Source organism: Motacilla alba, chromosome 5 (assembly GCF_015832195.1).
Source record: "Motacilla alba alba isolate MOTALB_02 chromosome 5, Motacilla_alba_V1.0_pri, whole genome shotgun sequence".
NCBI lineage: Eukaryota > Metazoa > Chordata > Aves > Passeriformes > Motacillidae > Motacilla > Motacilla alba.
The window spans coordinates 44,396,629-44,457,576 of NC_052020.1; the positions used below are offsets into that span (position 1 = coordinate 44,396,629).

Sequence of the window (60,948 nt, forward strand, 5' to 3'; positions counted from 1 at the left end):
AAAAGAATATGTCTATGGGCAGGAGTAAAAATGTCCTTAATTTTTAAAATTTTGTTCACCTCATAAAATAACTCTCCCAACTTAAGCCCCAGTATTCATAAATCAGTACCTATAATATTGTACTATATACATGAAAGTATAAATGAAAAATAATCTGCTACATGAAATTTCCCAGATGCTTGCAGCTTACTGGGCATAGTATAATGTTTGTTCCTACCTGATGATATCATAGGCAGAGAAAGGGCACTTCTTCTGAAGTCATGCAAATCTCTCACTATGTTCGTGGATTAATTAAATAACACAAGGTTCCCAAAAATCTCTTATCTGTGAAGTCAAACAATAGAATATTTCTTAAATTAATATAAGAATCACAGATTCAGAGAATCAGCTGAGCTGGAAGGGACCCTCGAGGATCATCAAGTCATACTCTTGGCCGTGTACAGGACCATCCCCAAGAGTCACACCATGTGCCCTAGAGCATTGTCCAAAAGCTTCTTGAACTTTATCAGGCTGGTGCTGTGTCCACTTCCCTGGGGAAGCTGTTCCAGGGCTCAACCATCCTCTGGGTGAAGAACCCTTATCCTAATATCCAACCTAAACCTCCCCTCACACCACTCCAGGCCACTCCCTTGGGTCCTGTCACTACTCACCAGAGAGAACATATCAGTGTCTGTCTTCTTTCCCTCACAAGGGCTGCATTCTGTGTTAGAGCAGAAGAATAAGGCCAAATGTTTTCAATAAGTTTGTAGAAGATAATGGAAATATCTCTCAACATATTGCCCTTTCCCCCACTCATCTTTCTCCATGCATAGTTGCATCTTAATAATTTGCACTTGCTGTCCCATCACCAGTTTTCCAAGTCGCCTGTAACTCAGCTTTTCTGTCTTCTCTGTCTCATGGTAGACAACCTAGGTTGAAACGGGAAATCAATAAATTCTGTGCTTCTATCAGACTTTCAGATCCACAGTACTTAGGTGAATTTTCACTGGTTAACCACAGAATGCACAAGAATCCATTAACATGTGCATAGGCTTTCTGGATACAATGCTTCATCTAATCAGTTTTTTAGCAACCCTAATGACAGCTATGGTGATAGCCGCTGTGTAGTGAAGGAGCATTAACAGCATTTTACATTTATATTTTTACTGCACCGGAGAATTTTTTAATTTAATTCCAATTCTCATTATATAAGGTCTGATTGAAAATAACAAACCTAAAAGGAAAGTGATCTCATTTAACTGTAGTGCTTGGTTACACTTCATTTTTAAAGGTTTCTTTCACTTCATTTTATGTAACTGGTTAGGGAGGGGGGTGGTTAATGACAAATAGTAAGGGGGGGGTTGCATTTAAAATCCTACTCAGCAACCTGATATGTCTCAGTATCAGAAAGTGCAAACAGTGAATGAATTATGGGCTTCATTTATCTTTCTCTTTTTATCAGCCGTGTGTTACATTAAGAAACTCACTTATTCTGAGTGCTGTTGGCTCAAGTCCTTTGGAGCTGGCATGTGGTACATTACAGTGACTGATCATTGTGTATTGCTGCAGCACTGTGACAGGGGGATGAATAGCAGATGAATAAATGTCTCTGGGAAGGGAAGGCCAGTTTAAGACTAAATACAATAGTTTTTATCACTGAAGACTCATGAAATAGAGTCCAAGAGCATAATGACAAGCAGTCTGGTCATTAGAGATCACACAGTACTGTCATTTAAAAAAAAAAAAGACATAAATCTCAACATCCAAGCAAAGCAGGTACAATAATCTTCATTTTGAAGACAATTTAAGATAGAGGTTAAACAAATCAAGTAAGGTGATCTAGCAGAGCCAAGAATACAATACCAAATTCCTTACTCTACACCTAGTGCTCTCATCACTGGGACACAGGGCTAAGATAATAAGAGGCTCCAACCTGTCAGAAATTAAAAAATCCCATAAATTCTACTTGCAAGCAGGGTTTGGAATGTGCATTTCAATGCAAGAAGAGGTGGTTGACATCAACCCCTGCTCCTGTTCCACGGCTGTTGCAGAGGTCATGACCACTTGTTTCCTCTCCTTTCATTCCTCAGCCTGATAATTATCTCTTTAGGGATAATTAAATATGGTTGTACTGTACATTTCAAAATGTGGAAAACTTATGTTTTTTCACTGGGACATTGTACAGTCAAATAAAAAAGATGTTTTCTTCATGTAACCTCTACTACTGTTATACAGCAAAAATATCACTCAGTCTTCCTATCTCATAAGGCAGAAGAATCACATAGAAAGAATTTGTACTAGTAATATATTAGTAGAAGGGGAGAAGAAGCAGCAACAAATGGATTGAAAAGCCTACATCCCTCACCCTTTGTGAGAAGTGAGATGAAAAAATATGAGCAATAATGGATAACCGAACAGATGGGTTATTATCTTCATTGAAATATGACATTTCCTCAGGTGAATGGCTTTACTGGCTGATCAAGATTGGCACTTTGCCCTCAACAGTAGCCATTCCTGAGTGTTCAATTTATTAGCAAAAGAAAAGAAGATGTAATACACATAGCCATTGAGAATTCTCATCGGCATGTGATGATAGCTCATCTCTCTGAGTCAAGGGAGGAACACACTCTTGAAATTTTTCCAGCTCATTTCATTTTGAAAATATGACCCTCCGAAATAATTTTAAGTCCAAGTTCAAATTAAAGTCATCAACAGACTCAGAAGTTGATACAAACAGGAGATTTTAATGTAAACAAAGCATCAAAATTTAAACAGGGCAGATGAAGAGCAAATCATGGAAGCTCTTGGTCCTCAATTAGTAATACAGAAGGAAGAAATGCACCATATATGTACCATATAGCCATGGCATGAGTTTCCCAAGAGAATCCTCTAAAATAATTTTATTTCCAATCAGCTTCAGTTGTCCTTCTTGACAGCATAGATGAGAGACAAGTAAAGACAACCTGTTGTTGGACAAGTTAACCATGAGCCAGCAGTGTGCCCTTGTGACCAAGAACCCAATGGTATCCTGGGATGCATTAGGAAAAGTGTGGCTGGGTACGGGAAGTGATTCTGGCCCTGTACTCTGCATTGGTGAGGCCACCTCTGCAGTGTTGTGTCCAGTTCTGGGCTCCTCAGTACAAGACAAGGAACTACAGGAGAAGGTCCAGCAGAAGGGCACAAACATGATTAAGGGACTGGAGTTTCTCAGTTACGAGGAGTGGCTGAGAGAGATGGGCCTGTTGAGATTGAGAGATGACTGAGAGGGGACCTTAGGAATGCTTACAAATATATTAAAGGGAGATGTCCAGCAGATGGGGTCAGACTCCTTTCAGCGATGCCCAGTGGCAGGACAAGGAGCAACAGGCATTAACAGGGGTACAGGAAGTCCAATCTAAATATGAGGAAAAACATCTTTAGAGTGTGGGTGACTGAGCACTGGGACAGGTAGCCCAGGGAGGCTGTGGAGTCTCCTTCTATGGAGACATTCAAATCCTGTCTGGGCACAATCCTGTGCAACCTGCTATAGGTGAACCTGCTTTTGCATGGGGGTTGGAGCAGATGATCTCCAGAGGTCACTTCCAATCCTGACCATCCTGTGATTATGTGAAGGTCAGGCTATAGGAAATTAAGCCCAGAAAAGAAAAACTGTTTTAATTTTTTAAAAAACCCAATATCAAAATGGGAAAACTATTCTTAAATGTTTTCTCACACCCAGAAACAGACTGCTCCCGATGGACATTTTTGCCCTAAGATTTTTCAAGAGTCTGGATGTGGATTGAAATTCTGTGCTGTGGTTTTTTTGATGTTTAACCTGACCAAGGAGTAATTTCAATCGTTTCTTATTTCTCCACATTGCAGAAACCTTCAGTAGCAATATTTGAAGCAATTTTACCTCCTTAATGATGTCTACACTGTAACAGTATCCCAGGGACAAACCTATCTCTTCCCACTGACTTATTAAGGGTGGAGAGGAGTCTAGGTCATGTTTCATCAAGACATCTTGTGTAGCATAGCTTTTTACTTATTTGTGTACACAGTGAGTCAGGCTTTGGAGCTGTTAAATTGGATTTTAAATGCATTGACAGATATTACATTTTAAATGGGATTAACCTCTCACTTCAACCTCCAAAGTCTGAACAAATTATTACATATATCCTACAATGATATCAACAACAAGCAGTTAGAATCCACCAGGTGAAAACTTCAGTGCTGTAGCCTGAGGCAATGCACAGCTAGACAGGGAGCAGAGAAGAAAAATAGCATGCACAATTATGAAATGAATTAATTAGCTCAACCAGAAACAAAATTGCCATGCTACCCTAAGAAGATGCAACACGTGGCAAGCTCGATGCGCCAGGTGTAGCATGGGAAAACCAGAAGAGTGATATTTCTTCAAGAGAAGAAGCTCCAGAGAAGAAATCAGCTTCTTCTCCCATAATTTGTGTCAGAAACACAGACTGATGGAAAATTATTCTTTCCTATGCATCTAATTTTTCTCTCTTGCAACAGGAGAAAGAATCTCTTTGGAAGCAGCTAATATTCAATATTGTTCAGAAAACAATATTTCTTCTATGTCAAACAACCATGGTTTTAAAAGGAATTTTCCTTGTACATCAAGAGAAGATGTGGATTTTTCATTCTTTTGGGAGGGGAGAAGGTTTGCATTCTACCTTTTCTTGGTTTTACTTTTTTTGACGGAAAACAATGTACTTCCTCAGAACATCCCACTGTTCGTAGGATGGTTCGAGCTCCATGGATTTGTGCAAACTTCAGGGTGTAGTTCCATGTCCTAAGGATTAAGCTACTGGATACTTTGTCAAGAATTGGTCATTCACTGTTCTGTGGAGGTCTGACCCAAACTTCACATCAGAAATTTTCTTGAGAAAAGAAGCTGGTCAAAAGATATCTTTTTTTATGAACTTCAATTTTTCACTGAGTTCATTTTAAGAAAAGATATTTTGATGAAAACTTCTTGCTCAGTCTTTTCATAAACTAAAATTCTTCATTTTTAATAGCTACAAGATAAATCTCTGCCCTCACCAATATCCATGTTTCTGCCAAGACATTTCCAGGCAAATCAGAACAAAGCAGGGCAAAGGCTATCACTGCCTTTAAAATCTGTATCCGTGCCTTTATTTCTTCCTGCTGCTGCTGCTGCTAGAGACAAAATCTCAAGAGCTGTACTTCTTCAAAGCAGGATGAAATTATCTTCTTGAAAACAACAAAGCAGAGTAACTTTTAAGGGAAATAAATACCGAACATAACCTCTGTGTCACCTCCTTTAGCATCTCCAGATTTCTTCCTTTGAGCTTCCCAAGCTTTGCCTTCTTTTTCCTACTCCTGCCTGAAAAATTGCTGTGTTTTTCACACTGTTATGCATTTAGCCTAACAAGAAGGCTATGTTTATCTCTGTTTTAAAAATGGCTAGCAGGCTGGCAAAAAAAAAAAAAAAAAAAAAAAAAAAAAACACACAAACAAAACAAACAAACAAACAAACTGCAACATAAAGCTAGAATCTCTGAAATATCCAAGCAACACAACATTTTTCATAGCTAGGTTGGTTAGCAACCTCTCTCCCCAGCAAACCCATGTCCACAGGCACAAACTCACACCTGCTGCATGGCCTTTCCCCTGGCTGTCGCTGAAGATCAAAAAGCTGCCGAGCCCACAGACCTGACTGTGACCCCTACCTTCCTTCAGGGAGGAAGCAGAAAAGGAGGGAGGACGCTACAGGTCTGTGCAGGGATGAAAAAAGCTGGGAACAGTTCAGTGACCCTGGATCAACAGACTGCAGCAATGGCAGGACTCCTCTAAGCACAGGTACATTTGTCACACCTGCCTGCCTGCCATTGCCAGGGTACTGAGACCTGTCACTTCAAATCTATCCACAATATATTTCAGATCTGTAAACAAGTTATTCTGCAGCAGCTTTGGCTCTTGGCTTAAGGAACAGGCTCTTGGTGGGTTAGTCGGGTGTGAGGCATCAACACACTATGACAGACAACTTAGGAGTCTGCTTGCAAACTACTCTTCCAGCCAAGAATGTTTCACCTTTTTTTTTCTAGCACTCATATAATAAAATAAATTGCAACTAGTGAGATAACAGAGTAACTCCACTAGCTCAAAGTGGTAGGAATCAAGCCATACATATGATCTACAAAACAGTTACATAGCTTTTATAGAAATAAAACAAAATCAAACATTAACTGGGTCAACAAAGGTAGTGGAAAATTAATACAATTATTTCACACTGTTTCAGGAACCTTTTGTCAGAAATTAATCTGATAAGGTTCACATTCCTGTTGGCAGACTACCATGATAGGTGTTATATACTCAAATCAATGTCTGAGAAAAAAAAATTCTTCCTTTCCAAATCTTTTAAATTGCAAAACAGAATGTGTTTCATGTTCAGGCTTCACAGTAGTGTCTTCTGTGAGGAGTGTAGCATTAGCTGATAAAATGCTAGGCTTTGAAAATATCTGTAGTTGATAGAAACAGGGATGAAAGAAATTTTTCTCATGAAAGAAAAAGGTCATCAAATTGAAAGGAAAAAAAAAAGGTATCATAGTGTCATGACCGACTGCCCAATTTTAAGATTCAGTTCCAGTATGGGAATAAAAATACCAGAGAAGAATCCAAATATAATCATATGTAGGTAATTGTTTGTACATGTGATTTAAAAAATCTTTAAAGCAGGAATCCCTAAGAAAAAAATTACAAGTGGAAAAAGGCCTTCACTTGTAAAATAAATTGTTCATTGTGTATTGTTTCTTCAGATGAAATTTCCATTTTGAATAACTGATTTCTTCTCACTTTTCCACATTCTTTTCTTCTCTTCCTGCAAAAAAAGAAATAGTTTTCTTCCTTTCACACAACAAAATATGTAAAGTCAAGATTGTTTACTACCTGATGTACCAATTTGAAAATGAAACAAAGGAATGTATTTTTAAAACAATAAATTTCCAGTATGTTTATCCCTTGCATAAACAAACAGAACTGGAGTTTGCAAGAAATATCAAAGTTAATTTAAATTGTAAATCTGACCTTATTAAAATGGCTTTGCAGAGAGCTATAAACAAACTGTATGTGAGCTGGTAATGTAGCCAAAATAACACTTTCTCAACAAGCATTATAATTAAAGCAAAAAAAATATTGTTTTCACAGTTCTGAAAATCTCAGAAGGGGAGGAGGAGTTAGGAAAATGTTATAAAGAAATCTTAAGTTTTGGGGGAAAAAAGTGTTCCAGTTGGATTTCTCTTTAAAGACTTCTTGTGACATTTACTTTTTCAAAATCAAAACAAATGCTGATGAACAGCTTGGAAATGAAATGTTATTAAGTACTTATTAATTTAATGTATTTTGAATGCTTTTCTCCTACAACCACTACATTGCCTCTTAATGTTTGAAGCACAACCATTAAGATTTACTGCATCTTCTTTGAGAATAAAAATGGAGCAATTAAGACTGCGCTTGTATCTGAAATAGATGTGGAGAGCTAATAAATTTCAGAATTAAAAGCTAACAGATAGGCTGGGCTGCTTTCTAGGTTTATGGAAAATCTATACCTGAAAGTCTATTTAAAACAGCATAATGTTAGCAAGCAAATTGTTTCCTCTTACTTACAAATATAATGCAGGTTGCAGAAGACCAGGAAAATTAGATGGAGCAGAGGTGAAACTCAACAGGAGACTTCTACCACCCCAAAAGTCTACCATGATTATGCCTCTCTGGTACAGCTTGCATGGCTCTAGGTAAACGTAAAGGAGCTCTTGCTCCTTTACAGGAGTAAAGGCATTTTCTGTTACAGGTGTGCAGGTGTTTTCTGATCACAAAGGTGTCTGTACTCATGTTCATGTCAGAAGGGTTTGTTTGTGCATTTATTTCATTGAAGTTGGTCTGAAGTAAATATACGAAATGCAATTAAGTTAGTTACTTATCTGTATTGCCAAGAGTATATTCTCACTTGGACTCAGTACATCCAAACACAAAATAGTCAAGGACAATTTTACTGATGGAAAAAGAGTAAACCAAATACCAAAATGGACAGTGATTCTCTAAGGCTACTTTAGGCAGGGATGCAAAACAGAGGTTCTCTTTCTTTCAGTATCTGTGTGGGAATTTTCAATATTTTGTAAGACTGGGTTTGGTTGTCAGTTGCTTTCCAGTTTAAGCAGAGCATACAGGGAGAGAAGAGTAGTGCACAGAGTCAAGGTGCTGTTTCTCATGGCTTCACAACCACTAAACCTCCTAAAGCCCTACAACATGCAGACACACACATTTCTTCAATACCTAGAGCTGTGCCTGAAAGCAGAGACCACAAAGTCTCTGATGAAAGCTTTTCAATCCTTCTTACTGTGACAAAAGCATCAAGTAACTCTTTGCAGGGCTTTCCTTCCTGTCAGGGTGGTGCCCAGTGTGAGTATGTATGGCTACTCATGTCTGTCTCTGGGCTTTGAGGCATTTTCTGGATCTTCAGGGAAGAGTTACATGAGACTTCCTCTTTTCACTGCCTCTGCTCAGAATGAAAATATCAGGATCCATTTGCAGCAGTTTGGTGCTTTCTGCATCAGCACAGACTAATTCCAAATGCGAAACAGGAAAAGATAAATCAGAAAAAGATAAGCAAACTGTTGTAAATCTTGAAAAAAACTGGTGCAGCTTCTGGATTAGGCTTGTGGCAGGTCTGTCTGTTTGCAAAGGAATTCCCAAAATTAATTTCTTTACATGCTGCAGGACTCTGAATTACAGTAACCAAAGTTGTTTGTGTGGACCATTCTTTTTACAGTGTTGTTACTTTGGCTAAAAATGTCCTGGCTTCAGTCATCAGCTCTATTTACTACCAAACTGAAAAATGAGCCATTTCCCTCCAAAAAAAAAAAAAAAATAGTCAGGAGAGAGGAGAGAAGCAGTTGTGCTAGAAGACATAGGGTTAGAAAGATATTATTGTATGTAAGTAAGGGGTTTTTCCCCATGGTCCTTCTGCATTTAAGCTTCAAATCCCCCATCAGCTATATGCAAATGCTGTAAAGCTGGGTCTGTAAGATTCTATGGATATGATGAATGCCCATCTGCTTTTTCTAGTCCCTATGTGCAGAACTCGGATCTGCTCCAGCTGATCCTGGAGCCTGATCTCTCAGTGAGAGGCTCCAGCTGAATCACAAGCTGAAGAGCACTGGCCTGTAGTCAATCTTAGCCTGCACTTCCACTGGGCTATTTTTCAGAACCCTTCAGTGATGCTCTCTTCTACCTCAGCAATAACTGTGCCTAAAGGCTATGGGCAACTGGGCTGCACCAAGCTTTTGGTTACTCACAGCACAAAACAACAGCAATCACAGTTTGGTGAGCTGCATAATCTATATAACAGCTTAGCAAGATCAAACACAGCTTCTGAGTGATTACAGTGAGTTCAAAAATTTGACTACCCCCTGTGTGACAAAGGAGCTGAGACTCCTGCCTAGTTCCTTATACTTTAAATGCTTCCTGGATATTCTTCTCCATCTCAAAAAGAGTCTTCAGTTCCTGATGGATTCTGAACAAATACAATCTCCTTTTTAGCTCAAGAATAAAGCAAAAAGAATTATAATTTAGAACAGACACCCCTCTTCCCCCATCTTTTGACTGAGAAAGGAGAGCAGCAGACATACACCAGTGCCAGACATACCGGAATGTGATCCATATGGGGATAGATCCAGGGACTGGAATGGAGAGGAAATGTAATGTGAGCCAAATCCTTAGCCAAGGAAGTGCTACCTACATCTGTATCATTCTTACAAGGGAAATTCAGCCTAAGAGATAATTTTCCATACAGCAGATGGAATCACTGTTATGGAAGACACCATGTTTTAGGGATGACATTATTAAAAGAAGCTATCACACATCTTTAGTTCCCTTTCTTTCATAGGTTTTGTTGCTAAAGGTTACCAGGTGAATGTGAAGTAGTCCCAAGCAGGACCACTAAATACAAAACCAAAATTAATTCCACCTTTTTGAGTGTAAAAGAAAAAGATTCAAAATCAGGATTGCAGGTATGGCAGATATGACTACACGAATCAAGGTAATCAAGGTAATCAGGTAATCTGTCACACTGAGAAGGTCCTCAAACATTTAAACTGATATCACTATTGTCCAGACAGCTCTGATTACAAGTCTTGTAAGCATTATGAAGCAGAGCACCCTATCAGTGCTAATATCTGAATTCTAGTTCAGTTTTCCAATAAAGTTGATCTCATTAGAGACTGGGGATTTTCACATGGGAAAAAGGGAAGAAAGATGTCCCCAGGCTGGTACCTTCCACTGATTGTTTCCATTTATCAGTGTGAAAATCAAACAGCACAAAATATTTCCTTTTCACGGTTTTCCTGCAGCTGAAAAATTACTCCTCCTTCCAAGTAGGATGTCCAACTGATTAAAAAACAGTATAAAGTTTCCCTCAGTCACAGATAACAATTATATGACTAACTATCAGGGCAGAGAGAGGAACTGCTTTCTGACCCGTCACCGACCACTGAACGTGTTGGGATTAGGGTTGGGCCATATGATGGTTATCAGAGAGGTCATGAAGAGGGAAAGAGAAAGATGCTGAAGTCAAGCTCTTACAGGTGAGAGAACCCTGAATGCAGATTTCATTTGCAGGCTCTCATTTGGCCCTCTCCTGTCTCAGTCTCATGATGGAGTCTGAGATCCAAAATCCTCCCTCTACTCTGCTCTTGGGCTCCCTGCTCATCCCACACCAGAGTTGTGCCCCACCTGCACTTAGATCAGAGAGCTGCCCCACAGCAGCCTGTCTGCGAGTCACAGAGAGTTCATAGGTGGAGTCACGCTGCGTAGCTGTGACTGCAGAACGCTTTATGAGAATACCAGGTGGGTGAGTAATCAGTCACCTGAAAGAAATACAAGCCAATGGAGAATGCTCAGAGAGATCCAGAATTGCAGTTTAAAGCCATAATTACTTGTGCCCTGGGCGTGGAAAATGAATTATTGCCTTCCTCTTGCAGCAGTCTTTTATACATATTAGAAGATCAAACAGTCACACATTAATTTTTTTTTTTTCTGACAACACATGTTTCTCTAGGCTTTTGATTAGTCTCATTGCTTTTCAACTGCATTCACATATTTCTTTGCAAACATACAATTTACACTAATAGTAAGCAGAAGATCTCTTACCTCTTCAGTTAGGACTGGGATGACCAAATACTCCAAACTGAAGAAAGTGAACAGCTCTCAAAAAAGACTGAATTTCCTACTTGGACAACAGATTTTAAGGGTGGGAACTGTTTCCACCATCAATAGATATAATGATACATTAAAAATGTCTCTGGACTCTTTTCTTGAACTAGTACACAAAGCAATTCATCTGATGGTGAGACAGCCACATGAGAACTCTTTAAATAAGAAAAAGCTATGAGATATTTTACTCAGAGCCATAGAGAGAGAATAGAATAGAATAGAATAGAACAGAATAGATTGTTTCTGTTGGAAGAGACCTTAGATTATAATAGAATACTTCATTTGGAAGCTACCTACAATAATCACCTAGCCCATCTCTCTAACCAATTCAGGGCTGATCAAAAGTTAAAGTAAATTATTAAGAGCATTTTCCAAATGTCTCTTAAATACTGTCAGGCTAAAGGCTCCAAACTCCTGAATTATGGGACCAATGGGGCCCATACTTTAGACAGATGTTGTAAGATCTGTCTGCAAGAAGATGCAACCCCCTAAAGCACTTGATGTCTTCACAGCCCTGTGTGTGTGTGCTCACCACTCTGGAAATGAGTCCATTGCCTGAATCCAAAGTGGCACATGCCTGGCATCCAGATGTCCCTGAAGATACATTTAAGCCCTATCTTTAACTTATAAAAGCTGTTACCACCTCCACCATTCTAAACCTTTCCCCACAAGGCACTGAACTGGCTCTCAGGCAAGATGAGCAAAACCAGATATATGGTTTGCCCTGCATACTAACACTGCTTCTGAGACAAAAACACTGCAAGCACTGTCAAAACAAACACCTCTGGGCCACCTCTCATGCCATGTGCTCTCTCTCTTACAAGCTTCTTTGTATTTGCAGGGATTTGTAGAAGTTAGGGAAACACTGTGTTTGCTCCCCAGTGCCTCCCTCCTTGCTCTAGATTTAATAATAATAGTAAGTCACTGTGAGCATGTACAAGCACAGAGGTTAAAAAAACCTCTGAACATTAATCCCAGCAGAGAAGTAAATTTTTTAGATGATATTATAAACTAAACTATATTCTCATCTTTATTCTTATTAAGTTACAAATCTTCTACATACCCCTTTGCTACTCTCCAACCTCCTTCATGCTGCCCCTGCACTGGACTGACACCAGAAGTGAAGGGAAAGGACAAAATCAAATTTCTAAAATGAACTCAGAAAGTACATTGCATTGCTGCAAAGCACATTTTGCAGAGAGCACTGAAAGCAATTTGAAGCACAGGCAAAAAAAAAGTCTCCTAAATCATGGCAATGAAATGCAAATATTCATCACTGGCAGATTATACACATGACGTGCCAAAACTGAGCTGAAAAATTACGTTCAGAAGCAGCCTCACAATAACTCTGACCTTTTCTGTATTACTGCATTAGATAATTATCAGACCAGGAAAACCATCAAGTAACACACAAAGGAGGCAATGCAATGCCCACAGCTCTTTGCTTTTTGCTTCACTGGGTTGTCTGAATTCAGTCAGTTATTATTCAGCAAACAGAAGTCACCAGTTAGAGATTAAAGGATAATATTCTGCTAGTCTATAGCACACAACAAGTGAAAATATTAGCAGAAAGAACATGTATCTTTAGTATGAAACTGGTTACCATTTCTTCATAGAGCTGGGAATATACTGAAGACACAGTACACATATCCTGTATAGCAGTTAGCAGGTCATGCAGACTGTTGTGGAAACACATTGTCATTTGCATGGAAACTCTTAGAAAGTCCAAAGGATTGCTTACAAAAAGCAACAACAATTAAATCCTTACATCTCAATAGTTGAATGAAGTATGAATCCCCCAGGACAACTTTGACATCAAAGAAAGGATGCATACCTGTAAAAGGGAGAGAGGCAGAGACCAGTAAGGAGATTTACTTTTGTTTGAGGCCCCCAAGTACCAAGATGAGAAGTTCTGATGTCTTGTGACAAAGCAAAGCAAAATGTGACACTTTGAGGATATTTTGGGGTAAGAAAGGTGATGGAAGGCTGAAGATGATTGACTTAGGTACTAAATACAAGGCAAATAGTTACTATTTGATAAATAAAATTATTAATTTGATTTAAAATTATTAGTTTGATTAATAAAGCAATAGCTCAGGCCCTGAAATGAAACAGAGCTCTCACATGCTCATTTTGTGGAGAAAAATGAGTCAATAATAGCTTCAGGGGGCTGGAGATTTCAGTGAGGAGTAAGACAGCAGGACAGACTGACCCAGAGGGCTGTCTGGCAATGAACCCACAGAGACAGCTCAGATTTGATGGTCAGCAGGAGAGTGAGTAGGACACGATGTTTCTCTTCACAAGGAGTGTGTGGAAAAGGAAAGGTTAGTACTGAGCACTGTTTGAATAGAGGGAGAGCTAGCAGGTGTGGATTTGACATTTCTGAGAATAAAGCTGGGAAGAGAAGCTTTCCTTGGGACAGCCAGTGGGAATTTCAGGCAGTGAGAGCTAAACGTTTCACAAGCCCATTGGGCAAATATTTGAAAGAAAGATCACACAATAAATGCAGCATTTTATAGCCTCAGCTAATGAGCAGGCTTCAGTACCTACTGCTCGACATAATTGAAAAGCAGAGCACTACTTAACCTATTTCTCATCAATGCAGGTGTTTTATCCTCAAGTTTAATCTCCTTTCCTCACTTTTTCCACTTGTGATCAGCCAAGAGCATTTCCCCCTTTGCAAGGCTTCTGAATTCTGTCTTCTGTAAAAAGCAGGACTATTGAATAGAATAACTCTCTCTGGGATTTACTTATTTTCCTTGTTTTGATGGGTAAACACCAAGTCACAGTGCCTTCTTCCCCTCTCTTCTGTGTTGATATAAAACACATGTGCTGCTTTTACAAGACCTATCAAAAGTAAAAAAAAAATACCTACAAGTTTTGCAATAGTTCTATTTAGAATAAAAATAGATAAATAGGCAGAATAGAAAAGCTAAAGGAGACAAAAGTGCAAGGCATCAGTCAGATGAAATATAGTTGCTACAGTCTGACAAGGACTGAGGTACCAAATCTCTTCCTCAAAGCCATAAGTTGTGGATGCTCAATCTATACATTTAATTAATCCTAGAACTATCTCCTGAATCAAATTTGACCATTGTGGAGACCCTGGGGGGGGGGGGGGGGGGGGGGCATTCCTTGGCCCCTAGGGAGACCCAAGAAGCTTCCCTCAAAAAGCTATTATACCCCATTGGCCCTTTCCCCTGTTCCTACATCTGTTCCTATGTTCCTGAGCCACTCCTTCCCTATTCCCTGATTGGCCCTCACCTTTGTACTGCCCTGAGACCAGGGTCAGCCCCCACGCCCCGTGAGAGTGAGAAAGTGGAGCCTCTGGGTGTGGGTGCTGGCACCTGAATGTCTCACTGCGTGGCTAAATAAAACAACTGTGGATATTATGCATAGGTCCTTTTTGCTTCTTTACCCTGGACTATGCTAGCAGCAATTCAGACTGCTAGAGACCAAGTTTTTAAAGCTCTCAAGATTTCCCTATCACTCTGATATTACAGAGCAGAACAGCAACTGCTGCTCAGTTCCTGTAAGAGGGAGGCCAAAAACCCTCTTGAAAAAGTGTCTTGATGTAGAAATCCTGAAAATGAAGAAAGCTTCAGTAGAGAACCAGACCTTACCTCTTCAATTATGACTTTTCTAGAACCACTAGAGCCCTGCTTATCCCTTCCATACCCCTTTTCTTGAAGGAAATCTCCAGCCAAACCCGAAAACCTAATCTTAATGTTCCCAGCATTGACAGGGACGGAAAAAAACATTTAGGGGAAATGTTACTTTTTTTCCTTGATAAAAACTTTCATTTCTGCTCTCAGATAAAGATATGAAAAAGAGGAGAAACCTGATTCTGCAGGTCACCCTCACAATCCTGGCTTAATAGACTCGAAGGTTCTATAGCAAAAACACAAGAAGGATAGAGAAAGCAGATGTTATTTTTCTCCCTCTGTCCTGAGTCACCTGCTCTGCCATGGAGAGAAAGTGAAATTTTTTCACTCTGAAATGGATGGGTTGTATCTGTAGTTTGGAATGAACCATGACAAAGAATTTAGTGCATATCAAACTTGCAGTCCCAGTACCCTGTATGAAGGAGGCCCTGCTCACCACACCCATTGCTGGAACACAGCCACACCACAGAGGTAACGATGGAGAAGAAGATTCTGTACCCAGGACCACGAATCAAAGCAGGTGAACAGAGCACAGTGAGCATTACAGGTTACAGGGCTCAGAGCCTGAGTGTTGCAAAGCCTGACACTGACTAATCAAGTCCTACAAATCATGAGGGCTTTATCTAACACCAAATCTGACAGACAGTTATTGAGGAGACACCTTGCATCCTAACATTCCTGTGTACCTTTGGCTGGTACATAGGCCAGTGAGAGAAATCTCCCACTCGGTGGCCTACAGCATCCTGGGTTTCCTTCAGAGGCTCCCTGTCCAAGTTCTGGCCAGGTTACGAGCACTGATGACCTGAGTGTGCCCAAGTGGTGGTGCTCTAGGCATGTTCTGAGATAGCCAAAGGCACCTGCTCTCTCCCTCAGGGGACTCAACCAGCTGTCCCAGGAGAAGCTGGGGTTGTGCTGCACTGTAAAAGAGAAGCCATTCTATCACTGTCTAAGGAAAAATGGCACTCCTGTAAATATACATTGTTATTCTGGGGGGGGGAATCGGTTTTTGTGACTAATGTTCAAAGAACCCAGCCGTTTCACTGGGCAGAGAACACTCCAGAAAGCATATTGCCCCAAAGAACCCATTCCTACAAAAGCCAAGACTAGGAGCAGAAAATACAGTCACATCTGCAGAAGTGAAGCAAAAGGAATTTACTTAAGCGTTGTGCAGAAAGTCTGTGGCCAAGACTGGCTGCTTTGAGACCTGTCAATCCTATAGCTAAGACACAAGACACTGCTTCCTTTGCAAGCCCAGTTCTGACAAACCTTTACCTTGATTTTGAGCCTTTCATTTTACTTCACTTTCACTGCTAAAAGTAGTATTGATCTCCCAGGAGGAAGAAAATATTTCTTTGCCTCTCTGAGGTGCCATGGCAATTAAGATGGGTATAACTTTTTAGGAAGCTACCGAAATGGAAGGCACTTAGAAGTTCAAAGCAATATTATTATATTGCTCAGAAAATGACACAATATGCTGACAGAAATTATGCAGTATACTGCTTAATAAACTTAGAGCCAGCATAGTAAAAATTCTGTCAGTAATAAACTCCTTTCCCAGTTGACTGCAGGCTTGCATTGCCAGAAATTATCATCATCTTGCAGGTCCTTCCACCTTCATACTCAGGAAAATGGTACCCCAATGACATTGGCAGCCATATTATTTATTATCTACAGTAATGAAAAATACAAATAATTGACCTTGGAATTCTTGGGCTTACTGCTAAATTGACCCATTAAAAAAGCAATAATATTTTATGCACACTTAGGTGAATGTGTTTCCATCTAAGTGGGTATGCCATCAAGATGTGGATCTGCCCGTATTTAATATCTTGGAGGTAACCTTTATTCCCCTTTACATTTCTCTTCCTTGCTGCCCCAGATGTAACTTACACTTATTGTCTTATTGAGGAATCACCTGGGCAATCTGTTCTTGCATCCCTGCCTGGCCTACAAAGTAACCAACAAACATCCAGAAGGCTTAAAAACAATACCAAACAACAATAAGCCATTAGCTGATATTTGTTCTACTTTAGCACAGTGTCAGCTTTTCCTATTATTTTTAAAACGGTCATAAATGTTGTGTTTGTGTACATGGGTGATTTGGAAGAAAAAACATGTCACCACACATTCCAATGGCCAGTAATATCAAAAGGGCCCTTTTGAAAGGCCTCTGATCTACTTCCTGTTAGTCATAAATGATCTGGACATCGATTATCTGATCAAAAACATCATCTTGTCCACTCGACTGTCAGCACTTTCTAAATGGAGAACAACACAATCTGAGAGTAATTTGTAAATAACAGAGCGAAAGCTGCTCACGTAAACAGATCGATGGACAAATGCATAAAGGGAATGGGGCCTCCTGACAGATTACTCATAAAAACAAGTTATTAGAATTCATTAAATAAGCATTACCAGTTTACCAGCTTTAACTATCACACCGCAGCAGATGATGGATTTCAGAAGACACGGCTCAGTAGTCTGAGCACAACGCGTTTGAAGTATTCGAGTGCCCGTGAACTACTGGTTTGAATCCAGGCATAAGGCAAAACATTTTGTCCCTCTATGGATGATAAGCCACATATTGGGTGTTTACAGAATGTAGATAAGACTTAGAGAGCAGTCTCTCCTGCTGGGATAATAACAATCACATATCAGCTTTTCATTAAAGGAAAAGAATTAGTCAACAGTGTACTTGGCCAATCTTCTCAAGTCCAGCACCAGCATGCGTGACTCACATCTTTCTGCTCATTGCAAAGCTTTGGAGAGTGGCTTTTATTTTGGAGACTATCTGTGACTAGCCAAAGCTGAGTGCCAGATTATGCCTGGTAAAACTGTAAAGTGGGGACGACAATTCATCACAGGGCACAGAAAAATGCTATCACCAGTGCTAGAGCCTTAAATCTTTACCTGAATCCTATCAAAGGCTTCAAACATCATCCTGATGAGATTCTTCTTTTTTGCCTTTGCTATGAGAGACCACTCATGACTTGAAACTAATTCAGAGAAAAGTTATTGTGTGAAATGAACAAATTCTAAGACCAACGTGGCTCCTTTTTGAAATAAAATTTGCTTATGAATCCTTAAAAAGAGCACACACACACAAAAAAAAAAAAAAAAACAAGAAGAACTGAGAAAGTCATTTGTCAACAGATATAATGAAGAGGGAAGTTCTTTTCTAAGCAGTAATGTCTCAAGAACAATACAGATTCCATGTAGTGTGGAAACATCTTAATTTTTTGATATATGTCCAGTGCAGTTACCGTGTGATATGTCTTCTAAGAGTGTGATGACCAAATGCCACAAGGCCTTCTCAGAAATGTAGCATAGATTTAATAAATACATAAATAATCCAAGATTTCTTTGACATTTATTGACTTCCCAGGGGCTCATGGAATATGAAAGACCAGAATTTTAAGCAGTGTTTCTTGTGTAGTTGAAAGGCAAAAGATGGAAGGATTTTGTTTACCTGTAGTCAGAGATGCAGAGAGAGTATGAGAAGCTGAAAAGTGGAGGAGAAGTAGCTACTGAGCTTGTTCTGAAGCCAGACATAACATGGGTTTAGATCTCTGACACAGAGAGCAGAGGCCCCATAAGTTAAACCTCATCTGTCAGAGTAAGCTAGGGTTGATGTTTAATATTCATATTCCATAAAAGAAGAATTTAAGGTTGAGCACAGTTCAAGATGCCTTCTCATGTCAGAGTACCTGAGATTTCTCCTTTGACCAGTTAATTAAAATATGGATACTGCCACAACCATTCAGTGTAGAACCAGAAAAAAGAGTTTTTACTCCCCACTACTTGACCTTCCTCCCCAGCCCATCATGTTAGACAGTGGTAAATGGGAAACATATTTTGCCATTATTCAGGTATTTAGTCTTTCTACAAGGTGCTTCTTCCAGTTGGCTTATAAGGTACTCCGTTTAGAAAACAAGGAATGTACTGAGGAGGAGTTTATGAAGCAAAACTAGCTTTATTGGTGATAGCTGATCCAATATTGTGCTGTTTGCTTAAAATGTATTGTTGCTGTAAGCAACACACTAAATTGCAAAACTATAACTGCAAATAGTTTATATGTCTGTGTGTGTACACATCAGCAACAAAGCAGAATGCAAAGACGGAATAGCTCAAACTCTAATTCAGCTATCATGCTTGCAGAGCTTGATTTACTGTTTTAATAGGGTGTCTTCTCTATGCTGGAGCTGTCTAAAGCATCATTAAAATACTAAAATTTGTTGCCAGCAAAGAACATACATATGTTTTTACAACAGCTCATCTCAAATATCGTAACTCATCTGACAACAATTGTAAACTAGCATAAGATGAGGCTGACTCCTGAGTCAAGCCTCATGTATCCCCCCCCCAAAGTAGCAATCAGCCTCAACAATATGGAAAAACAGACTGTCAGTTTAATTTCCAGGACTAAAGCACAGAGAACAAGGGTCCAGATCCATTCCCACTGACTCAACTGCCAGGCTGTGGGTTGCTCTGGTATGAATTCTTCTTTCTTCTATCTGAAAAATCCTGCTCTGCTCTGGAATGGTAATATGTACTTCTAAATTCAGCATTTCAAAGGGCTGCCCATGTTTACCACGAAATACTCATAGGAAGTCATGCCTGAAGTCACTTGTTTTGGTGCTTTTGGACAGGGAGGTGTGCCAGATGCACCCAGTGGATTTAACCAAGAATCACACTGAAAAAGGTTCCCCTAAGTTCTTATGCTCCTCTAGCACAAGAAAATCCAGGAAAATTATCGGACCTTTTATCTCACTTTTGCACATTTTTTGTGAACTAGTGTGGCTTCTCAGTCTGAATTCTTCACCAAGTGAGTTGTAAGGACAGATTGCACAAATTAAGCCTAACCAGAAACCAGGGAACTGGTCTGCAGAAGGGCTCACTACCCTCAGCTCCTGGTGAAGGTCACTCCTGTCTTCACTCCCCCTAGGAGTTAGCTCCATTCCCTCGCTTAAAACATCCTACAGCTAGCTCAGGTTGCTGCTCAGCCAGCTATTCCCAGGAGCCCTGCCTCACTCCCTTGGCCCAGGGGCTGACACAAGCCCTGCTCCTGGTGTGGTGTTTTCCACACTACAGCCCTCAGGAGCCTGTGCTCTGCCAAGCACTGTGCACAGCTTTCTGAGGCAGTGGATTGTAGCTCTGTTCTCTTACTAGAACTCCTCCTCCTCCTCAGCTTCACTGCTCTGTGCTCTGCATTACAGCACAGGGCAGCCCAAGTGCCCACAGGGCTGCAGCACCGCGCCCAAACAGCTGAATTTTCATTGCTGGTGGGGAATCCAGCAACTGGAGCTCCCACCGGCAACTGGCAAGAACACATGTACACCAGCATCTTACGCAGGCTCTTCCTTCTCTCTCAGGAGCTAAAGGCTCTGTCTTAAAAAATTCACTCTCTAAATAATGCAGGAGTAGCTTTTCAAAATTATTCAAAACATTGCTAACAGGCTGCCAAGCTGCATGCCTGCACTGGTTATACAAAGCACAGTCATCCTGGTGTTATCCTGCTAGCTGAGACAGTAATAAGACTGCTGCCTTATTACTCACCTGCCCCAAAGATATTTGCAAAGAACCACTGTCCTCAACAGGCCACATGATATCTTGGGATCTCTCTTTCACTTTCTTGCATACGCTTTGCTTATCCAAGCACGTTTTCGGTAAGCAATTTGCCTTCAAAGCACTGTGGGTGAAAGGGAAAGCCTGTCAAAGTTTCAGTAACCACATTTCTTTCTCACTTTTGCACAAGAGACTAAAGTTATAGCAAGGAAAAGCAAAATGAAAACCTGAGATGTTCCTGAAGATCACTTTCTGTCAGAGCAAACAAGGAAAAGAGACATGACCCTCAAGCACAGAGCACCTAAAGGCCTGTAAAAACAACCAGAGGAACTTCATAAAGAAAACAGACAAAGAAATACACAGACAGTATTAAGATTATAAACCAATCATCAAAATTACTCTAGTTTTTCAAAAAACACATTCCCTCTAGAGGGCATGACACTCCCACATAAAACATTATTTTCTTCTCCCACAGAAACTGACAGTAAAAACTCGTCTTAGGAGCCACATAAGACAAACAGGACAAATAAGGACCAAGGTCCTTGCCTTGTGCATTCTCCCCACCCCACATATGATATATCCCCCCTTTAAAGAAGAAAACCTCAGGGATGTCTTACATAAAAGCAGGACTACTGAACAGTCTCCACTTCAGTTTCACACATCCTCTAGTTATTGCAACAATCTCTGTCAAAATCAGAAACATTTCTCACTTTGTTTCCCAGAAGACAAGGCATAGTGATACTTTTTCACGTCAGGATCTTTTATCTTTGTTTTAATTTGCACAAAGACTTTCTGCTTCCCAGTCCCTGCATACATCCAGGTAGGCTCTTTCTACAATAATGCTAAAGGTGCAGAAAGAAAACCAGGGAACCCATAACTAAGGATTTGCTTGAGTAAGGTGTTTCTGGAGAGGCTGAGCTGAGATAGCCCATACTGATGTGCAGAGTTGTGCTGCCTGACCGTGGGGGTCTGTGAGGGACAGGGAAGGACATCACCTCAGGAAGCCTGGGGCTTAATTCAGAGTGAAAGCAAATAGCTGGCTATTAACCTACAGCACATAAAGCTTTTGAAAACCTGGCATGAGGGAGTGAATTGCTTTCCCGGTAATCACTGCTCATTTACCTCTCCCATATTTCAGATTATGATGTTCTGAGACACTTGCTAATGGACAAACCCATCCTCCCTTTCTGCTTTCACACTGTTGACCTCTTTCTTTTCATAAGTTTCTCGATCACCCCAAAGTCAGGCAGTTCCAATTTCAGACATGATCTTTGTGTCCCTGCTTCACATGTTTACAGGGCTGCTGCCTTTCCTTGTCTCTAGACCCCTTTGAGCAAAGGACTGCCGTGTTTAAGTCTAAACTGAATGACAATTCCTCTCAGTACAAATCTGCTGCTTCTTTCTCACAGTGTCTCCATCCCTTGCAGCTGCCCAAGCTATAAACTTCATATTTTAAAACTTCAGCAGAAAAATGAGCCCCACACCTCAGAAAACCTCAGACTGCTGGGAAATAACCATCTTGCAGCTGTACACTGTAAAAAGCTCCTGCACAGTATTCTCCTCCACTCGAATCTGGGGTTTCACCCTGTGATCCCACCTGCACACAAGCACAGCTCTCCCAGACAGCCTCAGAGCACACACAGCTGCACACAGCTCGCAGGGAGACCTTCTGGCTGGGGCATTTCAGAAGCTTTTAGGATATAGGCTGTAGCAGTGAAGAGCAAACTCATTGTACTCTAAAAATAATCACTGCAGATCCTTTCTTAGTTTGAACAAGAGTTTAAAATTACCAAGACTCACACAAAAGCTGTGCCACTGGCAACAATTAGAAATTGGCTTTTTCTTCATTTAATGGTTTTGATCCAGACTGTAGGTAATAGACGCTTTACAAAGCATTTGGGGTTTTACAGATTAATCTGCTTTGAGAAGATGCAAAATTATTAAATGAGGAATTAGTATTCCTTGTAAGGGAAGCCTTGAATTTTGCGCACAGAAGGCCGCCCGTAGTCTCAACCTTATCTTTCTTCTCAAGTAAAGCTGCCTTCATTCCTTGTTTTTCATGGCTCAGAGAAGCTGGCCCCAAAGCCCGCAAGACAGCTGTTTTCTTAGCCATGCTTCCACTGCCATCTAGTGCCTCCAGCACAGACTGCAAGGGCCTCTTTTGCTTTACGAACTTGTCACAAAAGATAAAAAGTCCTAAGGTTCGTGTCAAACCTCAATTTTTCATTCGGAAACCAATCTTTGTGATACCACTATAGATTTTTTTTTTCTGAGAACGGATCAGACTTGCTGTAATGAGGTGGGGTTTTTTTGCAGCCTGAAGTATGAGCTACCCCTCCTGACTGTCTGGGCTGAGTGGTGATTTCAAATACCGTGACAGTCACACTCAGTGAACTGGAATAGCATTGTTGTTTATCTGGTTTTGGTTAGGACTGAGAGACTTTTCACAGCGACTTGGGTCTCCAGAGGAGAAGAAGTAGCTATAGTCACACAATAATGTGAGCAGTGCTCATTAGCTTCAGGAAAACAACACTGAGGAAAGGTGACTGCAGATGGAGAAGTGGACTTGGCGTTGTTTTTCTCTTGTACCATTCTGCTCTTTTGCTGGGTACAACTTACATCATTTTTTTTCAGTAGAAAAAAGGAGAGAGCCTGGACATGAGAGCATATTATGAACTCAGGTTTTTACAGATGCAATAACACTCCTCCTACCTTTTTAAGTCATGTTAAATACACAGGGACTGATCTAACACTGAGAAGACACTATGTAGGCTTTACATCATTACACTATGTGTTTCTGTATCAAATAAAGCCATTTCCAACCTATCCTACTCATATCTATTCTACTGGCCCCACTAGGAAGGAAACTCTGAAGCACAGCATGTTCCCTTACCTTTTCCAGATCTCCTTGCAGGTAGTGGGCAGCTGTTAGTGATGTTATGTTTCAGCTCACTGACTCCACCACTCTTGTCTGTTTTTTCTCTACTGTGAGTCTGTTGGACTGTGAACCCACAGGATTCCAATGTACACAGAATCAATGGAGTCCTTTCCAAAACTTTGTGGAGACCCCCACTCTATCCTTAGAGTGTGACTGTCTTTGGAGGTAGAGCATTATCCCTGTTCTATGCAGACATAAAGAACAAAAAAGCAGCATGTTCAGCAGCAGATTCAAATGAAAATAAAGTCATCCCTTCCAGTCCCCTACCACCTCTAACACAGAGCAGAGGCACACCCGCAGTGGCTTGCTCTCAGGGCAGTCATTTCTGCACAATTTCAACAGGAAGTGACACTGAGCTGTTAATCAATGTTGTCCCCACTAATGCAAAAAGTCTTTATAGGAAGGAAATTAAAGCAGCAGCCCTGTTTCTACTTAGGTCTACTAAGCAAGAGTGCTCAGTGCCATGGTATTCCTGTGTGCTTCCTCAAGAGGAAACTGAGGCATGTGAAATGATCCCAGGAATAACGTTAGGATGTACTCTGGACCTCCATCCACCATTCATTTAAAGCTCTGGTAACTGTAGTGAATTTAAAAGTTATAAAAAAATCCAGATACCAGGAGCACTATACACAGTGCTCCATAATCACTTAAAACCAGAAGAGTACATTTTGAAAACTCAGTATCGGTTCATATGCAAATTCATTATATTATGATTTCAGAACACTGTCCCAATAGAGAGAAACCTAAAGAGAGACTCTCTAGAGCGTCAGAAAAATGCAGCATGCAACACATATTTCTCTCATTTGCAGCAGAGGACACTGGTAATATTTGCATGGTGTTGAGGTCCTTGCAGATTAAAGCGGGATGTGGCCCACCATCTTTTGAAGTGGTAGAAATGGGGAGAAAAAGACATTTCAGTTACAAAATGCAAAGCTAAAAGATCAAAGGGCAGAAAACACCATCACACTTAGAATTAGCCTGTTACTGTAGAAGAAACTAGCTACTTTTTCAGAGAAACTGCCTTCTGAAATGACTTAGTACAGATAACTAACCCTGGCAGAAGTCTTCAAAGGCATCTGAGGATGCAGTATAGGCTCATCAGGGAGGTTGCTGAACACAGAATTACTGTAATCAGGTTTTGATGTAATAAAAGCAACCAAGTACCCTTTCTGCATCAGGCTTCTTGAAGAAAAAAAAAATTTAAAACAACAAAGAAACATGGTTCAAAGGAAAAGAAAGAAAATCCTCCAGACTATTATATTCCAGTGATTGTATAATAAAAGTGATCAAAAATCCTGCCTGACTTCCAGGAGGTTGAGTTCCACAGAGAAGGTACAGAAGATTGGCATCTATCATTCCCAAGTCACCATGTCACACACAAGAAAAACACCCACCTACAGGATGTTACCCAGGTAGCCACCCTATATGGTACTGGAGAATGTGTGGGAGAAAGGAAAAATACATATAAGGTGACTTGCGCCTTGGGGACTAAAACACCACAAGAAATTTTAGATGCCTACATGGCCCTTCTGCTGCCTCCTTGTAGAGCCTGGTTTAGATTAATTTTATTTATTATAAAAATCAAGTGATGTGACAATATTCAGATTCAGCACAAGAAAAATATAATTAGCTGCAATACAGAGGTAAAAAGATTCAATTGTTCAAAAGATGAAGATTGCTGCATTTTCACATGGCTAAGTATTTGTTTGAGAAGCATGACAGATATCCCTAAGCATTCACCATTTTAAAAGTACAATCAGGAAAAGAAAATGAAACCAAGGTATGTACTGAGTATTTACATATAGGAAGGCTGTAATTTTTGTTGTGGAGATTTACTGGAACTAATATTTAGAAAAAAAAATTATATCACACTATGGTATTTGAAATGAGTCTCCCATGTGAAGTAACACTATAAGAGAAACTCCCATTGCCTTGGGAACTGGGTGTTCACAGTTGATATATCTGTATGAAAGCATTCATCTAATCAAAGTGTTTCATCTCTCAAGGTGGAATAACAGGCGTTTCATGAAGGACTCAATCCATCCTGCAAGTAAATACTCAATAAACACAAGATACATTCTGCAGTATCAATGCTGCTCTTATCATGAACTGGAAAGAAATGTTGAGTATCTCCCTGCATCCCTTACACAGACCATAAACAAAAGCAGTGATGCTGTTTGTCTCAAAATCCATAGAATAGCCACCTACAAAAGAGAAGTGGAAGCTCTGTCACCCTTTTGTTTCAGCAGTCTACTGAGGCAGGTCCTAAAAATGTACAGTCTGTCTAGCAAGGAGATGGGCTGAATGATCAACAGGGTATTCTCAGCCTTCTCCTTCAGGTACAGGCTTGCCCTGCTGCACTGAGCATGTTTTATATAATGCTGGCAAAACAATTTATTTAGGACAAAGTATCAGCTGGGTTGCAAGAAAAAAATTAGGCTGAACCATTAAACAGAAATCTTAGACTGAACAGGAAATAGGCAGCTTCTGCCAGAGACATTGTGGATCCCAGTGAAGCTTTACAGATCTTTGCACTGAGCCATTTGTGTGCACCTCTGTTCAGCACAAAACCTGCCTGATCTCTGGCCAGTGAACACTACCATTTACTGTTGCCACTACAAGTGCAATCACATCAGAAGGGAATATGGACATCCTTAACAGGATTTGCTGCTAGCCATTGCCAGCTGCTCTTTCAAATTACTCTGTTAACACTATATAATCAAGTTAAGAGGCTACAGAGTCACTCCTGTGTGATCTCAGACTGGCCAATGTACACAAAACTTCCCAAAAACTTGGAAGGGGGGTGGCAGTAACAGAAAAATACTTGCCTTCTATTTTCTGTAAAGCTCTGCTGCTATGCTCACAGGGAAGGAATCTTCTGCAACCAGAACAGGGACTGAGTCACACCTCACAGACATGCCTTTCAGCTGCATAACCTGTGCTCATGTTTTCTAATCTTTTCTGATTCTACTGTTTTTGGGAAACAGCAGTGCCTATAATTAGCTAAACAACATTTGCTTTTCAGCAACAATGAAGTCTTGTATTCTCTATAGGCATTTTAACTGAATCATTTTTCATGGAAAACAGTAAGGAAGATGGCTGTAGTTTCCAGCAGTAACTGAACAAAGGAAGCCAAGTTAAATGCAGATTGTTCTTTGCTTTTCCCTGTACTATTTGGGAACAAGTGTGCAGTTTGAGGTTTTTTGTTGGTGATGCTGTTTTGGTTTTTTTAATAGTCATGTTGTTGTTACCTCCTCCATTTTAAACCATGAAGGATTCCCAGACCATGGCTGCATAACATTAGAATAATATTACTCACTAGGTTCAGTTTCCTCTTACATAGTCTCAAGTTAATTCTGTACTGAGACACCTCCTACGACAGTACTATCTTTGCAATGCCTCTGTGAGCACAGTAAAACCAAAGATTACTGTTTTCCTGCACTAAGAGAAGTCAAAGTCAGTCAGGTACACTTGATACCAACAGAAAAGACATTTTTTAAAAATTTAGAAGTCAACACTCCAACAAATACTTTTAGGATACTTTCATCTCTGCTTTCCAGAGACATGTAGGTTTAGCCTGGAGTATACAAAAGTAAGAGTCAGGTTTAATGCACTCTTTGCAAAGTTACCAGGAACCCCTGACAAAACGGGTGTTGGGTTGAGTGTCTGTTTCTAACCTTATCCAAACATAATTCCTTGAGGGGAAAACCAGAGTTTCACAGTTGTTTGTCTTAGCCACTATGAAAACCGCAGAGAAGTATCTTGGCACACAGCAAAAGCCTGGCAACACTGCTGCAGCACACATTTTCCTCTCCTCAATTACTAGTGGGCCTTTTGGGCTTTTTTTAGAACCCTAGTTCCAGAAACACAACCCTTATTGTTTCAGCGACACTCGGGTATAAATGGAAGGAGCACAGCAAGAGGAATTTGCTCATGCTGACTTTTCAATGCACACTACTCTCAGAATTCTAAAAAAGCTACCTGATGATTCCACTACCAGCCTAGGAAGCCTTCAAAACTAGAGAGTTTTTACAACCTGCCCGTCTGCCACTCCCAGCATGTGCTAGACTTCTATGAATGTAGTACTTACAAAGGGCTTAAAAACAAACAAAACCAAACAAAATCAAAGCGCAAACAAAAACCAAACAAACAAAACCCAAACAAACAAACAAAAAGACCAAAACATCAAAGAGAGGATAGATAAAGTCTCCAAGCACTGTCCTTCTTTGGTCATACTGCTAAAATAAGACACCTATAATTATGATGGGCAATTTCATAATACCCACTCCCCTCTAGAAAATGGACTTTGGATCGAAACTTCAGGTAAACCAATGAAAATTTATTAAGTCAAAACAAACAACCTGCAGCTACAATACAGTAAAACTGATTCTATAAGGCAAAAGCAAACGACTACCACTCCAAATCAAATCTGGAAGTAGAAATTTAGTTTTGATACAGAGATACAAGGAGGCAGCTGCAAAAGGAGCCTAAAGTAAGAGTCTCCTGTAATTTTAAAGCAAAGGAGTCCTAGTGTTTTGCATGAGTTTAAAAATCCCAAGAACTGCTCAAGTCTAACTTCAAAGGTGGGGTGGCAGAGAAGGGACAGAATTTATTTTAATACAGTGTTTGTGTAGCTGGTTACTGGAAGGCAATAACTCCAGGGTAAGTCATATCTACTGGCACATTGGACTGGGAAACATAACTAGCTCTATGGAATTTCTCCCTTCCTTGTAAAATCAAACTCTAAAGTTTAGCTTAAAAAAATAAAAATATTGTGTTTGAAGATAGATTCAAAAGGATATTCCAAATAAAGAAGCTTTTAAATCATAGAAACACATGCTTACAACACTGTCTGTTTCCAAATGTATAAACTGACTTTCAGCTAAATCTCACATGACCTTAGAACTCAGCAGTTTTGCATCACTGGTCCTCAAATATAATTTAATTCCCTTCACTAAATTAAAAAAACAAAACAAAACAAAACAAAACAAAACAAAAAAACAAAAACAAAACAAAAAAAAAAAAAAACAGAAAGAAGCAAAATGTATATTGAATGCTATAAGAAAATCTTTTTATCAATAGCACAAGTCCTAATGTGCATGGATTTTGAAATATTTTTAATAAGGACTGGTTGGCTATACTCTTCCAATCTTCCAATCCAATTAAGTTAATGTCAAGCATATTTATCAGAAACCACAATGGAAAAATTGTCAGCTTTCTTGCTGAGAAAAACAAGACTCATTTTACAGAAGCATTCTGCACAAATAAAGCGTTTTTAAGTGTTTTATTTGTCCATTTCGAATGATTAGCATTTATAATCAACAACATAAATCCACCCCTCAGCAAAAAACCTGACAGCTTGTTATTGCCAAACATATTACAGTCTACTGAAGGGTGAAGAATTACAGACATATAAAGATGAATAACATTATGTCATCATTAAATCACTTACTCTGTTCATAACACTTTAATCCTCCAAAATTGTAAATTAAGATTAGGGAGAAAAAAATCAACATTTCCAGTGATAAAATACGTAGTGTTTAGTACACAATATAACAGTACAGTTTATTGCACTAGTGCATTAGAAAGTTAAAAAAATGGACAGCTCCTTTGGAATAACTGCATCATTGCTGATCTCTCTGCTTGCAGCCACAGAAGCTACCAGGAAGTCTCCAAGAAGCATCCAACTACAGAAATCCATCACAGCTAAAATAAATTTATTCTGAGATTATTACCCTCATATTACTTGAATATGAGGACCTAAAATTACATTCTTTCACATGTGGAGTGACCAGTGACATTCCTAAGGAAATCAAGCAAGTAATGAGCAGATCTGCATCCATACTTGAAAATTACATGGAAAATTGCCTTTCATTTTTCACCCACTTAAATAAACACTTACTTAACATTTGGAAGTCTTCTACTAGAGTTTTAAGGTTTAGTGGTTTAAACCATTTTTCAAGGTTACTGGCATATATGAAATTTCCAAGTATGAATAAGTAGTATCAATATAACAGCTAAAAGACACATTTTACTAACTAGAGACGGAATTTTAAGAATTCTTCTCCATAAATGAAAATGGAAGATCAACTTCATAAAAATTTTCCAGGAATGATCTGTGTAACATTAATTTTATATTAGATGACAACTTCAAAGACTGAAGTTAACAATTATTGGAATTGGCCTTCAAAATAAAGGGGATCAGAAGAACAATCTCTATAAATCTAAGTACACTGGAAATCTTTTTCTCCAGATGTTGCCTGCAACAAATGGCCTCATACAGCGATTAGAGCCCTATCAAGTATGTGGAACAACTTGCTTGTCAATTAAACAGGATGTGAATGCAAAAAGTAGATGGACACAGGAAGTACATTTCATTAAGGGAATGGACATCATCTTCCTTCAAACTGGCCAACAACAAACAAGAAAAATTCTGGACCCAATTGAACTGCAAATGCGTGTGAGGAAAAACCCATTCAGTACCTCATGTTCTCAATTAATTGCTTTTTTAATAACACAGCAACTTGGGGAAAAAATAAAATGAAACAACAGCTAAAGAGAATCCCTCCATTCCCAAAGATCTGAATTATCCTCTGAACTTCACTCCATGATAGCTAGGAAAAATTTAGAAACAGATACTCTTGTGTTATTACCCCTGCTTGGCACATTAAAAAATTCCTTCTGTGTCCACTAAGTATTACTTACCCTGTGATCAGATTGCAAACTCTTAAAGGCAAAGACCTCTTTCTTATTTTTTTTTAATTTATTTTATACCAGGAAGTGGTACTATCCATATCTCCTCTGTGCCACAGTAATAAAGAAACTAAATATCATTGTTAGGCTTTAATTGTTTTCTATTCAAAGTTCAAAATCCATCAAAAGAGAGAGATGTTTGCCCAAGTTTCTAGGAACAAAAGGCCAGTTTCCACATGTGACCTGACATGGAAATACCCATGATGCAATGTTTTTACTCTTTGTATTATGCAGAAAACCCCACAATATTATCATCAACAAACTGTAAGTTATGGTATCTTTTCATCCATTTCAACCCTTTCAGTGGCAAGAGGAGGTAGATTAGAAATAAGCCCACATGCTGCACTCCCTGATCAGTCATAAGGCATATTTCCATTCCACTGAAAATAGGATATATTTTAGGGCTGGCAATGAAAGTTGAAAGATGTAATCAAATGCATTTGGAGAACTGCAATGTCTAGTCACAGACTGTAGCAAAAAAACAGACAAAACATCTTTTTTTTTTTCTATAGGAAATCTAGGTACTTTATCCTAATGAAATTTGAGAATGATAGACCTACAAAAGTATGGGGCCCACTGGCTCATAAGGCTTACTGGCATTTAATTATTTCTTTCACAGTGAAAGCAATGGACGTAATAGAGGAAGTGTTAAAAAATGCAGCTTAGGATGAATCTGTCTTCTGTTAACTTCTAAAGTTATCTTAGAAGTGAGCTGGTAAGTTAAGACGTTGTTACTAAAACATATTTAAATCCAAGAATTTGTTTTCATCATTACCTCGAACTAAAATTTACCCCCAAAAACTGAAGGGCAAAAATCCCACAGCAATAGGGGATAAAGCTACAATCATGTTGATATCTACTCAAGTAAACCTTTAACAAATACCACAGACTGAATACAGACTCTTTGCCAAGAGATCAATCACAGTTTTAGCCCTCAGCTCTCCTCCAGTTTGACTTGGCTCTTATTCAAAGTAACATGAGAACCAGGTTCTCCAAATGCCAAAGCCACCTCAGCAAGCTTCAACGTGAAAGTTGTCAAACTGTGCAAACTCAAACGAGCGAGTTCCGAGGGCAGCCCAGCCATTCCCTGGGTTGGAAACGGTGACATTCTCCCAGAGCGGATAACCATTTAACAGTCCTGAGGCTGAGTTGCCCTGAAAAAAAAAGGAAAATGTTAGCTTTGTAAAATCCAGGGTCTGTGTAGACGCTGAGCCTGCTCACTTGGGAGACAAGACAAAGCAGAACAATGTCAAGTCAGCTTTCAACTACATTTCACACATTTTTTCATGCAGAGATGCATCTAAATATTGCATAGAATCCTCTGGTGTCTATCAGCTCTGTGGAATAGATCTAATGCCTTTACAGTGAATACATTAAAGGCTCCTCTTCTCCTACTCACAGCTTTGCTAACTCAGTGTAGAACCTGAAGGGTAAACTGGTTTTCCTCTTCCTTGTATCAGACTCTTTCAAAACAGCCCAACTTTCTTAAGGTGATATGATACACTTGGCACTGCTTCTGCAGGATGAGGCAGAAGTCAAAAGTAAAGAAAGATGTAACTTAGTAATTAAGCCAAAATAAAGAGGAGACAGCAGAACTTTCCAGTTTCACTCAAGCCCCTTCAAGACGTCTAAATTAAAAGCAGTTTCAAGAAAATTACAATTTATCTTTTGTGTGTTCCACTTAACAGTAGTAACAGTAGAAAAAAGTACTTCAGTTTACTTTTATTTCTTAATCTGAAAGACAATTACAGACACGGGTAAAAGCAAAGAATGTCTTTTATGGAGTCGGTGTGAGAATTATTTAAAGATGGCTCTGTACTTCGATCATTACATCAAAGACATAGGAGGTACAAAACACTTTAACAATGCAGATGGAAGTTTGAAGCATTGTAATTTTAAAATTACCCACATTGTTTTGAGTTTTAAGAGATTAAAGTTCATCTTCAGTAACCAAATGTCTTGGTCCATTTTACAGATGGCAAGTACTGTCATAAATGTAAGTGTAACAAAGCCAAAACTAAACTACATCCATTTCAGTGAATGCCTTAGATGCAAGTGTCCCTTTATCTCCAAATGTGACAGTACAAGAGACAAAAAACAGGTTCTAATACAGTGGCATTCTAGCATGATGGACTCGGTGCATAATTTTAAGAGTTACATTCAGTAGTAAAAATCCCCAGCCAGGATTCCCCACATTTCAAGCCAGCTGGAGTTGCAAAGGTTACATTAGACAAAGGGATTAGGCACTCAGAAGATGAACTTAATGCCTTTTATGTATTTGCACCAATGACAAACCCATCAAAGCACACAGGGATATTTAAAGTACAGTTTGGGGCTGCTTTCCTCCCCAGGTCACTATGGTTAAAAAGGGTGAAGTGGGAGGGAAGGAAAAAATTGCAGACAGGCTTCTCATTAACTGCAGCCCATTCATACAGTAACACAATGCCTGTGCTCTTCCAACACAATAGAGAAGGAACTCAGCTTATCTGATTTTCCCAGTCCTTTATTAGCTCCACATACAAGGCCTAGGCCTGCAAAGGGAACTGGTGGGAGATTTGTAACAGAGGCTAGCTTAGTATTTTACTGACTGTCTTAAGAACAGGTAACCAGGCCATCATCTTTCCATCAGATTAAATAAGAGACTTGCCTCTCTGACCCTTCTACCTCCAGCTTTCGATTCAGCTTTCCAGTTATTTCCCATACCTTCTACAGATTCTCAAGATCTCTTTAAAGTACAGGCAGCAGAACTTGGTATGGCATTTTAATATTGGTTCAATGTAACAGCCATTGTTTCTGGTTTTGATAGGGTAAACTAATGCAAGTACACCATCAATAGTACAGCACAGCTTTGTCTAAACTATTTACGACTGGAAGTTTCATAACTGGTTTTCTAGCTTTTTGCCTGTGTCCTTACCTGAATGTTGAGAGTAAGTGTGTGCCATGCATTATCCCGGACACCAGCAAGTCCTTTCATTAATATTTCTTTTCCAGCTGTAAAACATGCTTAAGTTAGCAAAGTGTTACTTCAGCTCTTTGCTGAAACCGATAAATACCAAGCCAGCGAAAGGATAATATCTATTTTTCAGAAGTGTTCAGGATGGACATTTTACCAATTTCAGTTGCAGCACGGAAGGCTTAATATGCAAACCTGGACTCTGCGTTATCAGTACATTCTCCTGTTTTGCCAGAAGTGCTTTCTCACTGAAATCCTCCCTGCTCTTGGCAATTTGGCATGAGGTAAGGATTCACTCTATGGAGAGTGCAGGTTCACGAAGTGTGACGGTAGCTATTGCTCTGCTCGTTCTATAGATCTTCTTGTTTATTTATTATTTGTAACTATTTTAAAATCACAGGGTTTCAGTTGCCACACCATCATGTTGCTTAGTTCTACCCAAAATTTAAGCTAAGCAAAAATGGGGTGTGAATGACACCTGGAGGGAACACAAAGAACTGAAAAAAATTAAGGGCTACAAGTCTTCATTTATTCAGTAGACAGTTTTTACTGCAAGATAATTTAACATTCAGGCTCCCTTCTAGAAAAATATACAGATGACTAAAAATAGCTGTACAGAAAAAATTATCATATTGTGTAACAAGAGTCTCAGCTTGAAATAATGGGGTGGTTGATCAAAATCCACTCATTTCTTCTAGGAAAAATTAGTCCTGACAGCGTGAGAAACCAATCAGGTAATGTTGTTAGGTCTTATTACAAATAAAAAATTGAGTCAGTCCTAAGCACAAGTATGTATTTCCATACAGCTAAGACTTAAGTTTTTATGGAATTATACATTGCAACATTTCCCTAGGGAGCACTGATATGTTAAGAGAAGCTATGTAAAACCTTTGCTATGCTACCCGTCTATGGTAGAAATGGAAAGGAACACAGACACACACACAAAAAACATATCTTATCAGATATACAGTAGATCTAGAAGCTACATTTGACTCATCAGAAACCATTAAAAATTTTAATTCATACTCCTGAAGTGATAGGAAATGCATTTAAACAACTAAATAGGCCAGAGCCTGTCAAGTGCTCTACAGATGAACACACATGAATGTTAACATGACAAGCAGAACGTGCTCACTCCCCTGAGCTACACTAACAGGAGGATGCATAACTTGAGGAAACTGGAGGCCACATATGATATCACTTAAGCCAGATGTAAGTACAATGACTTGAACTGCTCTCTAAGAAAAGCCATTTCATGTCAATTGTGATTTTTTCTCGTGCATAGATAAGAATACAGATCAAATCTTTCTGTAATTAATTTTGTATCAGAGTATTTATAAAAAGCAAAATAGTTCATATTTGCTAGTGCAAAACAGACTTTGTCAGTCAAAAAACAAACTCCAGAAAGCTGAGCCTGAGCAATGGGCCAGCCAGTAGCCTTCAGATGCTTTCTCCACATATGAAAAGTGGCCATCATTAGAACCAATAGGTTAAATTCATAGTAATGACAAATGAACTATAAAATCTGAATATTACCTATTTTTATCAGTTACCAAAATGACATGTCCATATGCCAGCATCCCCTTTTGCAAAGAACTGCTTACCTAGGTCACCAGTGACTCTGTAGGTGCCATCTGCAAAAACCCAGAAGAAAACTCCTTTGGAATGTCGCACATATATCCCACCATTGTCAACTCTTCCTGCAATAAACACGCCTCCATCACCAGGTTTTTCTATGTAGATGTCACAAGTGACTGTCATGTTTACCCTGTAAGAGAGGATTAGTGTTTTAACAAGGAAGGAATCAATTTTTTTGATTAGACAGTATGTAGAAATTATTTGATTTCCTGAGATTATACTCCAGCTCAACAGTAAAGCACTGTGTTATGCATGCAATGAGAGCTGTAAAGAAGAATAAAGCAAAATAATACCAGAACCATCAAATAGCACCCAGAAAATTTACACAACTTCCTTCTCCTCAGAGCTGCACTACAAGGCTCTTAACCATAAAATTTTTTTCCCTCTATTAACGATCTACATCCCCCGTCTGAAAGCACTTGTAGCACAGATACAGCCACAAGGTCACTTACTTAAGAAGTAATAATTATAATTATTTACAGAATGCAAAAACACTCTCTGTGACAGCAGCTCAGCTGATTACTGAATGGGAGAATATCTATTTTAGCAACTTTTCTTCTCACCTCTAACAGAGTAGTAAGAATGACCTGGGTTTTCATTCTAATGTAATGCTCCAGATTCCTGAATTACACAAAAAAGATTACTTTCTTGCCTTCCTATTTGTCAAAAAAGAGACCCTCACATTTCCCTTAAGCCCTTATAAAGACACTTAAAGCAAAACAGCAATAATTACATAGTAATACTTTCAGAATATCCTGGTTCAATAAAACCATCAGAGAAAAACACCAACAAATTCACGGTAAGAGAGCAAAAAGCTTTCACATGCACAAGTTTAAAATCCAAACAATCCTGAAATTGAATCATGATAAATTTCCACCGACAACTGAAGTAAAGTATCATCCTACAGAGAAATTTAATGCAAGATTGGCTCAGAATTTCAATAGCAGGTGTTCATTGTTGAAAATATTTGCCAGGGACAAGTTGAGTCTTAAACTGAGGATGAAGCAAACAAACTTGAGGGCCTGAAATTGAGGACTAGCATTATAAAAAGTTTCAGACCAATAAAACTTGAATAATAAACTGAATATTCAGGAAGCAAGGTTGGTTTTGAAAGCAAGATGAAGACTCAGAAACAAACTGAAGCAAAACAAAATAATAGAAGTTTTTAGGAATCTAAGTACAGTAATTTAAAAATATGTCCTATGTAGCAGTTATAGGAATCACTGAGTATCATTTACTCAATGAGGGAAAGTGGATTATTGGAGGAATATGAGACTTTTCTTAACAGAGGGCTGCAAAAGAAAACATCAGATAACTGAAGAACAACCTCCAAGTACAAGAGGGTGGAATTCTACCAGGCTTTGGAGCAAAGTGATTCAATCACATCTCCAGGCCTGAAATTACAAGTGTGAAGCAAGTTCTGAAAAAGTATTTGCCAGATCAATGATCTAATTAAAGTGGAAAAAAAACCTGACAAAATTGCTATTTTAAAAAATGCATGAAAAGAATTTAGGCTAGGCTTCGAAGCAGACAAAAAGTTTTTAGCATGAAGTTTATTATTAATATTAAAATCATAATTAGTTAACAGGCTCTTTCCCAAATGCTTATTAATTTTAAATAAACATTATTCTAAAATATACTGCTTGATTCTGAATTACCATCATTGTAGCTCCTAGCAATTTTTTAGCTACTAGAAAGAATTACAGTTGTAACCATACTTAAAATGAAGCAGTAAACCTCCGTTACTTTCAACCAGAAATAAAAGTGGTTGAAGCAGGATTGGCATCAAATCCACACAATTCTAGGAACTGCTCAGAAGATAGCAGTCTGCAACAAATACAATTGAATTATAAATGAAATACATATATCTGAGAGTTATGAGACTGATCAAACTCCTAACAAATGACTCAAAATACTGTAATTCAAAATTAATCCTTTTCTTGGTCCAATTTAAGAAAACAGAAAACTCTGGGCACACATTGGTGTTTCCAGTATGCCAACTCAGATCCATTAGTGTAAAAAATTAGCTTGAACAAATATGCCCAGAAGGACATAAACAAAACAAAAAAAATTCTAAGACAGTATAGCATTAGGCTAAACAATCATGAAATGCGGTGGACTCCCCATCCTTTAAGAGTCATTTAGACAGCTGACCTTTGGCCCTCAGCAGGGCTCAATGACTTTTAGAAGTGCCTGAATTATCATTCCTACATGTCCATAGAGAATCTGAAGGCAAAAGCAAAAGTCCTCTGTCCAAGAGAAATGAGGCTTGCGACAAATTAACTGATCATTACTCGCACTGGTGAGGAGAGCATTTCCCCAGAGGTCACTACAAAATAGTATTTACATACCACTTAAAATTTCCTATGACACTGATGGTCTGGTCTGCATCAGAAACCCAAGTGATGGGCCGCTGAACCACCACCTGGCGGAGTGTGAACACATGATCTCCTGGGTCAGAAGCATTTACAAAGTATTCAAATACACCTGTCTGATCTGCAAAATTTGGGGCTTCACTGAAAGGTGGATTACCTGTTCAGAAAATAAAATACACATCAACTCTAAACCACTATTTTTCTTCAGTGTATTTATTTGTTTTCAGAAATTTCCCCTGAAACTTTTCTCCAGATTTTTGACTTGCTATATCAAAGCAGTCCCCAAAATGGAAGTTTTTAAGCAGACACTGGTTTTGCAAACACATGAACATCAGATAAGACATTAAATTAATGCACCTCATTGCAAGCATAAGGTGTACACTCATACAGGTGTAAGTTGTTGGAGAAACAGGTATAAATAAGCAAAAAAAAAAATTGATCTTCAGGCTACCTCATGTAGATGATTCAAATAACATAACTTACTGCCTTCCTACATTAAAATTATATCTGTGTGTGAATTAAGTTCTTGGATAAGAGAATTCTGGCTTACGTATATTGAAATCATCATTGTAAATGGAAGGAAAGGGCCGAGGAGGAGGCGGCTCTGGGTAACCACATTTCCATCCTGTCTTGAGTGTGGTTAAAGTGTAGACTTCATCCACGTTTAGATCTAAAGAAAATCTTCCCTTCCATACCTGGAATTGAAGAAAGGTCAAGCTGCAAAAGTTAACAACTAAATGACAAAATACCTAAGCTCCTGAAGTAAAGAAGATCCTCTGAAGTCCTGATTTAAGGCAAAAAATCCCATCCTCTTGCCTCAGCATTTAAATATCTCTGGGCTATTTTTAAAACACCTTTTCCCCAAACTCCTTATTACCTCCAGGGTACACTTGTACACAGCCAGTAAAACTGCAGTCAAACAACCTTAAAACACACCCTAAATATGCAGCTTAAGCATGAAAGTTGAGGAGTTTCATCAAAGAGGGAAGACACACCTGAAACTGCAGAGGGACTGATAATTAAAACTGATCAACTTACCTGTAAAGGATGAAGTTGCTTGAAAAGACTGGAGTTTCCAAATTCAAAATCAAGTCTAGAATGCCACACTTGAAGGGTTTCCACCATATACTACAAGAGAACACACCATACAATTTAAAACACAACAACAACAAAATAAACAACCTTGAATACTCAACTTGAGAAACAGCAGTCCTCTATGAGTGTCTAACTTTTGTTACTTTAAAGCTGTTGAACATATTAGAGGCCACAACTTCATTCAGCTAATCATTACATATGCCTTACATTTTTATAGATTATACATCAATAAGGCATTATCCTAACAGGTCCTAATGTAGCTTATAAAGACAAAGCATTGCAAACACAGACACAACCTTTAGGTTCTCTATCACCAAAAATACACCTTGGATGCAAGCTCTTCTGAGAAGTAACCAGACTGAAATAATATCCCACTAGTTTCACTTTTATGAGGCCTTCAGTCTGGTTGCTAGTTCTTTGATTTTAATTTTTCAACAAAGTATTTTGCTTACATATCTCCAGCCTTCTGCAATACTACAGCATATCAACTATCTTAGTTATCAGATTTTAATCACACTTACCCCCTATAAATTCTTTTCAGTTACAAACATCAACAACAAAGCAAGCGACCTAGAGCTTGATTTGGATGAGCCATCTGACACTTCCCTAAAAGGGAGCTGTGTATCCAAATTGACACTCAATTACTTTTCCTAAGTGAACCATTTTATTGTCAAAAGTATCATCCAAATTATCTCCTCCTATAGGAAATTACTGCTGCTAAAAAAATCAAAATCAAATTCCAAATAAGTAACTGTCAAATTCTGAGAAGGAATCATCTGAATTAAATGACAATGATTCCCTCCAGTTTACACTGTGAAAGTATTGTTCACATTTCAGAGGGAAATACACTTTAGTGAAATTAAAAAAGAGAATAAACAAATCAACAACTGGGAGATTCTCAGAATATCTCTTCACAGGATGCAACAACAAAACCTACAGTATAAAATCTATTACAGCTATTCCCCGAAATTAACTGATAACTAGAAAGGCCATCGGTATGCCAGCCCAACAAACTATGTCAGCATATCAAGAGCACCCAGCCTTGGAATATATTCTCAAGAAAAATTTAGTTGCATTTCTGTCCTACGAAATTTCTTTTTCAATACCCAGACAGTTAGACTGAGAGGCAGCAATTCTACAATTTCAGTTATGACATTGCAACCTGTGATACTGACTTGCATGTACTTGATTATGAATGGCAATTCATTTTACAAGGCTGATCAAATGTATTCAAGATCTACTTACAAATGACCCTCTGAGGTAGAAAGTTGCTCTCTGAGGTATGACATTGAAATTTGGCAATGGAGGCCTGATACATTTAGAGTGATTATGACTCTGAAGAAGAAAAATAAATGTAACAGAAGAGACACACATTACTGGAATGCAACATACAGCAACATTCATGAAAGACCTACAGCATAGAATTGAAATTAAAAGAGCAATAATTTATTTCACTTATCAGTTATCTTAAAAGCTGCAATTGCAGTAGTTTAATCCTTTTATTCTGAATGCAGATTTCAAAAAAGCACATGATATAACTTCCTCCCAGTGTGTCATCCAATTAAAGTTAATGTGTAATAAAAAAAGACAAAGATGGCATATATATTGGCCTCCAAGAAGTCTCAACAAGGTATTTTAAGTTCAGATAGCAAAAACAGCCTCTAGTGAACTCACTAATAAAGCCACAAGTATCAAAGAAGAGTCACAGATACTGAACTATGTAAATCAAGACATGTTCCCCATAACAAAACATCTCCTGTAACTTTTCTAGTCCACTGGATTTGCTGATGCACATACCATAGTTTCAATGATGATGGTAAGGTTCCCTAGGCCATCTGTCAGAGCTACAAAACTGCCACCTCCTTCTAAGTGTCCATCCACTTGCAAGTATGACCAGCCTGGCTGAGTAAACTGTGTGGTGTGTGCTGAGATAAAAATTAGAATACAATAATTAAGACTTAATAGAAATTGTAACATTTATCGGCTTAATGAAATTTCTGTCTCATACATGCTGACAAAACTGAGACCTTATTTGGAGAAGAAAGTAATAGAACTTCCAAACCAAAATTTACCTATATAAGAGGAAAGATTAAAGAGTTATACTATGGGAAAATGAAAAATATCAACACTGTCGGAGACTAAACAGTTAAAATGATAGCAATTATTTAGATATTAAGCACAAACAACAGTAATCATGTCCATTCAATTTGAATATTCATCACAGATTAGATTTTCCAAAGTCTTTTTGTTTTCTTTAAATAAAGTAAACATTTCTTTTCAACAAATAAATGGCAGGGAAAGCACAGATGGGCAACTTCATGAGGAATAACTAAATAAGTAGGGTTTTCAGAAAGTAAGTGAAACTATCAAAGAATATAACCCAAATCATGAAAATCCTGAGCAACATGGACACAGGAGCAACTGCTCAGCTGCTCTACTCATGGGAAACTGTGGCCAGTTTTGCTTTAATGCTTTTACATATATAGATAACTAGCAGAAGAACAAAAATAAGGACATTTGTCTTGTTCCTCCTTCATGGCACTGCATAGTTGCTCTACAGAACTGCAGCAAAGACAGTAAAATATTACAGGACTACAGAGTAGCCAGTAAATCCATGCATCCACAGACACTACGTGAACATGCTTCCCTTTCCCAAGCTCAAGGAAATGCTGATTTACACAAGCCAAGAATGTCAAGCAGGAAAAGAATACAGAGGTTCTTTGTTCCACTTGTGCAAACTGAGAAGTACCAAATGGAATTGATTGATGGAATTGATTAAAATTAAAATTGATGAAATATAAAAAAGGAAAAGGAAACAGGAAAGCACATTAACCTTTACGGGCACTTCAGATCAAAATATTTCAATAGTAACAGCTATAAAGGCAGTAGCTTATTACTCTCAGCTAAAGGTCAAGTATAAATATTTCCCTTACTATTATATCTTTCTGCTTTCTGTTGAAACTAGATTACTTTCTTCTTTCTTAATGTATTCACAAAAATTTCCACAAATCTACCTCAATTTGGTACAAAAAATAATCCACATAAAATCACTGAATAAAAAAAGGCCTCACAAAAGTGATGTTTGGTGTCAGATCACCAACTTATAACTGCAAGATTTTCACCTGTAATCCAGATAGGAGATTCAACTTTATAGTGGCCACTCCACGGCTCCTGTGCTGTCATTAATCCGCAACGACCAAAGGGCAGCTCCTCATAATAACTAGCCACCAGGTTCCATGCGATTGTCCTGGAAGAAAAACAGGTGTTTTCTCCATTCATATGGATAGTATTAGATTAACTTAGTACAAGAATCCATTCCTCCTTTTTCTCCAGCATACAATGAAAACAATTTGGGGGATGGAGGTAGTATCTGTCTAGCTAAAAGAAAAAAGAAAATCCACAGGAGAATAAAATAAAGCAAATCAGCAAATCAGTGTTGAGAACTTCTTCCAAAACTGGTGGTAAATTCTCTGGCTAGAGCACCACAAAGAGTTTTACATTTAAAGAAACATGTATTGAGGGTAAAGACTCCATTTGTTTGAGGTTTTTTCCTGTTCTGAAGGGAAAAAAATTGTTAGCAAAGTCTACAGCTTTTTGCTGAGTGTTGTTTGGTTGAGGTTTTTGTGATTGCTTGGTTATTTCTGTGCATGGTGGTAGTTGTTTTGGGTGGAGTTTTTTAGGGAAGCAGTTAAGTACCACCAAAAAAAAAAATATTATCTTTATCCATATAAGTAATAAACAGAAAACAACTTTAACCAGCCATCCTCAAGGTGTTGTTGCTGTATCCTGACAAGGAAAATCACTTCATGCACTTTGATTTGGGCTTCACTGAAAATGTTTTGCAAGGACTTTAAACTTATGATCGCTGGGCCTTAAGTATGGAAATACAGCTTAACAGAGCAGTTAAGCAAAAGGCAAAAGCTGTCAGTCTGTTTTGCTCTTGCATACAGGTGCATACAAAGGCCTCATTCTAAAGTCACTGCCACAGACTTATCACACTATACATACACACAAGAAGAGATCCTGGAATTCTACAAAAACATGACCATAAAATAAACAACTGTTGAATTGGAAATTCAACTTCCTCACATGAAACTTGTTCTGTTGATTTCAAACTTAGAAATAAAAGTAGGAAACTCAACTTCAAAGGAAACAAACTTAGCAGAAAGATAAGCTGCCTTTTGTCAGAAAGATTTTCTTTTCAGTATAGAAGCTAAGATAACTTCACTGTTGGACATCTGGACATAAAACTATTCTACAATGATTTATAAATACAACACACGCCTCACTGTTAGGCTGCAAAAGAAATGAGGCATATAAGAGCTTGGAAAACAATGGGAAAAGAAAGACCCCAAATTAAGATATTAAAGTATATGAGGATTAAGAAGCAAGCAGAATGATCAGGAATTCATGCATCTGTTTGAAAGTTTCAGCTTTCAGAGAAGACAGAAGATTTGCAGAAACCAGGTGACAAAAGAAATTTCCCTTTACAAGTATTAGTGATTTTTCCTGCACTCCACTTGAAGCAACAGACAAGATTTCTCTTTATTTTTACAAAATGAAATTACAAAGCATCTAAAAGCTTTGAACAATTTTGCTCACATCTTGACTCCTACATTTTCTTTAATCAAACGTTTTCTTTCAGATTACCAGTTGTTGTACCAGAAACATAAAACTTTATTTTCTATTCTTTTCTAAAACTGAGTTATGTAATTTCCCTGTAAAGAGAACATTTTTCTCAAGAGTTTTCAGTGTGGAAAGAAAATATGCAGAAAACAGTAAATTTATCATGCATGTTTAAGAATGGATTCTGAGAAAGAAGTTGTATGGAAAAACTAGATAATTACATCTGTAATTACCTATTTGACTGAAGACAAACGATCTGATAAAGACTTTAAGAAAAATATGATAAATTAGTTTTATTGTTATTTTCCTCCAATGTTAGCTCTTCTTAAGAACATTCTCTTTTTAATAATTATCATTCTCAAAGGCATCTGAAATTAATTGCATAAACCCACTGCATAAACTGCATAACCCCATCAAGTGCTGGGGAATAAGAATACATTGAAACCTGTCAGACTTCTACTTCAGAAAGAGGTCAGAATAGCAGACTTCCTATTTTTCAATATTTGAATTCAGACCACGTTGGAGTGACTTTCAGTTTACCTGTTTTCTCACCAGAGCAGATGGATGTGTTACTAGCACTTCAAATAATTCTTACACCCAAAGTTGTGAATGCAAGCAACAGTGCCCGACACTTACGAGGTCATGTTTCCATTCACATAGTTTTGGTTCAGGATCCGAGCCCAGCAGCCTGCACCAACATCATTATTGAAAGTACTGTAATCTTCTGACGACCACAGTTTCTTCCCAGTTAATATGGCATTTTGCACTGTTTTTGTCCCAGGATAGTGAGCTCTACACAATATTTTGAAAAGAAAGAGCACTTAGTACAAAGAGAAAATCAAACTTTGGAAGCACAGCAGCAATGATTCACTTCTTTCAAACTGAAAATGAAAAACAAAATTTCTTTGGACTACCACAAGTGGAATACAAGAAAATTGAACAAGGGGGAGCTGTAACATTCCAGAGCTTATTGTATTTAAATCAGTAGATTATTTCTTCTGCTACATGATAGCATTTAGATAAACTTAGATTTACAGATGCCATGCAATTTTCGCAGCTTGCTAAAGCAAATCTCTGTCCTGAAATTGAGCTGGAAGATGGTTATTACCATAATGTGCTGAATAGAGAAAATACATACTAACTCACACTATCTTAAACAAATCTATAAATAATGTAAAACCAACAGTAAGATACAGCACTAGGAATTATGCCAAGAATTTAGCTGCATGAATGTCTTAGAACTAAACATGAACTTGACAGATTTTGTACATCTTTTTTAATAAACTCAGGTTTCAAAAAAACATGCTAGTTGGACTAGAGAAGTTACAAGGTATAAACTGATAATAGTTGAAACATATAATTATAGCTAATTTTCTTTTCAAGACCTTCCTTAGGTCTTGAGGAGAGATCCCTTCTTCCAATGGAGACTTTGATTATACTCAGTCACAACACTGACCCACCATGCAAGATTTACTGACTGAAATAAAACCTTTCCAATCACTTGCAGAAAACAGGGTTATGATTTTCCTCACTCAGTACATTCATGGAATACACTCAATATATACACTAAAATGAAACTATTTCCTTAACTATTAGCCTGCAACTTGACAAATTGATTCATTTGTGGCAGGAACACAAAAAACACCAGATTTTCTAGGCTGACAGTTGGGAGTTTTTTCATTATTTTCCCTCTAGTGGACAATGACCTACCTCCCAGTGTTGTAGTCCTTCATAAGCAGCTTCACTAACAGTAATGTAACAGATAGTGGGGATTTTAGCTACATTCTGCTCTGCTGTACAGATTGTCTTTTTTCCCTTTGGCTTGGAAACCTAAGTATTGCCTTAGTACCAAGCAAAAGGTTTTTGTAATGGCATAAAGTGCATAGATTGCAAAAACAAAGCAGAGAAGGAATAATTTGTCTTTCTATACTGTAGAAAAGGTGTTTCTTAAGTGTCAATATCCCTGCCCAATAAAAGCTGAAATACACAAGAGATATTTAATTTCCCTGCTAAGACTGAATCAGAGTAAGGATGTAAAACTTACACTTACAGATTTAAGAAAATACACCTTACTTAGACATTGTAAACACTGTTGAGCTTCATCCAGACATGATCCAAGACTCCACCTATGAAAAACTGCCACGATACTTTTCATGTTCAGAATGGGGGGAGAGGTTAATTTCAAGTGTAGATGACGCTGACTTTCTATATGCATTTTCAGAAAAAGCTCTCATTTCTACACATCCTATGGTTCAGATATATAAAGATGAACAGAAAAGACTCAAATTGAAGCAAGGAACTGACAAATTTGAAGCACATGATTGGGTCAGGCAAGTTTTTGGGACCTATTAAGTAAAGTTTAGAGCTAGTGTAAAAAGAAAAGTTAATGAACATTTCGTACACACATTTCCATTCAGCCATCAATCTCAAATTTAGTCTACTAGTAAAATATTATTATGATAAAGCCCAAAACTAGTATAACAAATCAGCTGGTTCCATGTTTTCCAAATACAAATTTGTCATCAAAACGAAATGGGAACTAAGAATCAAGCCATTATAACTCAAAGAAGAATCACAGCCCAAATTCATTTCTGGATCACAAAATTTCAGTAACAAACCAGTGGAAATTACAAGGCTGTGTACTAAGTTGTAAAGCGAAAGCACTTTTTGCATACCAGTTAAGAGTAACCAAAACCCTCAGAATAACAGTGTTGTCCAAAAAATCTTCAATCCATCAAAAGTGCAACCATGCCCACCAAGAATCTTCAGCATGATAGAAGACTCCTGATTCAATTAAAGGTTGAGGCTGTTGCTGGGACAAGAGCTGCGTGATTTGATTGGGTTAGTAAGAAAATTTTATAGTATCAATCCTTTCCTTGCAGGTAAGAGTACAGAGAGGTAAAGCTTTGTCTGTGTTAGTTATAAATAAGATGAAGACAAACTATAAACAAACCACCAAGAAAGAAGAACAGAGAGAACCCCCTACCCAATCACATCGACCACTCCGTGGAGCTCAGAGTCAATCAGCATGACAAAGGAAATGGGCTCCCACAGTCTATCGCTGGCTATGATCCTCACCTGCTCCAGACCATGCTTATCCAATGTGTACCTCAACAGCTTGGAAAAAAAAAGGAGAGCAAAGAACAGAGAGAAGGGACAAATAAAAAAAAATGTTTTTCAAATTGTCAAAACTTTATATTGGGAAAGGCAGCATCTTTTTCAGCACAAGCTGAAAAAACTACTATGCTTCAATTCACGTTTTTGCAACTTGGACAACTGTTACACCAAACAAAACATACAAGACTGTCAAGCACGAAGTGACTTCAAAGGACACCTTCTTCTTCTACCATACTGAATTCCAAAATACATGATAAAAGGAAAAAGGAAAAATTAAAAATGTTTTGTTCTTCTTACAGACATAAAAGTACAGATAAAGACAAAGCATATCACAGTCCATGGAAGATACCCTATTTGCAGATCAGCTACTTAGATGTTACAGTGCTGATGGGTAAACTACACAATTGTGTATGAACCTTCTGAACCTCAGCATTTGAAGGACAGACACCTAAAATATTATCTTTCACTAGGTTAGCAAGAACTCTCTATGGTAGTTAGTACCTTAAAGTCAGCATTAGTTGAGAAACATGGTGGTCTTGTTTTGTACTAACCTTAATTTTTTGATAGATAACAAAACCACTGCACAGGAAAACCTCACACTTCATTTTCTGTGATCAGGGGGGGTGGGGAAGTTGGGGAAAAATCTGTATGACATTCAAGAAAAACCTCTAACAAAAACAACTTATGTTTTAAAAAACAACTAAAACATGTCTGTGGTTCTAAAGGCACAAACAAAAACAAGAACTGCTATCCTTGATTCTGCCAAGCTCTTAACGAAACAAGAGCCAGACACAGTCAGTGCGTTCATTCTTCAAGCTGTATTGTCATGGAAATCATTACTAACACATTTTCTGATGCACCTGCTGAGCTGCAAGTCTTGCCTAACCTAAGAAAGTTTTTGAAGTTTATTTTAGACCAAATGAGTTACTCTGTGCTGACACTATAATCAGTATTTCTCAGGCAGCCACTTTCAGGTGATCGATGTTTACAAACTCATCACATACAAAAGCAGTTTCTTTATAAAATCCCTGCTTAACTGACTTGCTATAACCCTTCAGCCATGCATTCACTTAAACTATGATGAGCATATCATACTTCCTTACATACAGAGGATAAATGGTACATGAGTGACCACAAGAATGCTCTTATCACAGTAAGGTTAACAACAGAGATAAACAAGTTAACAACTGCAAGACAAGTGAACAATTTGTACCTGCACAGGTAATTTCCACTGGGAACATGTAATTTTGTAAAAACTATGTGTAATCTTGTAAAAACTATGTATCATTTTGAGAAACCAGAGTTTACAAAAAGAGCAAGAGCAGCAGAGTAAATTGCCAGAAGCAAGTGAAAAAGTGTATTATGGAACAAGAGTGAAGGCAAACAGTTGAGTTGACATTTGCTGAAACGCCAACAGAAAAAATTGAGATAGGCTGTATTAGTTTACAGACTTTGTGTGCTTGTTTTTATTTCTATGTTACTGTCAGTGCGTGCATTTCTAATATTATCCATTATCAGAAATTAACCAAGAAACAGAAACATCTTGCTCTAGTATATGACCAGAAAAATCTCAGCTGCAGCCACAGAAAGTCCCAGGGTGATAAGTTCCACTCTGAAAGTTCAAGTTCAACCAAAATGAAAACCAGTTGCAGACCAAGAATCCAATCCTAAGGTTTTTCTGACTTGGAACATGCACATGCAGATTAGTTAGAAGTTTCCTGTCATTTGCTAGTGCTAAGAAGCCTAAGACACAGCTCCTAAATGGACACTTGAAAGAAATGATAGAAGAGTCAGCTTACACATGTACTAAACCGAAAGAAGAGAAAAAGACAAGAAAGACTAATCCATCACCACTGTACACAATGATGGAAAAAATGGAAACAGCTAGGAAGTATGAAATAAGAATATATGACTCTTGAAAATGGAGAGGAAGACTTACAGATAGGAAGCAATGTTTAAAAGGCCTCCCTTCTCCCACACTTACCCGACTACCTGAATAGCATCATTAAGATAGGGATCAACTATCATCTCTTTTGAGATGTTCCAATCTCCATCCGCAGCGATGATGCCAACGTTCCACAGACCCAGTCTGTCCAAAGAATGTCGAAGCACCTTAGTAACAGATAACACCACTTAAAGTACAGCCTTCATCAATGAGGCAACATGAAATTTAAGACTGAAAACAAGAACTTTGGACGGAGTCAGTGGAAGCCTCTACTTACAGGATGGATATGAAAAGTTGTCACTTCTCAAACAAGAGCTATGGTGGCAACTAAGACAAAGTTAATGGTAAGTATTTTTAAAAATGAAGGGTTACCTCTGATATTGAGATGGTCATTACACAAAAATGGGCTTCTCATCACTTGGATAACTTTTGACACCACAAGTGCACACATATACTCCACTTGGACATTCTCAACAAACTGACTCCGTGGCACATATGTAATTCATTACACAAAAGTACTGGATTTATCATCAGAATATGACAAAAATGACAGCTGGCTGAAATGTGGAAGTGGACATACCTCCCCAAGTGATCAGAAGCAAAAGTTAACCTGATCCCCAAAAAAGTACATTGAAAAAACAGGGATTGAAGTTTTAAAAAAGAAAAGACCTATTCATGCAGCTCTCTGCAAGAGAAATCTCTGCCAAACACCTGTCCTGTTCAAGTGAAGAGCACCTAAACATTTTTTTCACTGCCCATTTTACTGAACAAAAAAAAAAAATCCTTGATGTTTTATGTGTTTTAAGTTTACCCACTACTTGGTTCTCATGTTTAACTAACTTTCAGGGAAAACAATGAAGAAACCTAGAATTGCATATTTACAACAAAACTGAGGGCAACCAACTTTGAATTCAAACATGCCAGCAGAAAAGAATTCCTATTTCATCTTTCCAGCTTCTCTATACTAATTCACTGTTAAATATGACAGACAGCTCACATTTGTATGTGGAAATTCTTAGGTAAAATATACCCACACAAAATATGCTCAGCCTTAATAGTTAAGAATGAACCACACTTATAGAGGGCTGGTACTATCTGAAAACTCAAACCAGAAATTAAAAAAATAAAAAATTAAACATCTGAAAAAAACCCAGTCCACAGTCTAAGATGTTTTTTTCAATTTTAGATATAAAAGAATGATGAACTGTGTGCATGCATGCATGAAAAAGATTTTGCAACTTGATTCAAAGATCAGTAGACATGAACCCTCAAATTATTTCTTGTAATAGCTGTCTAGCAATGTGAAGAAGAATAGGGATCATTTCTCTTTTTCATGTAGTCAAATAAGGACAGAAATAAAAGTCTAAGTGTTGGTGACAATCAAAGCATAAATCTAAAACTAATTAAGACATAAAAATTACTAAGAAGAAAAGTAGCAATGAAGTTCTGTTCAGCTGTTTGAAACCTTTGAAACACAAAGTCTACCAAAAGAAAAATTCACAGTACTAGAAGGTTCTTGCAATTTAAAGTATTCTAGCTACCTAGACACTCAGGAAAATTGCCTAACCACAAAGACAGCTCAGAAGAACAAAATGAACGATTTCAGAATTTCCATGCTGAAAGAGAAGTACCAAGGGCACAGAACTGCATGCACCCAAAATACACTCCACATTTGCGTGAGCTCCCTCACACACAGTATTTATATAACTGAAAGAACAGGGCTTTCTTGAACAAGAATTTAGAAGCATTAGAATCTCCATTTCCTCCTCCTTTTTTTTTCCTACTTATTAAGACAAATAACTAGTGCCGTAGAGGATGAAGTATCTAGAGTAACATCTTACAAGTAAAACCTTAGCCAAATAAGTAAGAGCTTATCTGTGATGTATTTAACAGGAATTACAGAAAATATCTGGTGTGCAGCAGTACATTTCGGTATATTGCCCTCTTGCGAAATGGCAGACTGCAAACAGAGCTATAGTGCTGATGAGAGAAGTGGTGCCAAGTGACACTGTAAGAGAATGAATGGTAAAAGAGGTGTTCAATACAAAACCTCTTATCAGTTAACATACAGTGGAAGGAAGGCCAAAACCTTTCAGTAAATACTTGGGTGGTTTTATGGTCAAATTTTAAAGTAAATATCCAGCTCAAGATGCTCAGTCCCAATTCAACAGTATATAAAAGGCTATTAAGTAGAATATTGCTCCTAGACTCTACAGTTTGCTCTCCATATTCTTTCTCCTCACATGAGCAAGCCAAGACAAGCAGACAAGAAAGCCTCAAGGTGACATGACACAGATTTGAGGTTGTTCAGCCTGAAGAAGAGAAGGTTTTGGGGTGACCTAATTGCTGCCTTCCAGTACCTTAATAGAGCCCACAAGAAAACATGGAGAGGGACTTTTCGCAAAAGCATGTAGTGACAGGACAAGGGGGAATAGATGGCTCCATCCCTGGAAGTGTTTATGGCTAGGCTGGATGAGGTTTTGAGCAACATGGTCTAGTGGAAGATGTCTCTGACCATGGCAGGAGGATTGCAACTACATGAGCTTTAAGGTCCCTTGCAACTCAAGCCATTCTATGATTCTCTGAATCTTGTTTGCTTTGAAGAGGTAATGCCATTGTGTCTTAGCCTCAAGCGAGAACAAGGAAAGGAAGAAAGCAGGAGCTTGTGCTTAAGATTTCGCCACAAGACAATGTAACCAACAGAAAAGAGTTTTCAAAGCAGGGCAGGGGCACTGCAGGAGCATTCAGTAGTGAGAAATATTACAGCTATCTTAAGGCTGATTATGTGAAATACTGTGTTCTTCCAGCTTTTTAGAACAAAAGGTACTGAATTTTGCAAAGTTAAAAACACAAAGCCTTTACTGTGATTTAATGGCAATATTCAAGGGTACTGTAATCACAGAACTTAACTACAGAATTTTAAGCAATTCCAGATCTTGGACTTCTAGCTATATCCAAGCTGGTATAAAGATGATTTAAGTTTGTATGATAATAGCATCAACTGAAGCTTCCACAAAAATTTAGAAGTTCTAACATTTAGCATACACTGACATGCCCAAAGTTCAAAGTAACAGTTTCAGACACACAAAATAAACAATCTAGATATCTGAACATGTTATCTTTCCATGCATGCAACTACAAGAAACAGAGTTCAGTAAGTGATATAGCTGCAGAATTAAGGTCCCTTTCCTACACAAATTCAGAAAAGCTAATTGTTTGTGTACGGTACGACAAGCACTTTACAGGAATAAGAAAAGAATACATACCTTAATGTATTTGCTACTAAATGCCCTTTCATTCCATATCTATAAAGAGAAAATAAAATCCATTTAGAAAAATCAGGATACGTCAGTGGAGAATTAAAAGATTTTCTTTATATATATGTAAGATTATAGAATCCATTAACCAGCTCCATGGTTTCCGTGTGCTAGAGGGAAGTGCTGGTTGATTTTGTTATCGGCTTTTCTGGGGAAAATTCTGTATGAAAGTTCACAGTGGGCGCTTGTTTATCTTTCTCTAAGGTCTGCTGATTGCCTTCTTGCGGACAAGAACGCTAGAGCAGCTTGAGCTCTACAATGGCAGCAGTGTTACATTACCAATGGCTCTACAGTTTGCTAAGAATCATTGAGAAATACATTGTGGCCTCAAGGTGTGGCCTAATGAATGGGCCCCTGTTGCAATACATGGACATATTAGAGCCAGAATAACTAACGTATTGAACAAAATCGATGAAGCTTACTGTTCTTTCTAATTTACACAGGACTACATCCAAGCTTAAGCATATTTTAAGTAAACAGACACAAAGTGAGCTAATTCTAAATTTTCCATCTTTTATGGAGAGTTTAAGCTAAACACAGCTCAAAATTACAGAATCACAGAATCATAGAATTTCTAGGTTGGAAGAGACCTGTAAGATCATCGAGTCCAACCCATGTTCTAACACCTCAACTAGATCATGGCACCAAGTGCCACATCCAGTCTTTTTTTAAACACAAATTCAAAAGCAGGAGCACTGATCTTCCATTCTACCAAACCCCCTGGCCTATAAACACATAGGCAGAAACTTTGTTTCTTTCTTTTCTAAATGCAACATGAACACAGTGACTCGCATGCACCAGTAAAGGTTTAGCTTATTTTGACATTTCTACATCTTCCTAAAAATGCTAATATGAAACTTCAGAAATGAGCCAATCAAAATATTACTTATTGCAAGCCTCATCTCATCATAAAGCAAATAGTGATACAGAACATGCATTTACAGCAAAAAGAGTGGTAAAGACGAACCATGTACAACCATAATAGCATTGTTTTGACAGCTTCTGAGCCTTCACAGACCTCTCACTGTTTGCCTGTATTCCAGATTATAGCCACAAAGAAATGAAACCATATGTAATATCATCACATTGCCTGGATAAGCAGAAATTACCTTTTCGTAGAAGGGGAGAATTTAGACAGCTAATTACTGTGAAGTAACAACACTGAAGTCAATAGTACTCAAATACATGAAGTGCAGAACTTAGTTTCTACTCCAAGAACACAGGGCAGAGGAAAATGTAACAGCAATTGTTCTTCCTCTCCCCACAACTGAATGGCTGAAGTATCACTATGTTACCCACAGTGCAAGACTGACCCAACTGAAATAAGACAGCAACATCAAGGGGGGTGCATTCCCCAGGAGATACAGGTGAGATACTGAGATACACCTTCCCACATTGCAGCAGAAACGTCAGACTTCTAAGGGATGGGAACCACAGTTTTGGAAGCTTTGATCTGGACTCCTGAAATGATTTTCAGCTTTTCTGCAGTTAAACTTCTCATATCAAAACATTTAAGACTCCAAAATAAGTGTCCAGTAAGTATAGGATTGATTTTAGAGGAAATCTAGACACACTTTCTTGCTCAAATAGTGAACTTGAAGAGTTTTTTCAGATTGTCTGCTTCTCTCTCCCATCTCCAATTTATGACATTTTTTCTCAGACATTCATTCACTACTTCCATATATTGCACTATAGGACAACAAAATAGTTGTACTGTAAAACATGAACTTTTATCTACTATAAATGATTCAGGTAAAAATGCAAAAAGTTGTAGAGGACTGCTCCTCTGCCAAATAACAACCATACTTTATGCTAAGTCATGTTAACTGACTTTCAAACTGTGTTAACTGATGCTTTTTGTTATCTGATAACTGCTGAAAGGAACAAACAAGGCAGAAAAGGAAAAATAACTCACAAATTATTGGTAACTGTTTTAGAACTGGGAAGGTAGGAACCATTTGACACTTCTGCTTTAACAGCCATTATTTCAGGAAGACTGTAAACTAACACAACTACTGCCTTTTCCCTGGCTACAGTACAAGCTAAAACTGCAATTACAAAAAAAAAATTCTCTTGCCGTCCTCCTCCTCGAGACATCAACGAGAGGCAAGATTTTAGGAGTGAAGATAGATAAAATATACATAAAATATACAGAAGATTTTGATTTACTGACCCCAATATAATCAATGTCCAAATCATGATACTGTTTTGCTCCTAATATCCAAGAAATAATATAGTAGGCAGTGATATCTGGATAGTCATAGGGCCAATTTTCACCCTTTCCTATCCATCCTGGAAATGCCCAAGGTAACCCTGGAAAGAGAGAAGAAAAACAAATGAATAAGGTAAGTGGCTGGTTTACATTACTCAATAAGCCTAAAGAGCAAGCTGTAATTTGCTCTACCTGAAATGAAGGAACAAATACTTGAAACTGGCTTGGTTCCGGTGAAGACAATGAAACGTAATTTCTCCAACTGCAGAGTATGGTCTAATGCAAACTATGATCAAGCAATTAATAGCTGCTTTTTTTTATGAGCTAGGAAGCATTTGTTACTAGAGAACAACTGACTACATATAATTTGTCAATTTTATGGTACTAGCTCTAACTGGTTTAGAAATCCAAAGATTTTAGGCTAAAAATTTACAAAGCTAAAGACAAAGGGTCAATAGAGAACATGAACAATTGTTTATCTGCTGAATATGAATTTAAGAAGACATGATGATCTAATCATAACAGAAGGAGGAAGATTAGGATCATGAAAAAGCATTTCCAAGTCTCAGCTGTTCACTGGATCTTGTAGTAAATAAGAAAAACAAATTAATCCAACCAGATGCTGCTAAGCATCCAGCCAACTTGTGTAAGTTACTATAGGCTAATTTAAAAGTAAACCCTCCTTCCTTTATTGAGAGCTTGATGTGAGGGAAGAGGGAGATTATCAATAATTATAATTAGTCATAAATAGTAGGCTTAACAGAACCCGACTGGCAAATCCTGCACCAAGCCTTGCTTCATGGCTGGGTATGGTAAAGGCCCCTGGAAGGTGAGGGAATTAGACACCTTTTAACCAACAGACTTCTTACCTTGTTTCATGTGAAATACATCTGTATTTCCAAAACACAAAAGTACACATTTGTATTGTCACAACACACACATAACTCACAATCAAAACAGGAAGAGAGGAAATTCCTCTTACAACTCAACTACACATGTAGGACAAATGAGAAGACCAGAATCACTACAGTGAAGAAGAGGTGTGTGATTGGTTTGTAATAAGAACATTTAAGCAAATGCAGTGTGTGTAAGATTTACATATTTATGCTTGCAGTAACTTTACTTTATCCCTCCTGATTTTTTTACTCAATTTTTACTCAATAATTTTACTCAATTATTCAGAAATTCATCTCTCATGGTAAATCAATCATGTTCATTGCTGCAATATACTAAAAGCATTAGTTATTAATACAAGCAAATTATTAGAGATTTGTTATCTTATGCTCCTTGTAAGAATATTGAGCTGCTGTAACAAGGTAAAACACCAGTAACACAAGCTTAACAAATGCTAGAGATTCTACTTTGTCTACTGTAACATCAAAACATCTCTCCATTAAAATGTTAATAAAGGGTTAGATTGGTAAATCGCTTTGAGCTTTTACATTTAAATGCCTTTTTATTCCCCTGACTAAATTACCTATCAGTTTAATTTTGGGGTTCCTCTTTTTAGCTTCTTTCATCAGCCACCATTCATAGCCCCGGAAGTAGTTCTCATCATTTTCATAGTGCATATGGGAGGGTTCAGTGCCATCTAGGAAGGAAAGAGACAGGTAGCTCACAATTATCCTCTGTGTCATAAGCTGTTACACATCATAAAGTTTGCTGCATTGCTCATTAACACAGTATGCAAGCACCTATCTCCAACATGGTTCGTAAGTTCCTTGGTATGTATTTCAAAGCCAAAGGAATAGTGGGAAGTAAATGCAAGATTTGCTATCCTTTGTTCTTAGCATATTAACTTAGCATAATTTTAATATTTTTATTTTGAAGGTTTTTTGCCTGCTTTTAACATCAGATGTGGTTAACTAGTAGGCATTTTCTATCTCTAGCTATGATAACACTAAATCTGTATTTGCCATTGTCTCATATCTTGATACTAACAACCACTAGGAATGTTACAGCATTAAGATTAAGAGGAAAAAAAAATCATTATACAAGCAAGTTATCTCTAAACCAAAAAATCAAACAAAAGAAGGTTATAGTTTGTTTCTTCAGCACAAGGCAAGTCTAGGGAGACAAAAGAAAGAAACTGTCATGAATTTTTTCAATTACAGGAAAGAGGCTGTGGGGTTTTTATTTCTACAGCAAAATATCTACTTTATAACTTTCACAGTGTTCTGTGACTGCAGGAAAAGGATTTGGAATTTAATGCTATGTGCAGAATTTCCTCAGGCAAAGGTAAACAAACTAGGAAGGTGCAAAAGAATCAGTGTTGCATGAGAAATCATTACACACAAAAGTCAAGTAACAGCTTGTGTACATGACTGCAACAATTGTGAAACTGATGTTAAATTGTATGCAGAGACCTCTCCTAATGAAACTTTGTTTTAAATGAAGCCTGCTGAAACAGCACATTTCATCACAGGAAATAGGATCGATTTTTTTTTACCTTACTAACACTTGGCTATTTGTAAGTTTTTCAGGGACATAGGATGATTAGATTCCAAATTTAGGCTTCATATTACATTTCAAATAAACTCCTGATCACAACTCTCAGGCCAGAAGAAGAGCTGCAGCCTAGTGCATTGAGATATATGCATTTTATTGCTCTTCTTTTCAAAACTGGACCATCACACAAGTATGTGACAGCCTCCCGAGCCAGCAGTAAGAGTGTTTGAAGAGAAGGTCTGTGCATGCCTGAAGACGATTCCATTACCCCCACCCAGCAATTCATTACCAGCATAGTACTTTTCAGCACGTTAATTTTTGTGAAGTAAACACAAGAATGAAAAACAGTTATCTAATTATACAAAACATAGACATTAGGGGGGAAAAAAAGTATGTATGTGTATTTATATATATATATATATATATATATATATATATATATATATATATATATATATAAAACACCACAAAACCAAATAACCAAATTCTATGCTTTTATTAACTGTGTGTGATGTGGCCAGATTTACTTTAAGAAAAATACCAAAAAATACAAAAAAAAAAATATACAAGCTCTAGTCTCTGCTTCTCAGCTTTTAGTCACAACTAGTTACTAAATGGTTCCTCCTGTATGTAAATGTAGTAGATAAGCTAGGCAAATTACATCAAGACATTTTCATTTGCAACTCTTCCCAGGAAGAAAAAAATCCTGTCTACTGTCAGCCAATGCCACTGTAGTGAAACGCTACAGCTAATTAAACCAAAGAAATGTAAGTGTTTCTGATCAGATGCCTTTGTACTTCATGCTTTTAAGACATAAACTATCTGGTATTGTGAAACTCATGTGTGAGAAATACTCTGCAACTCAGAAACATACTATAAGGGGGAAAGAACAGAACTCATTTGCTCTAGAATGCAACCTATTAACCATATGATAGTGAGAACTGCTTCCAGAACGTAGGTGTAAATCTCTCTTGAACAAGGCATTATGGATTATTGCAACTCAGTTCAGCTGTCTCCATGCCTCAGCTCCATGTGCAGCACACGTTACTTACAGCATCACTGAAATGAGAAGTTAATTGCTGCTCATGCAAAATCCATACCTGTTGACTGTGCATCACCTCCAATCTCTACCTTGAGAATATGTAAAGAAGCACCGAAATTTGGCTGTGGAAAAAAGAGACAGAAAACCAGACAGAATCCTGCTGTTAATAAGAAGAATGAGATAAGTCAGTGTACAATTTTGAGCATGCTGAAAATGCATTTTTTTTTACCCTTTTAAACACCCATTATAAAGGTAATGAGATATTATACAAATTTCTGCTTTTCAAAAGAAAATCTTCCAGGATAAATAGTACATGGATGTTTAAACAGTTTCATTGAGTCTTGCACCATCAACAGCACTTCTCCACAACTCTGCAGATTTTAAATAGGTTATGATCAAGAAAATACTAAAGCACTACTAAAGCAGAACACAGAATATATGAGGAACATAGCAGTATTTTAATGTTATTAGAAGTCAAACTTGTTTTCTTTTAAAATCCAATTATTGAAGTCAGTATTTTTTTATTCTTGTTTGTAAAGTGTTACACTGCTTATGTGAAAGAGCATACATACAGGTCAGGAATAATCTGGAAACTACACACAGATAGGCAAGAGAAGAAAAAACCCACCACAAGGGAAAACAACTGGCCAGTCCACTATCCCCCTCCCCCGGCATCTGACTGCTGGAGCCAAATATAAAATTCAGGCTCATAAAGGTGATTCTGCTGCCAATATGTTCTTCCAGCCATTAGTGGCTTAAGAGTTGCTCAAGCCAGAAGTAACAATTAATCATTATTTTAATAACCACTAATAAGCTGATCTCCTCCATGGAATGACCCAACCATAATTTTGGTATCTAAAAAAATGTTTTATGACATAAGAATGCAATTTGATTTTAAAAATGCTGCATACATGACATGTCTTTTGGCTTACAAGTTTGGGATTTTTGCTTGCTTTTAACAGCAAAGTAACTATTTCCAATTTACCTTTTCTCTTTTTGACATTTTTTTGTTTTAAACTTTTAACACATTTGTTCTCCCATCCAGGAAAGCTGACTTACACTAAAAGACAAGGAGAATGAGGTAAGGTACACCCCTCCCAAACATGACAGTTTAAGAGGTTTTGGTAAAAAAGTATGTCAAAAATTCTTTGAAAATCATGATCTCTCTAGATTTTCTTTTACCACATGCCTAATCAGAACATCCATATTTGTAACACACAGCTTTAGTCTCAAAAAAACCATCAGGTTTGCTTCCGCCGGCACATATTACACCTTACTCTACCCTCGAAAATTAATTCTTTAAACTGCATGGTAAATTATTCGCCTCCAGCCATCTAGATTGCATTACTTGAAAGTGACATGACATCCTCTTCCAGCAGAGTAATTTACAATGCCAAAAGCAAAGCAAGCTATTAATGTCCAGTGCAATAATCTTACCGTATATTAAGTTGGGTAATTCTGCAGGTTACACTTGCTAACTAACACAGCTTACAAACCAATGAATTTCCTACACCTTCTAGAGTCACTGCAGTTGTACTTGAGACTAGTTTGGAACAGATATGCTGTTACAAACCTGCAGTCTGCATAGCCACTTTTATGCTATGTTAATCTATCTGTACTCAAAAAAAATCCAAACTGTTTCTAAGACCCCCTTGCTTCAATCGCTATGAACAGCTAAACCCGCAATTTTAGCCACAGAAATGACTTATGATTTAGCCCACACAGATGATCAAATATATAGTTAAACACATTTTTGAAAACATATTTTCAAAACACATTGTGGGAAAAAAAAAGGAATTTTCACAACAATATGAAGAAACAGTCTCCTGAACAAAAACACCATCTATAATTTAGGGTTCTGATAACAATCAGCACTAAAATAGATGCTTTACAAGATGGGATTTTGTCTTATTTCAAGCAGCATAGAATATACTATAGGAGTTCCCATATGACACAGTAAGAAATTCTGCATGAAATCAAACATTATTGTAGCAGTGAAACCAACTTTACCTTGAATAGGTAATCTAAAATCTCGGAGCGATAAGGTTCTTGGTAGTTCACCAGGAGTCTAGATGTGGCCTAAAATGGAAAGAAAACGTGAAAATGTGAAACACAACTTTCAACTGTTTAACTACATCCCAGCTTTTCAGACTATGCCCTTCACAGAGCTAATAAACCTACAAAAATAATTATAGCACCAAGAACTCAGCTAAGCCCCTACAGAACTTGTTTCTAAACCTTTAACTGTGCCTTTCTGGTTTCACAGGTTGCAACTGCCTTGTACTCTAGTTACCTGGAATTTACTGAAAATAGAGTCCAAAGAACAGAGAAACAAGGAGATCACACGACTTTATGACAAGCAAAAGGCAGCTCCCTCCCAGCACCAGTTCTCCTGCTCTACTCAACTCTCCCTGCTTTGGCTCACCAGATGCTAAAGCAAGAGAGCTCACAGGGCACATAAGCGGAAGGCCAAAGAAAGCATCTCAGCAGGTCGAAGAGGGGATAAAAGCTCAAGGAATCTCACAGCTCTGCTGCCTGGACCACAAGAAAGACGACGAGCGGCTATGGCTCATCCAGCATTTTAAAACGCAGGGACTACTAAGACCCTCTGTATAAAAACCCACCGTGGCTAAGCTCTCCTCCACCAGCACCAAGGACACGGCTGGCCCTGGGCACCCCGAAAAGCCACGGCGCAGGTGGCCGGAGGGCCGGCGCAAAGCGGAGCCCGGCTCCATCTCCCCGCAGCCGGAGCACTGCCCGCACCGCTCCCCACAGCGCCTGCAGGCCTCCCCCGCCAGCCCCGCTCACGTCGCGGGGCTGTCCCCACACCCCGCCGGTCCTCAGGGCTCCCCTCCGCGACACCCCCGGCCCAGGCCCCGCCGAAGCCACCACACGCTCCCACTGACGGGATGCCCAGCCCAGGTGTCCCTTGCCGCGCCGAGGAGGGTACCAGCACCGCAGCCCCGCCGGAGCCGCTCACCCCGCCGCCGCTGACAGCGCCGATCCCGTCGAACTCCCTGCCCAGCCCGTTGGCATCGTCCAGCACGTAGGTGGCCGCCAAGAGCGGAGCGGCACCGACCCTGGGGGGCCCCGGGCCGCAGCTGCAGGCGAGCAGGATCGTGCTCCAGAGCAGAGGCGCGCAGCCCATCCCGGCCCAGCTCCGCTCCCGCCGCGTCCCGCGTCCCGCGGCCGCCCCGTCCCGGCAGCGCCTCCGCACTGCCCGGCAACGCGCGCACCTGACCGCGCCGCCCGCCAGCCCCGGGGCGGGGCGGCAGCGCCCGGCACCGCCCAGCGGCGCCATCCTGCTTCAGGGCAAGGAGGGCGGGAAGGCTTCCCGGCCTTGATGGGCAGCCCCGCCCGGCTGAAGCTACAGCGGCCATTTTGAGAAAGGGCAGGAAGAGCTGCTGAGGCGCGTGTCGCCATGCTGGAGTCGGGCGCTGAGCAGCGGGTGAAGCTCTGGCGCGGCCATCCTGAGTGTGGGAAAGCCGCACGGCTGGGGGGCGAGGCGGGGTTTGTGTGGGAGCGCGGCGGGAGTGGCGTTCAGTGCAGCGTGAGCAGCCGCGCCCAGGGGCGGAGTCAGGCTGTCTTCTTCGAGGCCTCTGTTTGTGCTTCTCGGGCCTTTTGGCTTTCCTTTTTGGGGCCTCTGGCAAGGCACGCTACTTGTTCCGGGCGAAGAACGGCGTTTCCTTTCCAGGCCCTCCCAGCACCTCGCGGCCAGCTTCCTGGTTTTGCGCCGCTCTCGGGCTGCCACCCAATGCCCTGCAGGGTCGGCGCGATCCACGGAGCGCATTCCCGCGCCGTGAGAAGGATCGTGGGTCGCCGCAGGGGCAGATGCCGGGAGCGGCCCCAGGCCCTTTGCCGGGCCCGCACAGGCCCTGCCCGCAGAGGTTGCTGGCAGCGCCGCGCCCGTCCCGGGGAATCCCAGCTGGCTCCAGTTAGATCCGCAGCTCCGTCAGCAGAACCCCAGAGAGGGATGCTGAAAATTGGGGTTAGATTATGATGGGCTGAACGTGCCTGTTTACGCCTTCAGGGGTGCGCTGTAGGGCAGCCG

General features: G+C 38.8%; 1 protein-coding gene across 1 annotated transcript; it reads right to left on the reverse strand.

Annotated features, from left to right (window-relative positions):
- Positions 1–28,643: 28,643 nt before the first annotated feature.
- Positions 28,644–60,472, reverse strand: GALC (galactosylceramidase). The gene is given in 18 exon segments (XM_038138844.1): positions 28,644–31,283; positions 33,044–33,120; positions 34,687–34,850; positions 37,072–37,252; positions 37,646–37,790; positions 38,134–38,223; positions 39,436–39,525; positions 39,988–40,115; positions 41,313–41,437; positions 43,453–43,608; positions 45,803–45,933; positions 51,145–51,183; positions 53,369–53,508; positions 54,885–54,998; positions 56,956–57,019; positions 58,908–58,976; positions 59,878–60,050; positions 60,053–60,472. Coding segments are annotated over 18 exon segments (2,298 nt in total). The 5' UTR covers positions 60,321–60,472; the 3' UTR covers positions 28,644–31,139.
- Between the last annotated feature and the right edge of the window lie 476 nt (positions 60,473–60,948).